The sequence below is a fragment of the Eleutherodactylus coqui genome, chromosome 3, assembly GCF_035609145.1.
Source record: "Eleutherodactylus coqui strain aEleCoq1 chromosome 3, aEleCoq1.hap1, whole genome shotgun sequence".
Classification (NCBI taxonomy): Eukaryota; Metazoa; Chordata; class Amphibia; order Anura; family Eleutherodactylidae; genus Eleutherodactylus; species Eleutherodactylus coqui.
This window is the reverse complement of record NC_089839.1, coordinates 63,913,768-63,985,856: the sequence shown is the minus strand read 5'-3', so window position 1 is coordinate 63,985,856 and position 72,089 is coordinate 63,913,768. Positions and strand designations below refer to the sequence as shown.

The window sequence follows — 72,089 nt, the reverse complement described above, 5'->3', positions numbered from 1 at the left end:
CTGTTATAACTGACAACAGGTCCACCATTGGCCATGGGCTGTATCTGGTATAGCAGCTCCGCAACATAAACTTGATTGTGGCTTAGCTGGAAGTTCAGAAACAACTCATGGCCAGGAGTGGCGCTGCTCACAATCTTCTCAACACTCATGTTGTGCTTGAGTAATGAGTGAGGATTATGCAAACTTTACATTAGGAATGGGTTAATTCCTAAAATTTCTATTTTACAGAACATCATATAAAGAAGATAGAGAGGAAGGAGTGGAGGGAGAGGCAGGAGTGGAGGGAGAGACAGGAGTGGAGGAAGAGGAGGGCGAGAGCAAAAGACAACATCAGGCACAGAAGGAGAGAAAAGAAGGCAAACATCAGAGTAAAGAGTAAAGATCGACTCCGAAGGATCTTGGTGTTATGGTGCATTTGTCGATTGGTAAGAAGAGTGATGTAACTGCTGACAATGTATTACGGGCACTCCAGGTCTTCATCATGTTCAGGACCCGCGCCCAGAGATGTAAGATGACATCTGAACTGTTATTTAGTCAGTGGTCATCAGCTCTGACCTCTTTCCAGAAACAGACACTCTTGTCCATGGGCTCTAGCTGCTATTTCGGCTTAGCGGTCATAACTTGTATGGGGCTGAGCTGCAAAATCTCAGAAAAAACCATTGTCAAGAGTGGCCCTGTTTGTAGAAGAAAGGAGCCATGTTTTTCTAATTTCAAACGGCCCCTTTATGAACATTCATATTTAACTTGGCATTCAGTAAATAATATACAATGTTTCCATTAGTAAGGGTTAATTACTGACATTTCTATTTTAAAGATTCAGAACAACAAATGGTGGAAAAGAGGAGTGCTGCTTGTACGGCTATTTAGGAGGCTCCGAGCCGTAATAAAAAAATAGAACAGGTTCTTCCGCCACAAAAGAACACCAGATACCACCTGCCTCAACCACGAAACACAAGAAACCACCTGCAGCCACCAAAAAACACCAGATACCACCTGCAGCCACCAAAAAACATCAGATACCACCTGCTGGCACCAACAAACACCAGAAACAACCTGCTGGCACCAACAAACACCAGAAACAACCTGCTGGCACCAACAAACACCAGAAACAACTTGCTGGCACCAACAAACACCAGAAACAACCTGCTGGCACCAACAAACACCAGAAACAACCTGCTGGTACCAACAAACACCAGAAACAACCTGCTGGTACCAACAAACACCAGAAACAACCTGCTGGCACCAACAGACACCAGAAACAACCTGCTGGCACCAACAAACACCAGAAACAACCTGCTGGCACCAAGACACACCAGAAACAACCTGCTGGCACCAAGAAATACCAGAAACAACCTGTCGGCACCAAGAAACACCAGAGACTATCTGCCGGCACCAAGACTTACCAGAAGCCAGCAAGAAGCACCAGATTTTATATATCTTTTATTATTACTTTCTTATATTTAAATATTTATAGTTTTGCATATATTTTGAAAAAAAATTATGTATTTTTATATTTATACTTATGTAATTTATATTAAAAATAAATATTTTTATACTTAAAAGTAAACAAACTCTACTTTCATTCCGGGTACAACTCATCAGCTCTTTGGACCCTGCCGATTAACTACTGATGACCTATCCTGAGGATAGGACTAGTATAGTCCCCGAGAGCCCCTTTATTAACAGAGGATTCTTCTTTAGAACCCATGGCGTACTGCTAGGGGTCGCAATTGCAATCGGGCCCTTTAGCAAACAGGGGAACACAGGCCCCTGCTACGTGCCATTTCACTGCCGTGGCCTGGCACTCAGGGAGGGGAGGTATCTTACCTGGGGAGCCAGTAGCCAATTAGAGGCTGCAGACTCGCCAAGCACATGCTCCTCCCATCCACTGAGAGACTGCAGTTGTGATAGGGCACAACTGCAGTCTGTCAGTGCACTGCTAGCCGCGTGATTGGTCTGGTAAGCAAGATGTACGTGTTGCAGATTCTGACGGGTCATTCCACGTGATGATCACGTGGTTCCAAGATGGCGCCGGGTAGCGGCGTCCTCCGTGACCGGGTGTAGTGAGTAGAGATTGATGTATTTGTATTTATAAAGACGTTTGTATGTTTGTTCATGTAATGCTTGAAAAAGATGGCTGTATACCGTCGAAACGAGTCGCAGCAATAAAAGTGTATTTAATAATATAAAACGAGGTGTCCTGGTCCCGGAGCGCGGGGGTACTTTTCTTTACTGCATACCCGTTTAGTCATGACTATAACAAGTCATCATGGCAGTCTTGGTTGAATGGACAAGTGGGAGTGAACAACTTCATACGAGCTTGGTTCTGGTGACATATTTATTTATATACTGAGATTTGTTCTGTATGTTACATGCTTGGTTCTGGTACTGTATTTATAATATGAGATGTATTTATGTTGGGAGCTTTGTTCTGGTGAACTGGAATATGTTTTTCTCCAGCAGGCTTCAGGGTATTCTGTAGCTTCCTAATTGTGTAATACAGTATGCGCACACTGCCCCAAGTTAGACGCAAGGTATCAGTCTCATGTCCAAAATGGTTCTGAGCATAAACGCCCAAAAGCCTCAATTTATTGAAACACATAATACCTGCCCTTTATGGGCGTGCAACAGATTACATCAGTAACATATACATATTCTTATTCGCTGGGTCATATAGAATTCCCCACCTCCCTGCCCACCTTCTCTCAAGTCCAGTGTAGTGTGGACTTTGTCCCCTCAGCATGCAGTCAACCTTAAGGAATTTCAGTATACGTGGCAATGATTGTTCGAGAAGTTTCTATATGGGGGGGGGAGTTTTGGTGTGGGGGAAGGTAGGACTGGGGAAACATCCAAGATGAACACAAGCAATACATATAGCACTGTGATTTAACTCTTTCCTTATGCAGCAGAACTCCACATTTGGCTGAAGTCACAAAACACACATCTTTCACCATGCCATTGTCCAGCAACTACCATAATGAAATTATGCAGCCATTAGCCTCTATAGAGTCAAATCACTACCGCTGCGTAATAATTCCAGTTCATTACAAATCAATCAATAGACATTTTACGCTGACTAATCATCATGTCTATCATACTGGTGCTGTATTTTTTGACTGAACTAAGTTCTGGTGCTGTATTGCTCAACACGCAAAAAACGACATCAGAACCAAGCTTGTCACATTAATATGGGTTTGGTTCTGGTCCCCGTGTTTATGTATGGAGCTTGGTTCTAGCATCGTGTTATTGTTACGAGCTTAGCTCTGGTGCTTTTATTTATGTTATGTGTTTTATTCTAGTATTAATGATTATAATTATATTATAGTTGTGTTATTTGAATATTAGTTTAGGAAATTTTCTTCACCAAGTTACACTGCAGACACCTCGTCAGTCAAGGAATCTGAATAGTCGCAGCCAAGAATATCCGCAGCATGCAGGTGAGGGGAAGCGCCGCTAAGTATCTCCAGCTGATTTCTAGCCTAAATCCACACCAATGGTACAGATTTTGACTGTTCTTTTAGATGCAGAATTTGCAGCGGACATTCTGCAGCATTTCGGCCACGTGCAAGCATAGTCAGTGGGTATGCTGCAACATGCAGAGTGGCTTCACTAATATTAATGTCCCCGATAACAGCCTCGGCAATAATAGTGACCCCCACAGTGACCCCAGTAGTATTATCTCTCCCCTCTACCAGCCCCAGCAATAATAGTGACCCCCACAGTGACCGCACTAGTATTATCGCTCCCCTCTACTAGCCCCAGCAATAAAAGTGACACCCACAGTGACCGCACTAGTATTACTGTTGTACCTTGACACCACCAGAAGCTAGGGGTTTGACAGGGTTTACATGGAGGAACTCTCCAGTCACACCCCTAGCTTCTGATTGGCTGACGACTGAGCACAGCTCAGAGGGCTGACAGCAGCATGGAAGCAGTTTTGCCGTAGGATGGAGGGTTAGGGGTAGTTTCACAGTTAGGCTTACGTTATGAGCCGTAAATGGTTCCATGTGAAATAATGTAAGCCTTACTGTGAAACAACCCCTAACCCTAACCCTCCATCCCACGGCAACAGTGAGTGCACGCTGCTCTGACCTTTTCCTCGGCATACAGAACCCCGGCAGCCTGCGCCGCCAACGTCAGGACTTTTTCCACCCCTGTGAGCTAATATCCACTGACTTCTAAAGGGAACATTAGCTCACATTAGCCCCCGCCAGCCTGCAGTGACCCCTCCCCCCACAGTATCCCCAGCAATAATAATAGTGCCCCCCCGACAGTATCCCCAGTAATAACAATCGTGACCCCCCCCCCAGAGTATCCCCAGCAATAATAATCGTGACCCCTCCGCACAGTATCCCCAGCAATAATAGTGTGTGTGTAATAACATTTACGCTGTGATGTGTTTTTTTGCGCACGTGCTTGTGCAAATACAGTACGCATTTGCGCAGGCACCGCCCCTTGACAAGGTTATAGGAATCACCCCTGCCCTGATTTAAATGGTTATTAAGGCAAATTAGGTGCTGGTATTTGCAGTATGCGCAGTGTTTTGCACACCCTATAGACTCTTTTGGTGCATGCCGCTTTTTTTTAAAATAACTCTGCAGACTGCGCTACACTCCTGTACAAAGGAAAAATGGAAACCTGATGGAATAGAAGCGAATGGAAGGCTTTCTGTCTGATTTCCGTTTTTTTTTCAAAACCTTATTGAAATCAATGGGGGGAAAAGCATCTGTGTTTATTTTTTTCGGTTTTATTTCAGTTTCTCTCCTTCAAAAGGCCGGATTCACAGCGGTGAGCGGATATCGGGCAGAGAAACTCAGTCGATATTGCGCATACCCACATAAGGTTTTTCACGTGGAGGCGGGTTTTTATTTCATAACGCCTCGCATCACTTCAGTGAAATCTCGATCCTCAAGCGCAGGATTCCCGCGTGTCAGAGGATTGCAGGCGTCTCCCTGTGATTTCAACAGGAAGCATTGCATCGCACTCGCATTGTATGTTATACATAGTATTGAATATCCACTCCTCTGGAGGCGCTACTCTCACCATATAATTTCTTTCACGTGCATAGACCTCCATACCCCAACCTACCAGTGGCCCCGCCTTCCATCCAGGAGCCCCTTTCATGTGCATAGGATGAGCAGACCAGTCTCTCAGCTAAAGTAGAGAGCCATGAATCTGAATGAACATCATGTGATACTACATTTTCCTTGCAGTGGCTGTTGCAGGGGAAATGTGTAACTAATAGGGATGAGCGAGCATACTCGGTAAAGCACTACTCGTCCGAGTAATGTGCTTTATCCGAGTATCGCTGTGCTCGTCCTGAAAGATTCGGGGAGCGCCGCTGCTGACAGGTGAGTCGCAGCGGCGGCAGGGGAGAGCGGGCGGGAGAGAGGGAGAGAAAGATCTCCCCTCCGTTCCTCCCTGCTCTCCCCTGCAGCTCCCCGCTCCGCAGCGCTCCCCGAATCTTTCAGGACGAGCAGAGAAATACTTGGATAAAGCACATTACTCGAACGAGTAGTGCTTTACCGAGTATGCTCGCTCATCCTTAGTAACTAACAAACATTGCATTGCTGCAGGTTGCAGGAGTTGTACTCATGGTGATAAGCTATCCTCTAGGCCAGTGATGGCTAACCTTTTAGAAACCAAGTGCCCAAACTGTAACCCACAACCCACTTATTTATCGCAAAGTGCCAACAGGTTGGGGGCGGGGCCTATCACAACGTATGATGTTATGCCCATCATTCTAAAAAGGAAAGGGCGGCTTCAAAATAGGCAGTGTGCAGATTTTGACTGCTTTTTGGATGTGGAAATGCTGCAGAATGTCCTCAGCAGGAATTTCTGTCGCAAATTCTGCAACATTTCCACATCCAAAAAGCAGCCAAAATCTGTACACTGTCTATTTTGAAATAGCTCTGCCCATTTTCACCATATGTAAAACATACCCCAGCGGTAATAGTGACATCCCCCAGAGCAGCCACCGTGGGAATAGTGACATCCCCCAGAGCGGCCCCCCGAAGGAATAGTGACATCCCTCAGAGGGGCCCCGCAGGAATAGTGATATCCCCCAGAGCAGCCCCCGCAGTAATAGTGACATCCCACAGCGGCCCCCGCGGTAATAGTGACCCCCACAGCGTCCTCCAGTATAATAGTGACCCCCCCATAGCGGCCCCCAGTATAATAAAATGCAAACAGTCAGCAGCACTCACAAAACCCAGCTAAAGGCACTGGGGGGAACTCACCACCTAGGCTTAATGTTGCATGCTCTCAGCAGGATGTGGACCTTTCATCCAGAAATCAAACACGTAACCTATCTTCAGAGTTGGAGCAGCATGTGGAGTACAGCGGCCCCCAGCAGTGACAGTGCCCCCCTGAGACCCATATACTTACTCCCTCCTCCTCGTGGAAGCTCTGCTCTTCCTCTGCCAGCAGTGCTAATAACAGGTGCCCACTGTGACGTCAGTGTGTTGCCGGACGCCTCCTCTCCCTGCTCTCACGGAACCTAAGAGGAGATGTCAGGGGAGGAGGATCCCAGTTGCACACTGACGTCACAGTGTGTGCTGGGATCAGTGCGGCTAGCAGCGCAGTGAGTGAATACCGACAGGGAAGCCGCAGCCCCTGCCGGTATTCACTACTAACGCGGTCAGCGGCCGGCGGTGGCACATGCCAGCAGGGCGGGCTCTGTGTGCCGCCTCTGGCATGCGTGCCATAGGTTCGCCACCTCTGCTCTAGGCTAAACTAACAAACAGCTGTATTTAACACAAGTCTTGGTTTTATAGGTATAGTAACCTTACCTTTACAAAATGCTAAACCTCACCTTCATCCCCAACATAGATTATCGGCTATTAGACTCTGTTTATATTATGTTCGAGCCTTATGTTTGGCATTTATGCAGAGAGAGCTCCAAGCGTTCCCAGCAATCTTATCTATAGGCTTCCATTTATCTGGCGGAGGTCAAAAGAATGGCTTCTTGGCCTCCATCAGGCTGGTATACATCAATATACAGTTTTTTTTACTGTATAGAAAGGCGTGGTTCATTATGCTTTTCTATGCAGAGGCGTCCTGTGGGAAAAAAGTATATTGCACGTTATGCTTTTTTATACCATGGGAATCTATGGCCTAAGTCAATACGTCAGAGCATTCTGTTACAGGTATACATCACAGAATCCTCTCGATGTAGATGTCTGACCAGGGCCAGACTGGCCATTCAACCCACCATGAAAATTCCCAGTAGGCAGTCGGATTCTTTGGCTGGTGGAGGGTAGAAATATTTTTAGCTACTGGTGAAATGGCCAAAAAAAGTTCTACTCATCTGTACCGTTCCTCCCGCTACTGGCCTCTGCAGTTTGCACTCGCACAGCTCACCTGCTGAGTTCCAGGTAGAGTGATCATGTGACACGCACATGTGATTGTTGCAGCCCAGCCATCACATAATTACAGTACCTGGACATAGTCGGCTGAACTTACAGATGTACTAATACTGTCTAACAGACAGTGCAAACTTAAACTAGAAAGTTTTAACCCCTTAAGGACGTGGCCTAGTTTGGTACTAAGGATATAACGGTTTTTGAGATTTTTATCTCCACTTTTCAAAAGCCATAACTTTTCTTTATTTTTTTCATCAACATGGCCCGATGAGGGCATGTTCTTTGCTGGGCGAACTGTAGTTTTTTTTTGGTGCATATAATGTATTGTATAATTTTTATTAACTTTGTGTGGGTGGGGCGGGGAGAAAAAGCATCAATTCTGTCATTTGCCTTTTTTTACATGCATTCACTATGCGGTATAAATGAAATACCGTGTTTACCCTGAAGATAAGCCCTAGCATGACTATTCAGGATTTTGTAGGATGCTCAAAATAAAAACCATATTTACAGTTATTTAAAAAAAGTCAATTTTAATAGTGTCCAGGTAGCAATACATGTAAAAAAGAAAAATCTTTTGGAGCAAGAATTAATATAAAACCCTGCCTTATTTTGGTGAAAACAGGGTAATAAGTATTTTTCTGCAGGTTGGTACGATTATAATAATGCCAAAATTATATATTTATTAAATATTTTTTTTTGTACAATAAAAACTTTATTTGTAAATTCTTCAAAGACCCATAACTTTTTTATTTTTCCATTGATGCAGCCATCTGAAGGTGTTTTTTTTGTTTCTATTGGTACTATTTTAGGGGACTTTTTTGATCACTTTTATTGCGGGTTTGTTTAGGAAGCGAAATAGCGTTTTCCAACTGGGATAAAAACTCTGTTAGGGCGCCCACCCACTGGCGATTTTTTTCCCTGCGAAATTCGCAGCATTTTTTTCTCTGCAGGGGTCTATGGGACTTGTAATGTTAAAATCGCGATCGCGCAAAATCGCGATTTCGCGGTAAATTGCGATTTTGCGCGATCGCGATTTTAACATTATCGCCAGTGGGTGGGCGCCCTTATGGTCTTTTAAAAACAGACAGGAAATAAAAAATAAAAAAAAGATGTCGGAGTCACCAGGGACATAAAGTCTCATGATGTTCCCATTAACTGACATTTAACTGTTCATTAACTGACATTTCTCCTGATGACATCATCGTGTGTAATCTCGGAATGTTGTGGTTATGACATCACAGAAGAATTACATCGCAGTAGAGCTGATGTCACAATACTGCACACAGGAGATATAAGGTTCTGAGCGACCACCTGAGCCTCTGAAAGAGAGTGAAGGAGAGAGCGTTCAGTGAGTACCAGAATTATATTATATGTTCATTCCATTAAGATGACATTTTATTAGGAGGGAATAAGGACGGCGGCTCTCATGTTCACCATTGGAGCAGCAGTGATAATTCGCAGGCAGCAGACATCCCCATTTTAACTTATGACGGATAAGAAGTAGGACATGCTAATAATGTCAGTCTATGTGCTGTGTCCATGTAAATCAGGTATCTGCGTGCTGTCCAATGTGAACTGCGCATGGGCGCACCCTGCACATATAGGAAGTGTGCACCCGGAATTAGGTTAAAGATTTTTTGTCACTTTTCTAAATCTAGCTGTGGGCTTGATACACGGAGGACAAATGTCTTAGACAGGCGGTAGGGAGCTGCGCGCAATAATAGATCCGTGCTTCCATCTACTTGTTGCCTTGTGATTGCCAAGCTGAATTTTTCTTTTTTTCTTGATAATTTTTCTAAAAATCACAAACGGCCAACAGTTCTTACGAATCATATGAATGATAAATGTTTACAGCTCAGAAACTGATATGAACTCATTACAGCATTTACTCTGAGCTGCAAAATGACGCTAATTACACTAATAATGACCGGCTCAAGTACTAGCAGCCTCAAAAAAATACGGACGCAACTTTTTTCCCCCCCACAGACAGTGGAAAAAATTGCTCTATTTTTATGGACTGTTCAACAATTTCTAGACAGTTGACAACTCTGGGTTGCCATGGCAACCATTTACTGAGGTTCTATGTGCTTACAATAAGCCCCGCTGTTTACATGGAGGTAGAATAGATGATTAATTTCCCCTATAATTGATGTAACAAGTGTGTTAAGTATTTGTAATGTTCTGTCTCTCCTACACAGAAATGTTGACGATAATTATTATACCGATTTTAGCGATGATACTTGGGATTGTGGCAATCGCAGCATGGACTTACTTCATTTGGTAAGTTAAAGACAATAATTAGTTTCCCCTTTACTGATCATTCTAATCTTCATCCAAGCTGTTTAGGATTCATCAACATCTCACTAATACTATTTTTAACATTTTAGTAAGAAAATGAAGAAAAGACATGCAGATTATGAATTGATAGAAGTGATCGTGGAAAGACCAAGTAAGAAGATTTCTGTTATAACTGACAACAGCTCCACCATTGGCCATGGGCTGTATCTGGTATAGCAGCTCCGCAACATAAACTTGATTGTGGCTTAGCTGGAAGTTCAGAAACAACTCATGGCCAGGAGTGGCGCTGCTCACAATCTTCTCAACACTCATGTTGTGCTTGAGTAATGAGTGAGGATTATGCAAACTTTACATTAGGAATGGGTTAATTCCTAAAATTTCTATTTTACAGAACATCATATAAAGAAGATAGAGAGGAAGGAGTGGAGGGAGAGGCAGGAGTGGAGGGAGAGACAGGAGTGGAGGAAGAGGAGGGCGAGAGCAAAAGACAACATCAGGCACAGAAGGAGAGAAAAGAAGGCAAACATCAGAGTAAAGAGTAAAGATCGACTCCGAAGGATCTTGGTGTTATGGTGCATTTGTCGATTGGTAAGAAGAGTGATGTAACTGCTGACAATGTATTACGGGCACTCCAGGTCTTCATCATGTTCAGGACCCGCGCCCAGAGATGTAAGATGACATCTGAACTGTTATTTAGTCAGTGGTCATCAGCTCTGACCTCTTTCCAGAAACAGACACTCTTGTCCATGGGCTCTAGCTGCTATTTCGGCTTAGCGGTCATAACTTGTATGGGGCTGAGCTGCAAAATCTCAGAAAAAACCATTGTCAAGAGTGGCCCTGTTTGTAGAAGAAAGGAGCCATGTTTTTCTAATTTCAAACGGCCCCTTTATGAACATTCATATTTAACTTGGCATTCAGTAAATAATATACAATGTTTCCATTAGTAAGGGTTAATTACTGACATTTCTATTTTAAAGATTCAGAACAACAAATGGTGGAAAAGAGGAGTGCTGCTTGTACGGCTATTTAGGAGGCTCCGAGCCGTAATAAAAAAATAGAACAGGTTCTTCCGCCACAAAAGAACACCAGATACCACCTGCCTCAACCACGAAACACAAGAAACCACCTGCAGCCACCAAAAAACACCAGATACCACCTGCAGCCACCAAAAAACATCAGATACCACCTGCTGGCACCAACAAACACCAGAAACAACCTGCTGGCACCAACAAACACCAGAAACAACCTGCTGGCACCAACAAACACCAGAAACAACTTGCTGGCACCAACAAACACCAGAAACAACCTGCTGGCACCAACAAACACCAGAAACAACCTGCTGGTACCAACAAACACCAGAAACAACCTGCTGGTACCAACAAACACCAGAAACAACCTGCTGGCACCAACAGACACCAGAAACAACCTGCTGGCACCAACAAACACCAGAAACAACCTGCTGGCACCAAGACACACCAGAAACAACCTGCTGGCACCAAGAAATACCAGAAACAACCTGTCGGCACCAAGAAACACCAGAGACTATCTGCCGGCACCAAGACTTACCAGAAGCCAGCAAGAAGCACCAGATTTTATATATCTTTTATTATTACTTTCTTATATTTAAATATTTATAGTTTTGCATATATTTTGAAAAAAAATTATGTATTTTTATATTTATACTTATGTAATTTATATTAAAAATAAATATTTTTATACTTAAAAGTAAACAAACTCTACTTTCATTCCGGGTACAACTCATCAGCTCTTTGGACCCTGCCGATTAACTACTGATGACCTATCCTGAGGATAGGACTAGTATAGTCCCCGAGAGCCCCTTTATTAACAGAGGATTCTTCTTTAGAACCCATGGCGTACTGCTAGGGGTCGCAATTGCAATCGGGCCCTTTAGCAAACAGGGGAACACAGGCCCCTGCTACGTGCCATTTCACTGCCGTGGCCTGGCACTCAGGGAGGGGAGGTATCTTACCTGGGGAGCCAGTAGCCAATTAGAGGCTGCAGACTCGCCAAGCACATGCTCCTCCCATCCACTGAGAGACTGCAGTTGTGATAGGGCACAACTGCAGTCTGTCAGTGCACTGCTAGCCGCGTGATTGGTCTGGTAAGCAAGATGTACGTGTTGCAGATTCTGACGGGTCATTCCACGTGATGATCACGTGGTTCCAAGATGGCGCCGGGTAGCGGCGTCCTCCGTGACCGGGTGTAGTGAGTAGAGATTGATGTATTTGTATTTATAAAGACGTTTGTATGTTTGTTCATGTAATGCTTGAAAAAGATGGCTGTATACCGTCGAAACGAGTCGCAGCAATAAAAGTGTATTTAATAATATAAAACGAGGTGTCCTGGTCCCGGAGCGCGGGGGTACTTTTCTTTACTGCATACCCGTTTAGTCATGACTATAACAAGTCATCATGGCAGTCTTGGTTGAATGGACAAGTGGGAGTGAACAACTTCATACGAGCTTGGTTCTGGTGACATATTTATTTATATACTGAGATTTGTTCTGTATGTTACATGCTTGGTTCTGGTACTGTATTTATAATATGAGATGTATTTATGTTGGGAGCTTTGTTCTGGTGAACTGGAATATGTTTTTCTCCAGCAGGCTTCAGGGTATTCTGTAGCTTCCTAATTGTGTAATACAGTATGCGCACACTGCCCCAAGTTAGACGCAAGGTATCAGTCTCATGTCCAAAATGGTTCTGAGCATAAACGCCCAAAAGCCTCAATTTATTGAAACACATAATACCTGCCCTTTATGGGCGTGCAACAGATTACATCAGTAACATATACATATTCTTATTCGCTGGGTCATATAGAATTCCCCACCTCCCTGCCCACCTTCTCTCAAGTCCAGTGTAGTGTGGACTTTGTCCCCTCAGCATGCAGTCAACCTTAAGGAATTTCAGTATACGTGGCAATGATTGTTCGAGAAGTTTCTATATGGGGGGGGGAGTTTTGGTGTGGGGGAAGGTAGGACTGGGGAAACATCCAAGATGAACACAAGCAATACATATAGCACTGTGATTTAACTCTTTCCTTATGCAGCAGAACTCCACATTTGGCTGAAGTCACAAAACACACATCTTTCACCATGCCATTGTCCAGCAACTACCATAATGAAATTATGCAGCCATTAGCCTCTATAGAGTCAAATCACTACCGCTGCGTAATAATTCCAGTTCATTACAAATCAATCAATAGACATTTTACGCTGACTAATCATCATGTCTATCATACTGGTGCTGTATTTTTTGACTGAACTAAGTTCTGGTGCTGTATTGCTCAACACGCAAAAAACGACATCAGAACCAAGCTTGTCACATTAATATGGGCTTGGTTCTGGTCCCCGTGTTTATGTATGGAGCTTGGTTCTAGCATCGTGTTATTGTTACGAGCTTAGCTCTGGTGCTTTTATTTATGTTATGTGTTTTATTCTAGTATTAATGATTATAATTATATTATAGTTGTGTTATTTGAATATTAGTTTAGGAAATTTTCTTCACCAAGTTACACTGCAGACACCTCGTCAGTCAAGGAATCTGAATAGTCGCAGCCAAGAATATCCGCAGCATGCAGGTGAGGGGAAGCGCCGCTAAGTATCTCCAGCTGATTTCTAGCCTAAATCCACACCAATGGTACAGATTTTGACTGTTCTTTTAGATGCAGAATTTGCAGCGGACATTCTGCAGCATTTCGGCCACGTGCAAGCATAGTCAGTGGGTATGCTGCAACATGCAGAGTGGCTTCACTAATATTAATGTCCCCGATAACAGCCTCGGCAATAATAGTGACCCCCACAGTGACCCCAGTAGTATTATCTCTCCCCTCTACCAGCCCCACCAATAATAGTGACCCCCACAGTGACCGCACTAGTATTATCGCTCCCCTCTACTAGCCCCAGAAACAATAGTGACACCCACAGTGACCGCACTAGTATTACTGTTATACCTTGACGCCACCGGAAGCTAGGGGTTTGACAGGGTTTAGATGGAGGAACTCCCCAGTCACACCCCTAGCTTCTGATTGACTGACGACTGCGCACAGCTAGGAGGGCTGACAGCAGCATGGAAGCAGTTTTGCCGTAGGATGGAGGGTTAGGGGTAGTTTCACAGTTAGGCTTACATTATGAGCTGTAAATGGTTTCATGTGAAATAATGTAAGCCTTACTGTTAAACAACCCCTAACCCTAACCCTCCATCCCACGGCAACAGTGAGTGCACGCAGCTCTGACCTTTTCCTCGGCATACAGAACCCCGGCAGCCTGCGCCGCCGACCTCAGGACTTTTTACACCCCTGTGAGCTAATATGCACTGACTTCTAAAGGTAACATTAGCTCACATTAGCCCCGCCAGCCTGCAGTGACCCCTCCCCCCCCCACAGTATCCCCAGCAATAATAATAGTGACCCCTCCCCGCAGTATCCCCAGCAATAATAATAGTGACCCCACCCACAGTATCCCCAGCAATAATAATAGTGACCCCCCCACAGTATCCCCAGCAATAATAATAGTGACCCCCCCACAGTATCCCCAGCAATTATAATAGTGCCCCCCCCCACAGTATCCCCAACAATAATAATAGTGACCCCACCCACAGTATCCCCAGCAATAATAATAGTGACCCCACCCACAGTATCCCCAGCAATAATAATAGTGACCCCTCCCCACAGTATCCCCAGCAATAATAATAGTGACCCCACCTACAGTATCCCCAGCAATTATAATAGTGCCCCCCCACAGTATCACCAGCAATAATAATAGTGACCCCCCCACAGTATCCCCAGCAATAATAGTAGTGACCCCTCCTCAACAGTATCCCCAGCAATAATAATAGTGTCCCTGCCGACAGCATCCCCAGCCATAATAATAGTGCCCCCCCCCGACAGTATCCCCAGCCATAATAATAGGGGCCCCTCCCCACAGTATCCCCAGCCATAATAATAGTGACCCCCCCACAGTATCCCCAGCCATAATAATAGTGACCCCTCCCCACAGTATCCCCAGCAATAATAATAATAGTGACCCCCCTACAGTATCCCCAGCAATAATAGTGTGTGTGTAATAACTATTACGCTGTGATGGGTTTTTTTGCACACGTGCTTGTGCAAATACCGTACGCATTTGCGCAGGCACCGCCCCTTGACAAGGATGGGGGAATCACCCCTGCCATGATTTAAATGGCTATTAAGGCAAATTAGGTGCTGGTATTTGCAGTATGCGCAGTGTTTTGCACACCCCCATAAACTCTTTTGGTGTGCAAATGTGCATAAAAATTGAGCATGTCGCTTTTTTTTGTGCACGCAAAAAAAAAAGAACTTTCTTTTTTTCTACAAATAACTCTGCAGACTGCGCTACACTCCTGCACAAAGAAAAAATGGAAACTTGATGTAATAGAAGCGAATGGAAGGCTTTCTGTCTGATTTCCGTTTTTTTAAAAACCTTATTGAAATCAATGGGGGAAAAGCATCTGTGTTTATTTTTTTCTGTTTTATTTCAGTTTCTCTCCTTCAAAAGGCCGGATTCACAGCGGTGAGCGGATATCGGGCAGAGAAACTCAGTCAATATTGCGCATACCCACATAAGGTTTTTTTACGTGGAGGCGGGTTTTTATTTCATAACGCCTCGCATCACTTCAGTGAAATCGCGATCCTAAAGCGCAGGATTCCCGCGCGTCAGAGGATTGCAGGCCTCTGCCTGTGATTTCAACAGGAAGCATTGCATCGCACTCTCATTAATAACGATTGGGCGAAGCGTTCCATGGGAATGAAAAGACAAAATGGAGTTCATATCCGTGCGTCTCGCAATGCACAAAACTTACAGGAGCGTATGCACATTTGCACATGCATGAGTGCCGCATTATTGTGGAACCAACGTTGCTTTCTCGCGCTCGCTTCGGAATATTTTACCATACTTTAAATCCGCGCAAGTGGTGCTTAAAAAAAAAAGAAACACCGCTGGTCCCAGCCATAATTAATCTAATGATTTTTAGGTGTATTCTTTTTTCTGTGCAATTACGCAGTGTTTCACACATCTCCCTGCGCAAATTTTGCGCATGGAAATACGCTTGTGAGAGGCCGGCCTATAGCAACGTTTCCAGCAGGTCATGTTTTCGGGATTTCCTCAGTATAGCAGATAATGTAATTATTGTCAGATCCTGAAAACATGACCCTTCTGGGGTCCCTATGGTCTAGAGTTGGAGTACACTGCTCTAGATACAGGGCCTGTCTCTGTACACACCGTAATGTCACCACAGTGTGTACATGTCATGGACAGTATTCCTGACTGAAATACGGGCAGCAGAGATGAGAGGAGGACATAACAGCAGTGATATGAGACGAAGAGCTGAAAATACAGCTTAAAATACACAAAAACATGGTTTTACCGGAGATTGGAAGCATTTGCCCTCATTCAACATGGCCGCCTGACACCATCGTACACAAACAGCAACAAGAATCAAAACTACATTTCCCATGATGCAACGCAAGCTCAGCTGTCATAGACGGTGGCCGGCAAGGGTCAGTGTGGGTGTACTGGTGCAGGAGCTAGATCAGGCTACGCTGCAGGTTGTAAGGTCTGCGGAGATTCCCGGGAATAGACATGGACAGCACCGGGAAAGAGCGAGAAGCCGTGCAGCTGATGGCGGACGCTGAGAAGAGGGTGAAGTCCTCACAGTCCTTCTTGAGGGGTCTTTTCGGGTGAGAGCAGGGGAAAAGGAGGAGGAGGAGGAGGGGGGCTGCCAGTGGCTTCATGGAGGAGGGGGAGGTGTTTTCCCAGCCAGGATCAGGGATTCCATGTCTGGCCTGTACTAATAATGTGCGCTGCGACTGTGGCTGCAGATAAAACCTCCATTGTCTGGGAAGTTAATATCGCTGGTGGAAACCTAAGGCCTAATGATGTCATCGTGATGTCACCAGCGAGCTGACTTCTGATACGCGTCTGTGAATCTTGCTGAGTGTAACGATATCTCACTCCTTGATCGTCTATTGCCGTAAAAAGGGGGTCATCATCTAAGACGCCTGTCGGATAGATAGGGAGTTATTTTCCGTTATAGACCCTTATTACGTATATACTCCTTACGTTCCGTACGCCATAACAGTCTACATGTGCACGCCCGACTCTCCACATGGCAAATCTGATTTAAATAGTTCGCTAACATTTCCGGGGCTCCAGATGGCGTTACAAGGGACAGCCACGGAATAGTCGCTCAATAGCAGATGTAACGGTCATTTTTTAGTCCTTTCTCGTTTGAAGGAGCGCCATGGCATAGTTAACGAATCGCGCCCTACATAAATGGCGCTGACTAGCTCTGAGACCTAGTAATCGGAGTGGGTCGCGGCTGTAAGTGACATTCGCTGTCCCACTGCAACCGCTGCGATGGTATTTGGCTCCGATTCCAGTGCTTTAACCCTTTAGATGATGCTGTCTATGCAGAAAATGACATCTAGAGGGTTTGGAGAGCGAGGGGGCTCCCTCCTTCACCCCATCGGCACTTTTGTGATCTGATAATCGGGGGCCAATGGTTATCATGGCAATTCAGGTCAAATCTTGACCTCCAAGTCCGCCATGTACGGTGTATATCACTGACAGTAACAGGCTGTATTTTCAGAGGTGAGAATCAAGTACTGCATAGGTAGTGCAGTGCATTATCGTATCTTCAAGTACCCTTGTGGGGCAAACAAATGTGGTAAAGAACAAAATTAAAGATTGTTTTTATGTAAAACCCACAAATTTGATATCAACACACTCCTAATGGCTGGCAGTATAAAATTAGTATATGGTGAACTGCGTTTTTTTTTTCAAAATCAGAATGCCTAAATTGCCATTTTTGATCATTCTGCAATGCAAAAAAACTAATATAAAGTGATAAAATAAACTCATCCCGCAAAAATCAAGCCCTCGTGTAGATGGAAAAATTTAAAAAAATATGACCTCTGAATATGGAAATAACAAAAAAAACATTGTATATCAAAAATCCTCTTATGCTGGGTTCACACTTAATTGAAATCCCACTGAAATTTTGCGCAGTGACCACACCTTTTGCCGTAGATTTCGGAGTGGCTTTGCCGCCTGCATTTCGCTGTGGCCATCTTTCCCCATAGAGAGGAGAGAACCAGCCGCAGGAAAGAGGAAAGAATTGACGTACCGTGGATTTGTTTTCTTTGTCGCATGTCAATTTTAGCGTGGATTGTCCGCAGCGTGTGGACGAGGTTTTGGCAAATCATGCCCACTTTGCTGGCCAAACCCGGGATTAAAGCCGCGGGTGAAATGTCCGTGCAGAAAGTCCGCACGGACATTCCGCGGCAATTACGCCCCGTGTGAACCCAGCCTTATTGTCCCAAAGTAGTCAAATCTACAAGAACAATATAAATAGGGGATCACTGGAAGGGAATGACATACAGAATACTGATTCCAAATCGGCGCCGATGGGGGTGCAGTTTGACTCTACCTTGGATGCGCAATTTGCCACGGAACGTTCAGCTGCGGAAACTCCGCAGTATTTCTGCCCCGTGTGAACGTACCCTTATACTCCCTCTTGGGGCGCCCTCCATCTCCCACTCTTTCTCCTTTGTACGCCCCTGGCCATCAATAAACAATATGCTGAAAACAAGTTAAAACACATTAAAAACATTCTGGACGCCCCTTAGGCTCATTAGTCACTAGCTGAAGTCCTGAGATGGGTTTGTGTTTTCGGTGGGGTGTCCGGCATTAGTACAGCCCGCAAGATGGAGTATTGCAGCCTGGAATTAACCGTTTATTGAAAGCGCCAATTATCAACTGACTCTTTGGCTTTAACAGAAAACCAGCTTTTTCCCGACGTGGTATAATTTGAGTATCTCTGGTGTTTCCAATCCGCCCTGCCAGCATAAAGACTAATATAGCTCTGTAAACAGCGGCCATGTCAGATCCGTCCGGGGACACGCAACCCGTCATTATTCAAGTTGATACTTGTTAATCCAGACTTGAAAATGTACGAGCCGCTGATTTGATGAAGAAGATTGAGGTCAGGAGGCTGCTGTAGCTTTCATTGTGCACCACCTGTCCCTCATCCCACTCCTGAAATGATTTATGTGTACAGCCGGCTGCTTATACAAATAAGGGAGAATGTGCAAAAAAAGGTGTGTTTTTTATTTTTTTAAAAATTATTTCTGTAGGGGACTTGAACGATAACAGCTATGTTTGCTATGATAATGCATTGCAATACTTAAATACTGCAATACCTTATCACTTAACATAGCGATCATAAGCAATGGCAAGCTGAGACACCAGTATCAGGTGTCCCGTTGCCATGACAATCCATCAGCCCTCCATCTTTACATTGCAGGGGTCCGATGACGTCACAGAGGGAGCTGGCTCCCTCTGTAAACCCTTTACGTGCCATGAGCTACATAGCCGGCCTCTTGCTGTTACCCGCCTATCGGTAATAGCCATTTCCCGCTGCGGCATGGCATGGGCTTAGCTTCCTTATATCCTGTGGCGTTAAGGGGTTAATGAGGTTTTGTTACCAGGCTCATGCAATGTTGTAAGAGCAACAAAATTGTGGCATGCTCTATCTTTCTGCGATCTGCGTTTTTTTTTTTTTAATCTTCTATGTTTCCCAATGGAGCCTCCTTTTTATCGCATCGCGACGCAACAAACTTGCGATTCGATTTAAACATCAGAGAGTCCTATTGACTTTCACGGTAAAAAAAAAATGTAATTTTTTCATACGGACAGTGACGTGCGATTATTCTATAACAAAAGAAGCATCGCTGCCGCGGGAACAGAGGTGCGCTTTTGCCACAATTTTCTCCCAGAAAATCACAATCCCCATGTGGAACCAGCTTTATGGTAAAGGCCCATTTAGACACAACGATAATCGCTCAAAAGATGTCGCTCAAGTGACTTTTGAGTGATCATCGTTGTGTCATTCACAGCACAAAATGATCGCTCAAGATGGGCGATCACCTTGCGCTGCCAGCGGAGGATGCAGAACACAAGCGAGGTGTCCCTGGTTGTCTTCTGCATCCTGCTGCTCCCCGCTCCGGGCGCCCGGCTGTTATACAGCCGAGTGCTCAGAGCGGAGGATGCAGAAGACAAGCAGGGTGTCCCCGCTTGTGTTCTACATCCAGCTGTTCTCTGCTCAGTGCGCCCGGCTGTTATACAGCTGAGTGGGGTATGGAGAACAGAACTGGACCACTCTGTTCTTCACACCCATCCTGTGTTCAGGGATTGGGATTTCCACTGAAACAATAGTATCAGCTGTATCCCGCTGTGAATCCCTGATAAGGCTCACAAGGGATGATATCCTAAACTGATTACTGAATAAAGAGAAAATATATGTGAAAACAGATATGGCTACAGATGCGACATAAGCTATAACCTTGTCATGGGGGGGGGGGGGGGGGGGGGGTATAATACAACGTATGGTTGAATCAAGACATAAGAAAGAGGAGCTCCAGTCCCAAGTGTCTATATGTTTTTATTAACCAAGAGGATGTAAAAGGTGACAATATAAAAGACAGCAAATCTTGACATAACCATCTTATTTGATTAGATTGCTCCACAACCTTCTCTACAAGATAACGGGGATACAGGAAGATATTGGTCATTTGGATCCAAAGATCAGACTGATGAACATGAAATGCTATAATGGGCTTTACAATTTTTTTTTTTCTTCCATAGCGGAAATACAAAGATTGAAGAAGCTTGTGAAATGTATGCCAGAGCCGCAAACATGTTCAAGATGGCCAAAAACTGGAATGGTAAGTGTCAGAACCTGCTTTAAAAGGGCAGCATGAACCGGGGACTAGGAAGCCCGTTGTACCCATGGGTGTTTTATTCGGAAACACTGCGGCGTTTCAGAATAAAGGCACTTTGAATTTTTACTCGGAGCTGAGCTCCGAGTCATGAGATGGGCCGCATCGACCTCTCCCTGCATACTGACAGCTCTTCTTTCTGCTTGTGTATAGGGAGAGAGCTGTCAGTCTACAGCCGGTGGGTGGGGAGTGGTCCGTGCGGCCCGTCTCCGTGACTCGGAGCTCTAAGCAAAACGTCAAATTGTATTTATGCTGTAATGCCGCAGCATTTCAGAATAAAACACCCACAGGGGCAATAGGCTTCCCTGTTCTGAGTTCATGCTACCCATGATTTAGGCAGCATGAGCCTGATAACAGATTCCCTTTAAAAAGATTGTCTATCCTTGGGCACCTACTTGCCAATCATGTAAGAAAGTCCAGAGATTCCATTGGAAATTTCTGAAACCAATGCAGGAAATCTGTCTGAGTACTCTGGCGACCATCTATAGTTAATGTACCTCATGACATCCCTTACCATAAGACATGGTTGGTTTTTAGGATTGGCTTATCTGCACACTTCTGACATAGGTTGTTATATAGGGTAAAAATTATATGGTAATTAATCAGCAAGCATGGTAGTATGTAGGTAGACACTAATAGTGTCCACCTACATACTGATGACGGTAATCGATGTTGCATCAGGAGACCTGAATCCTATAGGTTTTTTTTTTACGTAAACTTGTGGATCGCATCGTGGACAAAAAAAAGTAATATAAAAAGTCATACATGTGGAATTGTCCTCTTGTGCATGATGTAAAGGCGTTGTAATCTTGAGTAGTTGGTGGAACGTGATAGAACGTGATGGGTCCTCTTGTGCAAGATGTAAAGCGTCATCTTGAATAATTAGTGGAACATGGTAGAACGTGATGGGGCCTCTTGCGCATGATCTAAAGGCGTCCTCTTGAGTAGTTGGTGGAACATGGTAGAACGTGAAGGGGCCTATTGTGCATGATGTAAAGGCATTGTCTTGAGTAGTTGGTGGAACATGGTAGAACGTGAAAGGGCCTATTGTGCATGATTTAAAGGCGTTGTCTTGAGTAGTTGGTGGAACATGGTAGAACATGATGGGTCCTCTTGTGCATGATGTAAAGGCGTTGTTTTGAGTATTTGGTGGAATGCGGTAGAACGTGATGGGTCCTCTTGTGCATGATGTAAAGTCGGTGTACTCTTGAGTAGTTGGTGGAACATGGTAGAACGTGATGGATCCTCTTGTGCATGATGTAAAGGCGGTGTAGTCTTGAGTAGTTGGTGGAACATGGTAGAATGTGATTTGTCCTCTTGCGCATGATGTAAAGGCATTATAGTCTTGGGTAGTTGGTGGAACGTGATAGAACGTGATGGGGCCTCTTGTGCATGATGTAAAGCCATTGTAGTCTTGAGTAGTAGGTGGAACCTAATGGGTCCTCTTTAGTGGACTGCTCGTTGTTCAGTTTCTAGAGGACAGCGACACAACCTTTGGAAACCTCTTCATTGGTGGTTCATATAGGTGAAGTAAGTGGAGTAATCTGCAGACTTTAATTTTAAGATGAAACATTGGGTAACTTGCAATTCAGAAACGTCAAAAGATCTAACAGATATGCAGGATCTCTCCTGATCTTTGCATTGCAGACTGTACCTTTGGGCTATTCATAGCTCAGTGATCAGTGAAATTGCTTCATCGACCTGTTTTAATTCATGCCTTCATTTATGCTCCCCCAAGGAAAAAGAAAAATTGATCAGATTAGTTTTGTCCACATTTGCTTTGTCTTCTATGACCTCATTTGTAATGGGATCATTAGCTAATGTATTAACTGGGACCTTCACCATCTTAAATGTGACAGGTAACTGCGGAGACGACACCACAAAGATCTGCAACAAGATGTAGCATTCATCACCTCGCGAACGGTCACTCATTTGTATGCCTTGTATGTTTTTGGAACTTCAACCACTGTTTTTTATTTTTTAATTCTATTTTATTTAACTTTTTGTGTCAAATAATACACAAGAAAGACATTTAAAGGGCCGCACACCAAAAACTGTACAGAGAAAATAGATTTTGTGCTAACTGCTCCTCTGAATGGAGGAAGAGAAAGACTGAGGTTCCCCCAGATTGACCACAGGAGAAGGGGGAGGGGCACCTGTCCAACAGAATAATCGGGGGGGGGGGGGGAAGAATTGCTTGTCCATCAGAATGACCAGATGAGGTGTGATTTCCCATTTACTAGAAAAAGTAGAGAAAGGGGATGGATGGGGGGGGGGGGGGTCACCTGTATGCTGCAAGAACAACCCGGAGGGGTGGAGTGGGGGTTGCCTGTCTGCCTGAACAGTAAAAGGAGGCGGTGGGGTGAAATGCTTGCTGACCAGAGGAGGGGCAGGTAGGTCGCTAGTCTGCCAAAACAGCCAAGGGAGGGGAAGGAAGGCATTTTTGTGTGCTAGAACGGCCAGGAGGAGGTCGCCTGTCTCAGTTCAAAGACCCTTCAGTCTGATCAGTTAAGCATGTTGGATGATTGTTTCCGTGGTTCGCGGGTATAATTTTGGTGATGATATTTTTAGTGTTAAAAGGCCACTCAGGTGATTTATTTTTATTTTTTCATTCATTCATTCATTAAGTAGCTATCCCCCAGTATATATGTAAGCTAGTGTTAGCTTAGTTATTTCTTCCTGTCTGAAACTCCCAGCCGCTTTTTCCTCGGATGGTCTTGCCAGCTCAGATCTACTTGGGGGTTATGGATTCATTTTCTAGTCAATTTCTCGGTCTGAGAGATGCTGTTAAATGAATCTACCAGAGAAACTGCTTAGACAGGGACACAAACACTCCTATCACAGTTACTGAGGATGATCACACAGCTCCTGACACACAATTAAAACCCATTTACATGCAAAGATGATCGCTCAAAATTCGTTCAAAAGATAAGCTGATTTACAGTTTGAGCGATCATTTTGCATAAGCTGCTAATGGGCATTAATGCTGCCCATTATTAGCTTATTAGTTTCATTTGCATGTAAATGAGCCTCCATGTTCTGTATGCACAGAATAGCAGGTGATCTGTTCTCTGCATACAGCTCTTTTGTTCTGCCCTGGGACTGCAGCTGAATACAATGTTATCAGCACTCCAGTTGAGAATCGCAGCGTGTGGTCCCTGCTCTCAGCTGCCTGGCGAACAATGGATTTTATGCTCACCTAAAAATTATCGTTCAGCCGAAGAGTGAAAGATGGGAGCATTTAGACACAACCATTATCGCTCAAGCGATGGCCTTTGAGCGAAATTGTGGGCGATAATTGTTGCGTGTAAATGGGGTGTTATAATGGTGGAGATCACAGCTCATTCTCCTGACTGTATAATTTATAGTCTGTAGCTTATTTTGGTGAGTATAGATAATGATTAATAAACTGTCCCGCTAGCAGGCAGAAATGGTATAACCTCAGCTAATGCTGTATTGATGCATCATAGAATTGATTAAAAGTGAAAGTAAAAAATCTCACTCTCGAGATGGTGCCTTATATGCATCAGACAGGAGGCTACACTTCATGAATGGAATACACAGAGGTGACCTCCAGAATGTTGCAGGCAATCCGCTGAGGGGCCAGGCATAGAAAAATAGGATTTAAAGGGCTACTCCAGGCGAAAACACATCTAGAATAGGGAAAGAGGGAATTGATTTAGTTTACCTTGGGTATTAAGTAAATATAATTGGTCGCCTCTAGTAACAATATAGTATGTCTATATACAATCTAGCACAGATGTTTGTATATTTCTGTCATGACTGCATGATACTGGAGCTGCAGCTTCATATTCTTCACATTACATAATCAAATTCGGCTAAAGGGCTGCATCTCGCCACATTGCAGAATATGCTGAACATGTATACCCAATATAGTACCGCTAACAATAATCAGACCGCTCGGGCTATAAACGAAGCCCCAGACACAGTTATCTCTTATTTTCTTGCATATCCCCAGGATACATCATCAATAACCAATCGGTGGGGGCTGCTGCCTGGAACACCTGATCAGCTGTTTGAAAGGTTGTTGTGGCTTCTTCAATGCATGCCAGGCACAGTGCCCGTCATTGCATAGCAGCTGTGCCTGTTAGACAGGATCAATCCCTTTCACATGAATGGGATTTGAGCTGCACATGGGTCATGTGATGAATGAATGTCACATCCGTGGTCTGAGAAAAGGCCACCACTGATCGGCAGGGATTCTGGGTGGTGGATCCCCACTCATCTAATATTGATGACCTATCTTAACGATAAGTCATCAATACCTTAGTCTCAGAAAACCCTGTTTAAACATTGGTAATAATGGTACTCCTAAGTAACAAGTCAGGTATATTTAAAGGTATCTTCAAAGGTTGCGGCTTTGCTGTTGATTTTCTGTAAATCCACCGCAGATGTCTGGTAATAGAATAGTGAAAACGCAGATCATCCTGTAAGTACGATAGGTATGTAAGAAGGGTAAGGCTGGGATAATACATTGGTTTAGGTTTGAGGTCTCCGGACCCTATATATACATTATAACACTGGCTATACAGAGCAGGAGGGGGCTTTAGCCGTCACTGTGGGGAGGAGGCACTAGTCGGACTTCAGTAAATGGTCACGATCACTAAAACTTTTGTTGGAAGGTGCAACGAAAATGAAACCGACAGCGGTGGAAGACACAGACCCCATGTTGGGTAGTACACTTTGTGAAGTAACAGTACAATACCTAAAGCCAGTCTTTCACAGCTCAGAAGAGAACATCAATCCCCGCTCTTAACTCCACGGTCTATGTACATTGTAGCCTGTAAAGGATTGTGATTGTGTGACGTCATCGGCACTCATTGTGTGACGTCATCGGCACTCCACGATGCTGGTGCTTGCTGGTAGCATGAAACCTTATAACAAATACTCTTAAGAATGGAATTCCTAAAGTATGAGAAAGATGAGAGGTCTGCTCCCAAGGTGCACTCATGTATGATTTCAACCATATGATGAGGCTAGCAGTTCAGGAAACCACGGATGGGTTTTTCGCTGGTGTTTTCTTGCTTTTGGGAGACTTGAATTTCGAAGCAATTGACAATGATTCCAACCTAGGAAGCAAAGGCAGATCTGGCATGTCTGATATAGGCAGCCAAGAAAGGACGGCAACTGGGTGAGGTTGTAGGATGGACCAGCTCTTCACGAGATCCTGAGATGTGTTGGGGATGGAGATTCCCGGGCCATTTTTATGGATTGCCAGCCGAAAGAAAGTTGAATATTCCCCCTGGACGAAGTTTAGAGCGAAACGTACGTGTCGGGGACAGAGATTTCCAGATCCTTGGTTACGTGGGAACACTCAATGGCATTGAGATTGGTTGCGCCTATTGTAGGTTAATGTAAGCATGATTGATGCTGCATTTTTCTTTATGTTCTGTTTTTTTAAATGCTTTTATTAAATTCTTAATTCTCAAGCATTTTTTAATGATAAATTTCTGCAGTCCTGTCTTGGGCATTTATTTTTGGGATTGTTATATCGGTTGATGTATGAGACTGACATTTCTGATGGGACTATAGTTGTCTTCCTATAGGATTCCCATGAATATTGCAGCTTTTTATCTCAGTTCAAGTAGGGGTTTGATGAGGGCCTTTTTGCTAAAGTAGTAGTGGAGACGTCTTTGTAAAGACCTGTCAGTGAGCCTTCATAAGTGATGTCACTTCTCTCTCTGGCGGCATTCAGAATGGCTGCAGTGTCCATATAGGAAAGTAAGCCACGAAGGACATCCCTAGGCAGATCACCTTGTCTGGGTCGGAGTGCACAATGAATGTACTCGATTACAATCTTGGCAGCTCTGTCCACACCCAACAGCATTGTGAAGACCTCCAGGGCCGTTTTGGGAAGTGTATCACTTGCCCAGGTCTCTGGAAGGCCTTTAATACTGACATTTCTGTGATTCTCTTGGCCCTGTAACGGTATGATTGCATGTTCAGTTAAGGCTGTGCAATATATTCTCCAATCCCTCCACATAGTGTCCAAAGCCTTAGGCCTTCACACGGGCGGATTTGCATTGCGAAATCCGGAGCTGGATTCCGCCTCCGGATTCTGCAACAAATCCAGCCCATAGCATGCTATGAGAAAACGCGATTCCCTGCCCGTAAGTGGAAATCTGTTGTAATTTTCCGCTCGCAGGTAGAAATCGTAGCATGCTACCCACGGCTGGCTTCTATTGAAGTCAATGGAGGCCGTTCGTCCCGCAGCAATGCCGCAGTGAGCACTGCAGAAGTATAGCGGGATCCGTTTCATCGTCGAGCGTCGGCATCTGCTGCACATGCACGACGGAGTGCCATCTGGCACATCCGCAGCGAAGAAAGATGCCAATTATGGTCGCTTGCCCACCCTGGCGTATCCCGACTGGAGCTGTCTGGATAACCCCATGTGTGGCATAGTTACTCTGCTGGTTAGCTAGCTTGTGCATACTGGTAAGACGGAGCTGCAGGCCCAAGCTTCCATCTCTCTCTGCAGTCAGGCTCCGCCCCCCCACAAACCAATTATTTACTTTTATTTATTTATTTTTTTAACTATAATGATTTCTTGTAAAAGGGCCTTTAGTCCTTGTAGGAGAAACTATGAAATGTTCAGAATGACAATGTTGGGCTGGATACCCACTGGCGTTTTATTCTCTTTTGCGCTGCGAGAGCAAATGAAAACACTTGCCTCGCAGCGCAAGAAAGGCGCCGGTATGAGGCCGGGATATCGCCAGTCTTTTCAATGGGGCCAGCCGCAGCAGCGCCAGCCCCATTGAAAAGATAGGGAGAATACTGCGGACTTCTATCACAGCTGTGGCAGAAGTTTCCTTCATGCCCACGTGGACCGCGGGGATGAAGGAATACTCTGCCACAGCTGTCACAGCTGTGGCAGAAGTGCAGCATGCTATCCCATTGCTTTCAATGGAATCAGCGCTGCTGCCCGTCCCATTGAAAACAGTGGTTTGTGGCAAACCCTGCAGTATGATTTTCGGGGAAGGGCTTGACATATAAGTCCTTCCCTGAAAAATCATCATTAAGTTGTAAAAAAATTTTTTTAAAATTAACTCGCCTCTCCGCCGCTCAGACGCTGCTGTCCTGCACTTTCAGCAGGCTATGAATTAATAGCTAAGCACTAGCTGTAATTGGCTGAGCGCTCAGCCAATAACTAAGCACTAGCTGTTATTGGCTTAGCGCTCAGCCAATCAGCACAGCTCTTAAATCCGCAAGCCCTTCCCCGAAAATCATACTGCAGGGTTTGCCACAAACCACTGCTTTCAATTGGATCAGCAGCAGCGCTGATCCCATTGAAAGCAATGGGATAGCATGCTGCACTTCTGCCACAGCTGTCACAGAGACATCCCGGCTTTTTTCCGCGCTGTGGGGCGAGTATTTTAACTTGCTCTCGCAGCACAATAGAGAAAAAAACACCATTGGGTGTCAGCCCTTACTGTACTATGTAGTCAAGTTTCCATTTTCAATGTGTCAATGCAAAGTGGTAGAGGCCGTTTTGGTGGTGGTTGTTGTTTTTGTGACCTCTGTTCTGTTTTATAGCTGCAGGAAATGCATTCTGTCAGGCGGCCAAACTACACATGCAACTTCAGAGTAAACATGACTCAGCCACGAGTTTTGTCGATGCTGGGAACGCCTATAAGAAAGCAGATCCACAAGGTAACCGGCATGAAGTGTCTCACCTACTACAGTGTTCACCATTGTTAATCTCCCATCATGTGCATTCAAGATGTCAGGCAAGGCTTTAACATGACCTGAAGGCCACATCGGCCTTAGAGATCTTGTACCACTGATAAGATAGTTGGGTTCTCCAGATGACATATAGTAGATAACGCTAAAGTTCCTCAGACTTGAAGGGCTCTAGTTCTTTACAGACCCCAAGTTCTGATTTTGGGGATCACTCATTAGAGTTTGCTCATTTAGGTATCATCCACATACAAGAAATAAGACTGACATTCATGAAACTGGGATAGATATTATATAAGAAAAATACAATTGCACCATTCCATCTGCGGTGCTGGTCTAAGGTCTCATGCCCATAGCACGTGCAGACTCCACATGCAGATTTCCGCGGCAGAAGACCTGCGAGTCAGTGCAGAAAAGATTTTTAAATGCTTGCTGGCAATCGCAGATGTGTTTTTTTTTTTTTTTTTTTCCCCCCCCCCTCCTGCGTGGATGTACCCAGATGCACTGCGGATCGTCCATGCACAAAAACAAATCACTAGCCCAAGTGACTGCCTTCCCGCTCATCTGCACCTCCCTGCTTGGTCTCCAAGCATCAGAGCGGTAGCTGCCTACAAATCCACATTGCATCTACAATTGAATTGCGGATCGCTTGTTTCCTTAGAAATCAGTGGAGCCTTTTGCGCGGAATCCGTGGTAAAATAGAGCCTGCTGTGATTTCTTTTCCGCAAAAAAAAATCTGCATGTGTGCCTGGAGGTGCGGGCGCTTCGTGCTTGAACTGCAGATCTTTCACGCGAGTGCCGATCGTAGATCCAGCAAATCAAATCCGCCCGTGTGCATGAGGCCCAACCCTATAAAACAGTAACTTAAAGGGAACCTGTCATCACCAATAAGCACCATAAGCTAAGTGTATAGGTTTGTAGGAAAACGTCCGACGAGTTCAGGGATATACTTCTTATACTTACCTGGCTCCCTGTTCCCCCGCTGTCAGCCCTGAAGACCAGTGCTCAGTCCTTGCATGGGACTCGTCTCTGCAGTCAGTGCACACGCATACACACGGTTCTCTTTGGGTGTACACATGCCTGACTGCAGAGATGGTTTCCAGGGCTAACCGTAAAGGAACAAGGAGCCTAAAGCATAAAGTACACCCCTGGACTCCTTGGACCCTCTTCTATAAGCTTATACATTTAATTTATGGTGATGACAGGTTCCCTTTAAAAGGGCCTTTCGAGACTGAACTATTGGTGCCCTATCATCGGGATAGGTCATCAATAGTAGCTTGGTGGGACTTCGATGCCCGAAATCCATGACGATTTAGCTGTTCTTCTGACCACTAGTGAAAGCCATTTGAATGGGACTGAGCTTTCCATATTAACGAACGCTACTGCATGATTTGTGGAACTATTGTAGTTTTAGCGCATAGCAGCTCCACATTAGCACGTTGGCTCCGAAAATTGGGTGCCTGGCCCTGAACCCCTGCCGATCTGTTATTGATGACCTATCATGAAGATAGAAAAGCTGTTTAATGCATTTCAGCCTTATTTTGTATGTGAAATGGAATCTTTTGGGAAACATGAGCTCCTCTAATGCTCGGGAAGTTCAAAACCAAGTCATAACTTTAAGCTTTTTGGACACCAATGCAAAATCAATAACTGGGCCCTTCACCTACCATGTACCATTTATATAGTTAATATGTATTTATCTGCTCTAGAGAGAAGCCTTACAACTATAGAATCTTATATTAGTCTTTCCTCTTTAACATAATCCCATTAGTTATTCACAGATTTCCAGAAGACACTCATAAAGGTCACTTTAAGGGAACCTGTGTACTTGCTCAGTTATCAATTTGGGCTCATGTCAAACCATGATCATGACACTGGCGGATTTCCCATTAGAGATTTGGGCAAACTCTTATACTTGAGTTCTGCAGCTGACAAACCCAGTCTTTGTGACATAGGTATTTAGGGATGACAAGAAGGTATTTAAGGATGACAAGAAGGTATAGGTTATGGGGATTCTCAGTAAGGCCAGCAAAACTGTGGAAGTAGACTTGGCGGTACTTTTATAGTAACTATGGATTTTCTTCCAACATTAATATCCTTCTACATACATATTAAAGTGTTTGTCCAGTAAACTATTGATGGCCTATGCTTAGGATAGGTTATCAATGGTAGATCAGCTGGGATCTACTGCCAGGGATCCCCACCAATTAACTGTTTGCTAGGTAAGTGTGCTTGTGCACTGAGATGATTCTGTAGGAAAGAGGGGCCAGGCTAGGTATTATATGTAAAGTTCCGATTCATTTCAACCTAACCTGCAATACCAAACCTCACCACTGTAGTGGGAACGGAGCTGTCTGCTTCCTGTAGAAATCCGATTAGTGCTTGAGCACACCAACCCAGCAAACATCTAGGGGTCTCAGGCAGTGGACCTGCTTCCAATCTACTATTGATGGTCTATCCTAAGCACAGGCCATTAACTGTTTACAACTGGACAGACCCTTTAATATTAATGCGATTTAAAAACAAATGGGAACTTCATAAATACTAGTCTTTCATTTTATCTCGCTAATAACTGCATTATTTTGGTCACTTTGCCTTTCATTGTGTTTCCCAATTGCTAACCTCAGAGGCCATCAACTGCTTAAATGCAGCCATCGATATTTACACAGATATGGTAAGGTATAATGTTCTGTAGATCTCTCACTGCTCATATATATATGGTGGAACTATTTATTTAAAGCCAGGTTAAGACGTCCGTAATAAAGTCGCATTTTAACATGTACCGTTGCAAGACTCAAAACCACTGCAGATACATTAAGCAGAACTTTGATCATAATGAGCTATTCTAGTAATCTATGGCAACAGTGACAAAGTTAGAGGTAGGTGGAAGGTCCTTTAAAAATGATTTCAAGGTACTGGATGTAGGCTTAGGGCAAGGACCTCCAAAGTAGTATTTTCTGAAATACTATCTGTGCCACACCAGAAAGGCAACAGGAAATTTTGGAAGTAAACAACTGGCTCGAGAGTTGGTGTAGGAGAACTGGTCTGACTTTGCTGTTGGCTACAGGTCCTACCATAGGGATGCGCTGCAACTCATTGGCTGTGTTGGGGCAGAAGATGAGTAGAAGGTTAAGCAAGTGTTTGAACTAGGGACTGGGGGAAGGGAACAAGAGAGATAGAGGGGGAGATGGTGCAGACAGTGACCTGGGACTAAGTAATAAAAATGGGGGTGGAGCAATGGTAAGGGTTAGAACTGTCAGAACAGTTAATAGTGATACACTTAAAATAAAAAATAACCAAAACCTTCTAAACTGTATGGTGACTAATGCTAGAAGTCTGACCAATAAAGTAGACAAACTAGAAGTAATCATGTGTGTGGGAAACTATGATATAGTGGGAATAACTGAGACCTGGTTGTATTAAAGCTGTGACTGTGCGGTGAATTTACAGGGTTTCAGTCTGCTCAGAAGGGTTTATAAAAATGCAAAGGGGAGGGGTTTGTCTTTATGTAAAATCTTATTTAAAGCTCATACCCAGAAAAAACAAATGGGAGGGAGATGAACATGTGAAGTCTCTATGGGTAGAAATACATGGAGGAAAAAAACAATAATAAAATCCTCACAGAAGTTTTTATTCCACCAACTATAACAGAAGGGACTGAATATCTATTGCTAAGGCAAGTAGGTGAAGCATCAAATCACAATCAGGTAATTATTTGGGGGATTTTAACCTGTGGATCTCATAGAGGTAACAAGTTTCTGTTAATAACTAAAGATAATTATCTTACCCAACTTGTACAGGAACTAACTAGAGGGACGGCCATTTTGGACTTAATATTAATCAACAGACCTGACAGAATAACAGGGGTGCAGGTTGGGCGGCACCTGGAAAATGGTGACTATAATATAAATCATTTCCACTTGTCTTTCAAAAGGGAGTTTTATAGGGGAGCTACTAAAATACTAAACTTTAGGAAGATTAAGCTCAATTGGCTCAAAGATGCCCTTAACCTTATTGATTGAGATTATGTCCTTCAACATAAGAGTACATACAATAAATGTTAAAAAATGTTTAAATACTCGCTATGAACGGCTCATGCCTTACAGGAATTAGTAGTAAAACATTGTGGCTCAATAAAAATGTAATGGGGGCAATAAACAACAAAAAGAAAGTGTTTTAGTAGTTTAACCTCTTCCCGCCCCATGACGTATCGCGGGAGGGAAAGGGTTCATAGATGTTATCGCGAGAGCCCGGCTGGTTGCTATGGCAACAGGACGCCGGATACCGATCTGCAGTGCTGTGGTGAAAGTCCCTCAGAGTGACATAGATGTTGTAAAAAAAAAAGAGAAAAATAAAGATCAAAAAATAAAAATGTAAAAAAAATGTTAAACCCTTTTTTTCTTTAGTATAAACAAAATCACACATATTTGGTATTGCCGCGTCCGTAACGACGCGTACAATACATTGAACATGCTTTTTATCCTGCACGGCAAAAAGCGTTTTTAAAAATGCTAAAAAACTGAGTCAAAATGCTAATTTTTAGCATTTTGCATCCCAAAAAACGCAATAAAAGTGATAAAAAAAGTATGTACCCCAAAAAGGTACCAATAAAAACTACAGCTCGTCTCGCAAAAAATAAGCCCTCACAGAGCGTTGTCAATGGAAAAATAAAGAAGTTATAGGACTTTGAATGCAGTGAGTTTAGAAAAAAATAATAATTTCCAAAAAAAAGGACTTTTATTGTGGAAAAGTGGAAAAACCTAAAAATAAAATACCAATTTTGGTATCGTTGTAACCGTACCGACCCGCAGAAAAAATGTAGTGTCATTTATGCTGCATAATTAATGTTTAAAAAAAAAAAAAAAATCTATGGCAGAATTGATGTGTTTTCTCTCCCTATGATCACAAACCTTTTTCGACGGAAAAATAAAGTTATGGCTGTTGAAAAATGGAGATGAAAAAATACCAAAAATCGTTTGGTTCTCAAAGCCAAAATACGCCATGTCATTAACCCCTTAATGACGCGGCCCTTTTTTTAATTCCATTTTCGTTTTTTCCTCCCCCCTTTAAAAAAAAATCGTAACTCCTTCATTTATCCATCGACGTCGCTGTATGAGGGCTTGTTTTTTGCGGGACAAGTTGTATTTTTCAATGGTGCTATTTAAAGTACCATATAATGTACTGAAAAACTTTTAAAAAATTCTTTTTGATCGCTTTTTATTGCGTTTTTTCTGGGAGACAGGGTAACTAAAAAAATGCATTTCTGGCGTTCTTTATTTTTTTTTTCGGACGACGTTCACCGTGCAGGAAAAATAATGTGCTACTTTGATAGTTTGGACTTTTACGGACGCGGCGATACCAAATACATATTTTAAATTTATTATTTAGATTTTTTAATAATAGATATGGAAAAAGGGGGGTGATTTAAACTTTTGCAACTTTTTTTTTTTCAATTAAAAAAAACTTTATTGATTCTTTTTTTTTTACATTGCTTTGAAGTCCCCCTGGGGGACTTTAATATGCGATGCTTTGATCGCTCCTGCAGTATGACGTAATGCTATAGCATTACGTCATACTGCTTTTTGACAGGCAGCCTATGAAGCCACCCACGGGGATGGCTTGATAGGCAGTCTGTTAAGGCCTTTCATTAGGCCCCCAGCTGCCATGACACCTGCACGGCTCCCCCGATCTCACCGCAGAGGGGCTGCGCGGGATCCCCGAACATCGTTCGGGGGATTTAAATGCCGCTGTCAGAATTGACAGCGGCATTTAAATGGTTAATAGCCGCGATCGGCCGCACGGCCGCTCGAGGCTATTGCCCGCGGGTGTCAGCTGTTATAAACAGCTGACGCTCCCACTATATGAAGAGAGGTTGCCACGCAACCTCTCTTCATACATACCCCGCCGCTCCATGACGTACCTATACGTCATTGGTCGTTAAGGGGTTAAACAAATTATGTAAAAAGCAGATAAAAGCAGCACAGGTGGAGGCAGAAAGACTTATCGCTAAAGAGAGTAAAACTAACCCTAAACAGTTTTCACTTGTATAAATAATAAAAAGATTAATGCTGAAAGATTAATCATGGAAAAATTGTATAGGGTGACGAGGAGAAAGCAAATCTATTAAATGGTTGTTTTTCCCCGAGTGTATTCACAGAGGAAAATGAAATATCAGATGAGATGCAGAGTGATAAAGTAAACTCCCCACTAAAGGTCACCACACCAGTTTAACCCAGGAGTCACTATAAAAAGATGAAAATGGACAATAGTTAAAGTAGTTAACGCAAAAGAGGACAAAAGGTGGTTTCAAATTAATCTGGATACATTGGGGGCTTGGGCAGGAAAGGGACATATGAGGTTTAACACTAATAAATGTAAGGTTATACACATGGACAGGGATAATACATGTCACCACTACACACTAAATGGGAAACCACTGGGGAACACTGACATAGAAAAGGACTTGGGGATTTTAGTTAAAGGGATTCTGTCATTAGAAAAAAATCCTATACTTGCCTATTCCACCCCCCCCCCCCCCCCCCCCCCCATCAATCTTCTTACAGCATCTTCTCCTCCCTGATCTTCTCCTGGCTCTTCCAATCTTCCGTATCACGTCACCTCCAGATGGACGGATCCTCTTCTTCCTGTTTTGGGGCATCCATTAGCCGCAGTTCACTTCCTGCAGAGCAATGTATGCTACTACTGACACAGCGTTCACTGCCTAGCATGGAATGTCAAATTCTTACAGCCTGCTTTAGCGCACATTCGTGATATCTCACCCCTATTGTTTCATATAGTATATGAAACACTAGCAGCAAGACACTGCATTCGCAGTCATGCTAAAGCAGGCTGCCGAGGATTCGGCATTCCATGCTAGGCAGTGAACGCTACGTCACTAGTGACTGGGTACACTGACCTGCAGGAAGCAGAATGCCAGTAATGTACGCTATGTCATAGGAAGAAGAAGATCTGGCCGGCTGGGGGTGACGTGACCCGTGGGACTGAAGGAGCCAGGAGAAGATCTGGGGAGGAATAGGTAAGTTTTGAGAGATTAAAAAAAAAATGATATATATAATTTTTTTTTTTATGATGGAACTTTTAACTGTAAGCTTAACTGGAGCAACCAGTGTCAGGCAACTGATACTAAGGCAAATAGGATCATGGGGTGCATCAAAAGAGGTCTAGGGGCACATGATTGTGGGGTAATGGGCTGAACTAGATGGCCATATGTTTTTTTCAGCCTATCATACTATGTTACTATGTCAGTCCAGTAGCACAATGAGGATCAGGGGTGGTGTTCACAATGTGGATGTTAAAATGCAGCTTTGCTCCGAACCTCTGAACCCTGGCCGGTGTCTAACCTGAGGTATTGCGATGTGCAGTGCTTGTGAAGGGATTTTCCATAGCTGACATGTGATCTGCATGGTCTGTGGCGTACGTGGTGTATCGGTTTATTTGTGTCTACATATTTGTGGTTTCATGGAAGCTCCTCACCTCCACAGGCCATTCATTACTATTCAGAGCGAAGCTGGAGAGGAAGTCGCACATTTCATGCATTATAAATGCTCCATAGTCGTTTACTGCAGCACAACAAATGGCAACTTTTTCCTTTAACCCTTTAAGGATCTGGTATAGTTTGAGACTCAAGATGCCATGTGTTTTTTTTTTTTTTTTAAGGGATCTTCCTTTCCATTTTCCAAAAGCAGTCAGGGTGACAGCGCATCAGTTCCACGGTGTTCAAGAGGGTGGTATCAATGAGATAATGTTTCTCTGTGAGTTTTTTTATATATATATTTATTTCGTGCTAACTCACAGAGAAACATTATATCATTGATACCACCCCTTTGAACACCGTGGAAAAATAAAATAAAATCACGGCCGCAGAATTGATGCGCTGTCACTATATATTAATGTAGGTTATTCCACTTAACCCTTTCTTAGAATTATTTTTCTTTTTTCTTCTAAATCTTTTATTTTCCCATGGATGGGATCTGTGTGTGGGCTTGTTTTTGCAATTTTTTGGCTGCTTTAATGAGAAAAAAAAAAGTTTTTTATTTATTGTACTGGTCATTACAAATGTGGCAATACCGAATGTATATTTTACTAATTCTTTTTGCAAAACAAAAAAGTGTGCAAAAAAGGATTTTTCCTTTTTTCTCGTTTACCTTTTTCCTATGACCATGTGAGGGACTGCGATCCTACGCTCACTCAGATATAATACAGTTCAGTACTTCTGTACTGCAGTGCATTATCTCTGTTCCTTGACATTACAAGCCATGGCAGCCCATGAGCAGACAGCGACTGCGATTTCCTCTCAAGGAACTTTAACCGCAGCACGTTCTATTTTAGTGCGGAGTTCACACGGATGTCTTTCATTGAAGTCAATGGAAGCCGTACAACCCGCTACCCACCCGCAGTTGACACATTATCATGCCAAATATTAGAAGTCAGTTTTTTTGTTTTTTGGCAGGAACGGAATACACAAAACTTTTTTTATTCTGTTCTCATGAGGTTTTTGGGAATGTTTTTATATTGTAAAAAGTCACTCTTTGTACCGTGCGTAGTGTTCCATCGTGTCGCTAGGGGAGGGGATGACTTGTTTTGGTCTGTAGATATATTTGTACTATTGAGTGTGGACCTGTACTATGTCTTTGCTGCATATCAAGCCTATAGCAGTGAATATTTGCTCTTTTCTCATGCAGGGACGGTTTACGATTGCTGCTAAACATCACATTACCATTGCTGAAATTTATGAAACTGAACTTGTAGATATTGAAAAGGTAAGAGAATAGACTTCCATCTCTCTAAATATGCACAGTTGGGGAAGTCCTCCCTATGGGGGGCATTTACTACCGCACATTGTAATAAGAGCAGCTGATCTGCTAGTAGTGATTTAACAGGTAAACCCATATTTTCTGGGGTAACACTGCCCCCTTGTGGCATTTTATAAAAATTAGGAAGCGTCTCTTGATGTCATAATCTCTCCTGGCAAAACTGATTTACTGCAGGGTCTAAACATGGCACAGATGGCACAATACCCGCAGGTCCTGCTCTAGGCATAACTCCTTTAGAGAAACACTCTGAGCAAAGTGTATACACTTATACACTTTGCCCAGAGTGTTTCTCTAAAGGAGTTGTTCAGAATTATACAGCTATAGCTTCTCTCTTTGAAAAACATGTCTCCAAGTTGGGTTTGGTATTGCTGACGTGGGTGGTGGTATCACAATGCAAGATACGATCCAGCAGCAGGAGTTACAAAAAATATGCCGCGCCGTTGCGCCTCTCCCGGCAGCTTCTATGCCGCGCCGTTGCGCCTCTCCCGGCAGCTTCTATGCCGCGCCGTTGCGCCTCTCCCGGCAGCTTCTATGCCGCGCCGTTGCGCCTCTCCCGGCAGCTTCTATGCCGCGCCGTTGCGCCTCTCCCGGCAGCACCTTTGCACACTTGCACAGTCCTTGCGGATTACTTTACATTCAGTCTGCAGCCCTCTTGCAACAGCTGTGTGTTTCCTTTCCTGTGGTGTAACTTCAATTCCTTTTATATGGCACTGGTAGTGCCATGAATATTCGGGCCATTTGGGAGGTGGTGGGGCTTCCTAAGCGCTGGCATGTTTCTGGTGCTCCATGTGCCACAATCTTCTGCCATACAGCTGATTCTGACGCACGGCCAATCTTTCCTCACTCCCCTCCTCTGCCCTGTCTAACGGGAGACGAACCTAAGGCGGAAGCTGCTGCATCGGTAAGAGGGAAGCGAGAGAGTGCTTTCCCCTCACATTGCAGTTAAGCATCCATTTACTTCAGTTGCCATACTAGACACAACCAGCTCTTGGATTACAACGTAATTCTGGTTTCAAGTTATTTTAGGTAAAATTTTTAAATCGGATGTTCCCATTAGGAAGTGATAAGCGGCACTGATCAGCGGGTCAGTGAAAGAGCTGTTGCCATATATAGTATTTTGTAACCCTGCAAAACATTTGAGATGTTTAGACCACTACCGTAGCTACAACTTGATATTAAAATACATGGTAAGTGGTCGAAATGTAGATACAAGTTGGGTAACTGCCATGTGTTTCTTGTAATATGGATCTTCTCTTTTTGTATAGGCTGTCGCACATTATGAGCAGTCAGCGGATTACTATAAAGGGGAAGAGTCCAACAGGTACGTGTGGCGGTGGGATTTACTGGTTTTGCCTTTTATTGCTATTACCAGGTCTCTACAAGGCTGTTGGGTGTTGTGACTCCGGAGCTAGAGTTATGGCAGCTGAATAGTTGGGTGGATGGCTAAAGCTTACCATAAATGTTAGATGTCGACCAAATGCTTGTTTAGCTCATCGTTATGTTCAACTCCCCTTACCAAGCAGGTTTTGGATTGGATAAGTTAATTGCCGTAGAGAGATTGAAGATACGCAGTTGCCAGCAATTCTGATGTCCTGGGAAAGTAAAGAACTAATGGTGCCCCCTTCCCTAACAGGAGACTTCTGTCACCTACAGGCTTACCATATCTGAGTTGGGGAAATGAGAGTTACATAATATATATTGCCAGCTTATATATGAGGAACTCCCATCTTGTCTGCATAGCTTTGCGCATCGTAGGGGCACCTGCATATGTTGCAGATTTTCTTAGAAAACTGGAAGAAAAATACCACAAATCAAGCTGTGTTTTCCCCTCCCTTCCCAAAATATAAACCGCTCTAAGGGTGTATTCACATGTGGCAGATTTGCTTTGGATTTTCTGCAGAAAAATCTGCGTCAAAATCTGCACAATTTTGATGTAGATAGTACAGAAGACTTCACCCCTTTAACTGAATCTGCACCAAAATCCCCAGCGGAAAACATGTTGCGGATTATGGTGTGGATCCACATCAAAATCCTCCACGTTTGAATGCATCTTCAGGGTGCGTTCACATATGGCCAATCTGCTGGAATTCTCCACAACAGAAACAATCTGCAGCAAGTCTGCATCAAAATTTGTATCCTCTGATACAATGCTGCTGATTCTCATGTGGATTTGTCCTGGATTTTTCCACTGTGGATTAGCCACGTGTGATCGCACCTAAAGGTGCACTTAGGCGGCTTCCACACTTGCGTTAAGGCTCAGTTCAGGGTTTCCGTTTCTCCGCTCTATTTTTAGAAGGGAGAAACGGAAATAAAATGGTTCAAAAACTCATCCGTTCTTCTCCCATTGATTTTAATAGGGTTTAAAAAAAAAACAAAAAAAAACTGAAAGGCTTCCGTTTGTTCCAATTTCGTTAGGTTTCGTGTTTTTTTTTTTTAACTGAAAAATAATGCTGCACTATTTTCCAGTTCACAAAAATGGAAACCTAATGGAACTAAAGCAAACCGCAGTTTGCTTCCTGTTTTTTGAAATTCCATTGAAATCAATATGAAAGAGAAGGATCCATCTTTTTTTCCGTTTTTACTTCAGTTTCTCTCTTCCAGCAACGGAGCAGAGAGACGTTAACCCTGAAGTGAGCCCTAATGCAAGACTTTTTTTCTCTGTTTTGTTGAGGGTTTTTTTCCCCACAATATTAAAATCCTGTTTGGTCCCAAATCAGTTTTTATAAAAAAAACAAATAATTCTCCTCCCCCCTCCCTCGGTGCCTTTCCCTCCCCCCCTCCCTCGGTGCCTTTCCCTCCCCCCCTCCCTCGGTGCCTTTCCCTCCCCCCCTCCCTCGGTGCCTTTCCCTCCCCCCCTCCCTCGGTGCCTTTCCCTCCCCCCCTCCCTCGGTGCCTTTCCCTCCCCCCCTCCCTCGGTGCCTTTCCCTCCCCCCCTCCCTCGGTGCCTTTCCCTCCCCCCCTCCCTCGGTGCCTTTCCCTCCCCCCCTCCCTCGGTGCCTTTCCCTCCCCCCCTCCCTCGGTGCCTTTCTCCTCTTTTTTTTTTTTTTTTCCATCAGCTCTGCCTTGGAAACAGCACAAAAGTACTTAGCTACTCTCCTGGGTGACCTAAGAGTGTTACACATGGCTGAAATGGCTCTTGGATAGTGTTATTCACCAGTTTTAGGGGTATTGATGAAGTTCCAGTTCGCTTCAAACTAATTCGGACAGAACTGAACTTTTTGACGAAATATCTATACCAAAGTTTTTCAAACGTTCGTTTATCACTATTGCCCATATAAAAATTGTAAAACGAAGATGAAAGGTAAACATTACTTCACATTACTGCATGTTGTTCATTTCTCATTTCAGCTCTGCAAACAAGTGTCTGCTAAAAGTGGCTTCATACGCAGCTCAACTGGAACAGTATCAGAAAGCGATAGAAATATATGAACAGGTTCGTACTGTCATTACATACTGGATACAATTGTTACTAGACACCCCCTGTATGAAAATCATAAGCCGAGAGATACTTATCCCTCCAGCCAACAGGATCCAGCGCTGCCGCTTGTTGTGGTCCCGGCGTTTGTTGTGACATGATGGCACAGGAAATTACGTGACCGCTGCACCATCACGATCTTGAACCCCTAACATCATGGTGCTCAGGATGTGAGTGTTGATGCCAGAAGAACAGGCGGAGATGCTGCAGCCTATCATTGGCTGCAATGGTCACATGATTTCCTGTGAATTCATCTGTCGCAGGAATCATCAATGAGCTGCAGCGCCCGATCCCGGAGGCCATAGCGAGGTTAACCCCTTAGTGACGGAGCTTTTTTTGCTTTTTTCCATTTTTGTTTTTTCCTACTCCCTTTTAAAAAATCGTAGCTCCTTAATTTATCCATCGACGTCACTGTATGAGGGCTTGTTTTTTGCGGGATGAGTTGTATTTTTCAATGGTGCTATTTATTGTACCATATAATTTACTGAAAAGCTTTTAAAAAAATTCTAAGCGGAGAGAAATAGAAAAAAACGACATTCCACCATCTCTCGGTGCGTCCTGTTTCTACGGTGCACAAACTGCAACAAAAACGACCTAATATTTTTATTCTATGGGTCAGTACGATTACTATGATACCAAACTTATATAGTATTTTTTTTGCTGTAGTACTTGTATTTTTTTTTTTAAAGATATTTAATTTTTTTCAATTATTTTCTGCAGTCATTTTGTGCGCGCGATAACTTTTTTAAATTTTTTCGTCCACGTAGTTGAGCAAGGGCTCATTTTTTGTGGGATGTCCTGTAGTTTCCGATAGTATCAATTTGGAATACATACGACTTTTTGATCGCTTTTTATTGCGTTTTTTTCTGAGAGACAGGGTAACTAAAAAAGTGTATTTCTGGCGTTCTTTATTTTTTTTTTCGGACGACGTTCACCGTGCAGGAAAAATAATGCGCTACTTTGATAGATCGGACTTTTACGGACACGGCAATATCAAATACATATTTTTATTTTATTTTTTAGATTTTTTTTAATAATAGATATGGCAAAAGGGGGGCGATTTTAAACTTTTATACCTTTTTTATTTTTTTTATACAATTAAAAAAACTTTTTATTTATTTTTACTTTACTTTGAAGTCCCCCTACGGGGACTTTAACATGCGATGCTTTGATCGCTCCTGCAATAGCATTACGTCATACTGCTTTTTGACAGGCAGTCTATCAAGCCACCCTGTATGGATGGCTTGATAGGCAGTCTGTTAAGGCAGCCCTGGGGCCATTCATTAGGCCATGACACCTGCACGGCTTCCCCCGATCTCACCGCGGGGGGGGGGGGGCCGTGCAGGACCCTTGAACAGTGTTCTGGGGTTTTAAATGCCGCTGTCAGAATTGACAGCAGCATTTAAAGGGTTAATAGCCGCGAACTGCCGAGCGTGGCTATTGCCCGCAGGTGTCAGCTGTAATAAACAGCTGACGCCCGCGCTGTATGGAGGCAGATAGCGCCGCTAACTCCCTCCATACACGTCCTGCAACAGCAGTAGTTTTACGATCACCCCGTCACTAAGGGGTTAAGTATCTGTTTGTTATTCTCACACAGGGGTCCTATTGAAAAGTAGTTGTCCAGTAATTGGACAACACCTTTAATTATGAAATGCTTATTGCATAAGTGTCCTGGTTATGTTATGTTAATAGTTTATACAAACGAATTGACAAGTGAGAAGCGGTGTCGCAATCAGTTGTGTCCCACTGATCTCAAGAAATGGGGATCTTTTTTTCTAGATGTCTTGTTCATTTCAGCAGATTGTGTACATGAGCAGCTCTGTCCCTGGCAAGAACAAGAACTCTGCCTTCCAACAAGTGGTTTCTCCAAATTAAACACAAAATGCCACTTTGAATAATTCTGAGATTGCAATAGATATTAAACCTCTTCATGACAAGTGTCTTCAGCACTCAGTGGAACACCTTTTACTGTTGTGACATCCTGCAAATGTGATGCATAGCCAGACACTGTACTGTTGTACCTTGACGCCACCAAAAGCTAGGGGCTGACCGGGCTTTGGAGTGAACGCCCCCTGCCTGACCCTAGCTTCCGATTGGCTTGTACTGCGGCAGGGTGTTTTGCCTACAGCAGGGAACACTGACAGTGTGGCCAGCTTGTTTCCCCTTCTGGCTCTGCTCCCGTAGAGCCTGCAGGCGCTGCAGCCGGGACCGCTGTCGCTCACCTCCCTGCTGCTTTTCTCCCCGGCGGACTGCCACCTCCATTCCTGTTCACTAATTGTCTGATGAGGGGCCGGAGTTTTCCTGCCATGGAGCTTCCCTGCGGTCCTCAGCAGCTGCTCCTTCTGCTGCCTACATGCCTGACAGGAGGGGAAACTGGGAGGGGAGGGGGGAGATGAAGACTACTACGCCTACATTGTGAGCAGCGGGGCCAGAAGCCGACTCTGAACACCTCCATGTGTGAAAGAACGCCGGAGGGGAGATTAAGGAACACTGTCTCAGCATCCCCCGCTATGGAGCAACAGCGCTCGTCCACGAGCCAATCGACAGCTAGGGGCCTGACAGGGGCGTTCCCTCCTGCTACGGCCTGTCAAACCCCTAGCTTCCGGTGGCGTCAAGGTACAACAGTACCGCCAGACACTAGGTTCTCATAATGTTCCTGAGGAGTCTTATCCCGTTCATTCTTCATCGGCAATGGCCTCCGATTCACTAATATGCATGGGTTTGCATATTAGTGAATCGGATTTGCAAATCCCACCAAATATTTTCTATGCGGTTCATGTCAGATGACTGTGATGGCCACTCCAGAATCTTCTAGGATTTCTTCTGAGACCAAGCCTTGGTGGACTTAGAGGTATACTTGGGATCATTGTCCTGTTGGAAGATCCAAATGACACCCAAGCTTCAGCTTCCTCACAGAAGTTTTCTCCTAGGATTTCTTGATACTTTATTGAATCCACCTTGCCCTCCACAAGGTGTACAGTTGCAGAAGAAGCAAAGCAGCTGCAGGGTTTTCTTTTCAGTGTTGTTCTTCCTCCTCCAGACATATCGCTGACCCATAAGCCCGAAAAGTTAAAATTTTGTTTCATTGCCCAACAGAATAGAATCCCAAAACATTTGCGGTTTATTTATGTGGCTTTGTAGCTTTGAGCATATTCAAATTTTCTTGTGCTTTTTGGTAAGTAGAGGTGTAAGTCTTGGAGTACGGGCATGAAGAACTTCAGTGTTTAGTATGTGCCTTACTGTTCAAACTTAAACCTCAGTACCTGTTGCCATCAAATCTTCCATCGGGTCTTTTGCAGTCACTTGAAGGGTTCTGAGTTCTTACAGCCTCAAGAATCTGGTGGTAGCCGCTCGTACCTTCCTCTTTCTGTCACATCCAGGTAGTATAGCCAGTGTTCCTTTTAACTTTGAACTACTTCCAATTGTATCTCTAGGAACATCAGTGCTTTTGCTATCTTTTTGCATCCTTTTTCTCTGTGTGAGGCGATGAGCTCTTCACAACTTTTTGGACCACTCTCTTGATTTAGAAATATTGGTAACATGCAATCAAATGTCCCAGTCAAGAAAGCCATAGCCAATCCAAGTATTTGATGTGTTTTATGTCAAACACACCTGATACAATTAATGAAGCGTTGATTAGTTGCATCAGGTGTACTTGATACAACACCTGATTTGCAAATGTGTTTTTTTTAAAGAGGAATTCTGTTCAGGGGATTAAATAGATAGTCAAAGTGTCATTTTGTGTCGAATTTGGAGAAAATGCTTGTTATGTTAGTTGTGTTCAGCTATTTTAAATTGTTCTTGCTTTTTCTTGAAAACCGTTGAAAGCCTGCTAATTTAATTTGCAATGGTGATTTAATTTTAATTGCAACTATATGCATACATTATGTTATTTCACTGAAGTATGAGGACTGCAGAGCCTACTCACATTATCCTGTATTCATGTTTTGTCTTTAGTTCTCCTATGTAAATTCTAATGTTTCTTAGATCGGCACAAGCACCATGGATAATCCTCTCCTGAAGTATAGCGCAAAAGAATATTTCTTCAAAGCTGCCCTCTGCCATTTCATTGTAGATGAGCTGAATGCTAAGGTGAGCACATTCTATTCATTCAGTTGCGAGACGAGTGCAAAGAATTAACAGCACTATCGCGTTTTGTTGATTGACCTCAAATTTAGCAAATTCAGCTTTCCTTTCCTTTTATTCTCTAATATATCACAAAAGGCTTCCGATTTGCCAACTTTTTCAAATTGACTGCAGAGCCAAATCACCGATCTAATAAGCAAAATTTTTTTTTTTAGTTATAAGGTTGACCCGAGTTCTGCAGTAGGGATCAGTGTTGGTTCAGTAGTAGGTGCCTACAAATAACATTGTTTTCATGATGGTGCCTTGAGGTTATTCCTGCCTAGGTCATGTCAATGCACTATACACTAGTGACCATACAAGAACTGTCAGCGACTGCAGTGCTACTATATACCTACCGGTCCTCGGACATTTATCCTTCTCCCGTTACTGACATACTAGCAACATACTACCCAGTGCTGTACATTAACCCCTTAAGGACCAGGGTGTTTTGGTCCTAAAAGGATCAGACACTTTTTAGTGTATCTTTTTATTTTTATTTTTTTTATTTTCACGCATGCGGTGGCTTTATGGTCCTATTTTATTAGTTTTTTTATTCAGCTAAAAAATTATTTTTGCGACATATTGGCTTTTTTTCTCTCTTAAGTATCTTTCACTCCCCACCCCCCACTCCTTTTTTTGTTTTATTAGGAGTAATGTGAACAAAAAGCTAAAAAATACTAACCATTTTTTTTTTACTTCTGTAGTGTGTTTTTAAAATTAGCCTGGTTATGCTAAAATATAGTTCCTCAATGGTTCATCGTTTTTGTTTCAGACATTTTGATATATAATTTGTATAGTCTTTAGATTAGAGGACTGATATAGCAACGGTTTAGGTTGGCATCAGTGGTGGGTCAATTTCTATTATATATATTAAAAAAAATGTATATGTATATAATTTTCATATTTTTGTAACTTGTTTTTAACATCTGTGTACTCCGTGATGTTATATATGACCTCTAGGGGTCATTCATTGTTGTTGTTTTTATTTCACAGTTTTCCACTGTAGCGGGGGCATCCGCAGGGACCCCAGTTACACGGGAAAGCATTCCCCTAGTGTGATAGTTGTCACTGGTAGAGATGTTCTGGGGAAGGTGATGGCAAACCACCCTGCCGAAACAGTCTGCCAAGAAAACGTCATGATGTGACTTCACCTGAGGAGTCAGCCATGACTCGGTGCTTGCACCAACAACATTTATGATACAGTAGTAACTCTATGTAGTAATAAATATCAGCCACAACATTCAGCTCCCTATAATATAGTGACAGTATACAGCTTGATATGACGGTACAGTCTTCTACAAAACAGAACTCTTTTCCTCAGTTGGCGGTGGACACACATCAGATTGTTTGCACTGGGTTGTGACTGGTCTTATGTGGTGTTTTTCAGCTTGCAGTGGAGAAATATGAAGAAATGTTCCCTGCCTTTTCAGATTCAAGGGAATGCAAGCTAATAAAGGTCAGTGTGTGCAGAAGTCATCGGGATAGTCTAGACTATTTCTGGGCATGTGGCAATACGATTAGAGTGAGTTGGTACTTGCGATTTGGAGTTAAGTGAGCACTGTTGTTGCAACAAACTTTGCCTAGTTCTATAGTACAGGTAAATATTAGAGACTTTGTAATATATCTTGTCAGAGAAGTAAGATTATTTTTCCATTTCTAAGGCCCCTTTCATCCTCCCAGCACCCTTCCAAACTTTTCACTCAGTCTGAAATTGCTGCTAAATCCATCTTGCCAAATAAGATCGACTAAAGCCGCATTTTCATGCAATGATGATCGCTCAAAATTCATTCAAACGATGACATATGAGCAATTATCGTTGTGTGTAAATGCTACCATTGTTCACTCTTCGGCTGAACGATGATTTTAAGGTGAGCTTAAAATCCATCCTTCAGTCTGAGAGTAGATAACACAGACCGCACACTGTTCTGCACAGGAGCAGCTGATTACATTGTATTCAGCTGACAGCCCTTGGGAGAACAAAGGAGATGATTGCAGAGCTCAGACCAATTGCTGAGTTCTACAAGCAGCTCCCAGAGGCTCCTTTTAGCTTCATTTGCATGTAACGTGCTAATGGACATTAGTGTCCATTAGCACGTTCTGCAAAATAATCACTAGAACTGTAAATCTTTCAATAGTTTGAAAGATTCGTTATGCATGTAAATGAGCCTTTACTGCTTACTGACAAGTCAAATAGCAAGCTGCCCATAGAAGTTCATGGAGGGGGGGGGGGGATTGAGAGAGAAGCAGAGACACACAGACCTCCTGTTGCAGATAATAGTGTTGTAGTGTCTCACAGCTGCTGGAATCACATCTTCACTGCTCAGTACTGCTGTATAATGTCCTCGATCTTTCTGCTGCCTCATATATGAGCGATAGAGGTAGGAGAGCAGGATCTTCTTGTCTGTGTGTGTGTGTAGTGTATGGAAACATCATATCATTGCAGCTAGTCTGTGTGCTTATATGAATTTGCCATGTTGTTTCTCGCAGAACCTGCTTGACGCTCATGAAGAACAGAACAGTGAAGCGTATACTGAAGCCGTGAGTAAAATTGTTTTTTGATTCTTGTTTAAGAATCAAGTTCTCACAGGGGTTCAAATCAGTCACTTTAAATCTTTGGCTATTTTATCAATAATGTATTCTTATTTTGTACTAAGGGTTTGTTCACATTCATTTATGGCAAACTACACTGTGCTAGATTCATCTTACAACTAATCCCAATGGCACCTGATGAACTTCAATGACTTATAATGGGGTGCATCATTGTCTCCATTTTCTTGATGGCAAGAATAGTTTTGCATGCTTGTCTTTTATTGCCTTCAAATCTAACAATTGCTAACGGAGGCTCAGAACAGGACTTCTGAAGCAATTGTGAATGAACTTACTTAGACGTGGGTCCTCCTACACCTTTCGGCGCATCAGGTGACAAAACAATGCCATCTTGGGGATCAAAGACAGTAGTTTCTGCATCATACCAAGGGTCTTTTGCCTTCCCTGTTGATGCTTCCCATTTTTTGGATTCCATGAGACAGCGATTCTTGAAAACATCAAGTTGTATGTGGTCGCTTTCCAGTTTTGGCATATAGTGTCGTTGTGATCATGATAGTGTTCAGAAGACTTATCTTTGTTTGTAATGGGAACGAGGCAGTAGACCATATAGGTCGTAGATGGTAAGATGCCCACGCCTTCCTGATATGACACTGGAAATAATGTTCGCAATTCCCGTCATTGGTGATTTGTACTGCCTAAGTAGAGAAACCTATCAACCACTGTTCTTGGCTGACTGGGACTGAGGCATTTGTGGATGTGGCGTATCCAACTGGGTCTTCTACCAGATAATCTGTGAACCAACCATCGGCGCTTCTTGTTCCAGAGCTGATATTGTTTGTTGGAGTTTGGGGAGCAATGGTGTGAGAACTATATCATCTGCAAAGTCCAGGGCAATAAACTGCTATAGTAGGTTACGTCCCACAACGCCAACTATATTCTGCCCAATTGCACGTTTCATGATACGGTCAAGCACTAGGTTAAAAAGAAATGGCAACAAGATCAAGTCTTGTCGGACAGCTGTATTACTGTTGAAGAAATCTGTAGCCCCTGAATTGTTTTGAATGCAGCAACTAGAGTTGGTGTACAGCGCACAAGCAATGTTAATGAACTGGTCGGGTATGCCATTGGATTTGATGATCTTCCACAGGGCACCTTGCTGGAGGCTGTCGACTAATTTCTTAAAATCAAAAAACTTATAGCTTCTGCTGGAACTCAGGACTCTTTTCAATGTTGTATTGGTTTGCAGTGACAGGGTCTTTAATTGGGAACTATTCGTTATAGTTGAACTTTTTCTGCAGTGTTACTATCACAAGGGAGCATTAAAGAGGTTATCCGGGCAACTAAATGTATTTTAAAGGCTCAGAACGGTGTAAATAAATCCTACTTGCCTTCCCAATCCTCCATTACACCCATTCCAGTATACCCCCCTTGCCTTCGCTTCATTGAAACTCTCGACACTGACATATGACCACTGCAACCAGTCAGTGGCCACAGCAGTGTACATCTGAAAGGATCTGACTGCTGCCTCCATTTTCAGCAGCTGCCACGTTACTCGGCGTTCACTGATGATGTCATCAGTTGAGGAATCTGTCTGTTTTTGTGTATAGTCTACTGACTTTGGAGTTTTTCACCGCCTCCCATAAAGTGTTAGCATCTTCAACCATCTATGCCGCGCTGATCTGGAGTATCAGCAACTTTTTTTAAATGCCAGAATACTGGTGCAAAGCTATATTTTGGATACCGTAATGAGTGGTTTTTTGCATTTCAGGTGAAGGAATTTGACTCAATATCTCGTTTGGATCAATGGCTGACAACCATGTTACTCCGCATCAAGAAATCAATCCAAGGAGATGGCGACGGAGACTTGAAATGAGGAAGGGAATAACAACGAATACATATCTGATCCCTCTTTGTTTCAATTTACTTTTACATTTCAGTGCCAGTCTAGTCTGTAGTACAACACGATGTTAATGGCTGCATGTCATCGAGCACTGAAGGGATTTCATAGTAAATAAATTATGTAAAACTTAGGAGAATGGAGAGAATTGTTTATGTGTAAAGCCAATAAGTGAACGAGTGTAATTAATGTTATTTTAGCCCTTGTCTCTGCACAGTGGAAGGAGCCATTATGTGGGATCTCCTAATATAATATGTTCAAAATCACTTTTAACTAATGATTACTGGCCCTGGGTTATCAGCCTAGACTTAGAGGAAAAGCTTGATCTGCTTGTAAGTCAGTCTCTTACCTTGGTGTTTGTGTGGATAGCATTTAAAGGGGTTGTTCCATGAAATTAACTTTATCTCTTATCCATAAGATAAGGGATAAGTATCTGATTGGTATGCGTTCTGGACCACTGATCAGAAAAACAGAGGTCCGGAGTGTTTCAGAGTGAATGGAGCAGTGGGAATATGTGCGCTCTACCACTTCATTCCTCTTTATGGGACTGCTGTATATAGCCAAGCTCTTGTAGTCCACTATCTCCAACACTCCCATTGAAATGAATGGAGTGGTAGTGCGTACTCATGAATACCGCTTCATTTGTCTGGGGGTCCCTGTTTTCCTGATCAGTGGTGTCCCAGTATTTTGACCTCCACGGATCCAATACTTAACGCCTAACAACAGGATAGCGAATAAGTTGATTTTGTGGAACAACTCCCGTAAAAAGTGTTTTTGGCTAAATTTTAAAAACCTGAATTGACCGGCCGAGTTCTGGGCCCAATCTAATGACCGCTGATCACATATTGATTGGCACTAGTTACATTTTCCTTTACATGGGCCGAGAAATAGCTTATGGGACTGAACAGTCATAATTACAACTATTGGTCTCCATCGGCCGGCTGGTACGTCTTTCAGGTCATACGGGGGAGGGAGGTGGAGTGTGCAACTCGATCTGTGAGCATTCTTATGCTCTTTGAAACTGAGTGATCAGCCGAAGAGCAAGTGATCCCTCTACACAGCCCAATTATCAGTTGAATGAGCGTTCGGAGGAACATTCGAGCCCAATAATTGGCCATGTAAAAGGACCATTAGAGAATGGTGTTGACTGACTGCTGCCTAACTGATTTTTCTCTCTACTGTCAATCGTGTTTTGAGTCCTTTCAGACTGGTTGTCAGAAATACACTTTTTTTCATTGGCGTTGTCAGGATGAGCTCCCAGAAGAATCACGCTGCTTGCTTAGGTTTTCAACTTGAAGCTAGTTTGGATGTGAATTTAAAGTAGAAACTGAGCAGTGAGACACACTTTTCCTCTATTTTCACTGTAATACCAATGATTGTTGAAATAAATGGAGAATATATTTCAGGCATTGCAAAAGGGAATCTACCTACAATGCAGTACAACATAGCTCATGGGTCAGCTGTGGCTACTAATTCCTAATGCTGCCGTTTAAGATGAAGCCACATGGTACGGCTAACTGCACGATGGCCAACCATGCCCAACCACAGAGATCAATGGGCGAATCAGTTTGCGATAGAATTGTGCGCCCATTTGGCACCGCGAGTGGACAGGGTTGTGGCCGTGTAGCACTGTTCCATGTATCCTCAGGAGACATGGTAATTTTCTCTTCAGGCCTTAGTCATATACAGTATAAGGGCTTATCTGTTTAGAATTCCAAATCTGTAAAATAAGATGTGTGTAACCTGGTTATGATATATATATACATTGTATGCGGACTGATCTAGGGGGGGATATTTTATTTTTCTTGTATTGTGTTCCAACCAGGTATGCATTGGCTGCTGCTCTTGAATGATTTAGCATTTTTCATACATTCCATGGAAACATTGCACCTTATTTATCAAAACTTTTCAAAAAGTTTTGCAACCAATCGCTGCGCAGCTTTCATTATTTTTATTTTTTTTTTAAAGGCTTTTTTTTTGCATTGGGCAATAAGAATAAACAGAACAATTGAACAAAACAGTCATGTTGCTCATTTGTCGTAAGGGTATCTCAGATCCACAATTATATCGAGGAACATCATCATGTGGTTGGATAGAACACACATGAAGCACATTATAAGGGCTAGATCTCCACACGTGCCCACAGAATCCAAGCCCAAAAACATCAGCTGTATCGCCTATAACGAAGGAGGAGACCGTCTTGCACAGATACATATATACATCCGGCGCCTTCCCCTACAACCATGCTATAGAGGGAGCCCGAGACACAACCATTGTGTCAGGAGCTCTGCACTTCCATTTTTTGAAACTGTTGTGAAATGAAAGCTGCACAGTGATTGGTTGCTATGGGCAACAATACCGTCTGTCTTTTAGGCAGCTTTGATAAATGAGGCTCCATAGTTTCTAGATTTAGTCTTTCTTGGGCCGAGGTGGTGTTGAAAGGAAATCTTAAATATATTACAAAGAATCATAGAAATATATAAAGAATTCTAGATAAATTAATCTATAGACCTACCGATAAGGTAGGATTGTGTCTTGGACTAATATGTTGTAAGTACCTGGTATAATGATCTGAATTAAAACATCCCTCCCAGACAAAATGTTATCCTAGGACCAGAGGGGGAAGTTATATTTCTTGCTGTTGCTCCTCTAATCATCCAGTTCTGGGTCCTGTTTTCAGCTTTCCATGATGGCAGACTCCATCTACAGATTACCTAATCCCCACATGGCATTGGTAGTGTTAGACTACCGATGCATTACACCTGCTCTTTGGTAGGCCAGTACTGATTACATGAGCCAATCAGAGAGCAGTGCACAGTGTCAATTAAGTAGCCAGAAAATTGTGGTGGCCATCTTGGGCGGCTGAATTTGGGTTCTGAAACTAGCAGATCGTAGGAACAGCAGCAGCAGGTAATCTTTCCCCATAGTCCTGGGAAAGAGTTTTGTCTTGGGATCAGAGGGTTGGCTTAAGCTAGGGTTCTATAGCATGTTATGGTAAAATTGCAGAATTATCACATTTCCCTATGTAAAATTGCAAAAAAATCCCATGGTTCCCATAGGGTAGCATTTTAAATATGCACCAAAATTGCAATTTTTGCCGTGACTCAGTAGCAATGCAGTGGAGCCTGAGCTCTAGCCTCTCTGGTGTAGAAAGGTACATACAGGCCTCATCAATCAAGACAGTTTAATAGAGGGTCCAAGATTATAGGAGAGACTTCTGTATCTGTTGTGGGTAAAGCAAAGTATTTGGATGACCCATTTATTGACCAACGTGTCCTTATGAAATGTGGCAGCACAGCCTTGGTTGGCTAAACTTGTAGAATTCCAGCCAATCAGATCACCAGATTTTTTTTTTTAATATATATGATATATATTGTCTGCTTTCACTGTGCATAGACAGCAGGCAAACTTGACCATGTTCATATGAAATTCTTTCAGGGTATAGTTATTGCGCTATTATTTTATATCACATGATTTACAATACAGCAGAACATATAATGAGATTTTATTTTTATCTTCTAGTATTTGTATGTGTGTTTTTACTATTTTTTTGTGATTCACTCAGCACAGTCCATTTTATACTTGGGACGTCACTTCTAAAGCCTCTTGACTGTTTCGTACCTTTATTGACTTCTGTGAGACTTTTTTTCTTTCTTTTACGTGGTATTTTTTCATTTGAGATGATCAGAAAACAGTATTTTTGCACAGTTGTGAGAATATGCATACTACTCCGTGTCACAGTAACCTGATGCAATAGTTTTTGTAGTCTCGTGTCTCGTCCTGCGTGTCTTGATAAACTATTAGATTTTATGGATATCTTATGAGATAGTGGACGGCATGCGTCAGCTCTTGTGCAAAATGTCATGCTGCGGTTTCCAACCTATATAATGGACAATCTGTCTTCCTTCTCGGTGTATAAATATGTAACCAATATCTAATAACTCTAAGCAGGAAATACTGTGTCTTTTTGTGTGCACATTGTACAGTTAATAAAGTGACAGTATGCAACAGCAAGAAATTGTGTTTTTCTTTTTTTGCGCCTCAGATGCCCAACAATGCATTGTAGAAAAATATTCCATACAGAAATCTGTTACATACCATGTCCCCCCCCCCCCCCCCCCGGTCTTATATTAATTTTAGCCGCAAAAGAGGCGCTAGGTCTTATTTTCAGGAGATGTCTTATACTTGCCTAGCAGACTCGTTTCAGGTCCCTCCCACTGCTCTCTGGAGCTCTGACACGCTAAGCCGTGGTACTGATTGCCCAATTCATAAATTCTGCTTCCACAACACAATGGCTGGGATTTGGTTCTCCGACCGCTGCTCAGCCAATTTCAGCCATTACATTGGTTCTCGGCTGCTCAGCCAATCAGAGCTATCGCTTCCTGGTGGTGGGATTTATGAATCGCGTAACTAATAAGTGATCTTCTGTGGGCAAGCAAGGACTGCAGGATGTGTGGCGGAGCTCCGGACAGCAGCAGGAGGACCTGGACCAAGGCTGCTAGGTAAGTATTCCTTTTTTTTAATGTAATGCAGCTAGGGCTTATTTTCGTGGTAGGGCTTATATTTCGAGCCTCCCCAAAAATCCTGAAAAATCACGGTAGGTCTTATTTTCAGGGAAACTGGGTAGGATGTACAAGTCCATGAAGGCCAACTTTTTTTTATTGATCCATTATGCATCATTTAAATGATTAAAGCAACTCTCTAGTAAACTAGGATTCCCATACTACTTTTCAGACTACCTGGGGCACACTGTGTATTAGTAGTACATCACTTGTCTACGATACTACATGCTGCTCTGTTTGAAATGGAGTAATATGCCCCATAAGTGATGTATTCAACTTTACAGAACCCATAAAGCACTGCAGCACTTACTTTAGCACCATGGCCCCGCCAAACAACAAGGGGGACAGAAGTTGGCAAAACTCCTTTTTTTTTTTTTGTTTTAATCCAAACCAGCTCGGAGGAGGTGTTCTTTTTCTTTATCATCCCACAAGTTCTCTATGGGATTGATGTCAGTGAATTGGGCTGCCCACTCCATTATCTCAATCCTGTTGGTCTGTAATTAAGATGTTGCTCACTTACTGGTGTGTTTTGGGTCATTGTCGTGTTGAAACACCCATTTCAAGGGGATATCTTCTTTGTCGTAGGGCAACAGGATCGCCTCAAGTATTCTGATATATTCAAACTGATCCATGATCCCTCGTAGGCAATAAACAGGACAACACCGTGATATGAGAAATATCCCCATGTCGTGATTTTTGCACCACCCTGCTTTATGGTCTTCACAGTGTACCGTGGCTTCAGTTCATTGCTCGGGGGTGATCTTATATACTGTCTGCGGCCACTAGACCCAAAAAGAACAATTTTGCTTTCATAGTCCACAAAATGTTGCGTCAGTCAATCTGTTCCTTTGCAAATTTTAACCTATTCAGAACATGTCTCTTTTGTCAGTAAGGGGACTTTATAGTGAATTCTTGCCAGTAACTTGGCTCCACGTAATCCTCTTTTGATTGTAGCAGTACTGACTAAGTTCAGATTTTGGATCTTTCTGGAGGTGATCACTGCCTGAGTTTTTGCCATTTTGGCTATTCTTCGATCCACTTAAACAGTAAATCTCTGATTCCTTCTTTGGCCTTTGGGTTTGGGTTGCCACTTCAAGGGATTTGGTATTATTTTAGCTTAGCAGCCTATAAACTACAGTTGAGGCGAGTAGAATTCCTTTAAAGGGGTTATCCAGGCAGTTCCGGATACACCAGGGTTGGAGCAGAAGCACTGCCCTGACCACTGTGTAGTACCCACCACTCCTAATTGCAAGCGCAGCTCTCATTGAACTCGTGGGAATCCAGCCTGCAATTACAAGCTCAGATCCGATTGATTTCAGTTACGAGCACCATCCACTACACACGGGTCGGAGCAGCGCTTCTACATTGACCCTGGTGTATCCTGGCGGGCGCTGCCTAGATAACCCCTTTAAGGTTTAATAGACAGCCAGTGGGCCACATAAAATAAGGAGACGGGCTTTGTGTTTGACATTTGTCATATTAAGGGTGCGGGCAGACGAGCGCATAAACGGCGCGTTTTTGCGACCAAACGTATATACGTGACCATCTGAGGCAATAGTTTCGAATGTATTCGTTCACATGGGCGATTTTACGGCGCGTAAAAACGGCAATTCGAAAAAAACCGGAACATATGCGACCGAAATACGCGCCAACGCATATTCGATCGCCGAAAAGACCGTTTGCAAAGTAGGAACAAACGAAAATACGCTTTCTAGCTCTGGTCGTGATCGGTGAAAAACGATCGCTCGGGCGATTATACATTGCGCTCGTGCGAACGTAAATACGCCTACGCTCGTCTGCCCGCACCCTAAGGGTACTACTCTGGTATTTAGGATGACTACAGTTGGCACCATATACCTTCATGTTTGCAGTTTTCCAGAAGTTTGGGTTTGATTTTCACATTGGCGATCTCTTGGTGCTCGTGACTTCACAGGCCACAGAACAGACCATGGCACTTGCCTTAGTTCCTTGGCCCCTTCAAATGGTAGATGATCGTTATGGTGTCTTCACTGTAAACCAGATACCATGGTGTAGATTTTGTAGCAGCGGTACTTAGTATTGTAGCTCAACTCATTCACTTGAATGGGACTGAGTTTCGCATGGGCCATGTGAGCAATGCATTGGACTTATCAGGCTGAAGAACAGCTTGCAGGTCAAATTGCTTGATACCTTATTTCTGTTGTCCCTTCAAACAGATTGTTGGGGGTTATGGCAGTTGACCCTACATTGATCTGATTTTGACGATCTACGTACACAATAGGTGATCAGTATTCTAGCCTTTGAGAACCCTTTAGGACTGAATTATCAAAAAAGTGACATTTTCTTTTATTATACATTTAATATGGTACCTTAATGGAATATAAATACCACAATTATCAATTTTGCACTTATAGGTGAATTAGCTACTTTCATACATTATTACTCCTTAAATTACTACTTACTGCCACAAGATGGCGCCTTGACCCTGTGGGAAAAAAAAAAAAAATCTGAAAATTGTTTATTTGGTCATGAGGCTCTATCAATTTCTGTAGTAAAAGTTTGTATTTAATACTCATTAATAACTTTCCTTTAGTCTTTAAGACCAGAGTTTTCTCTCTTTTTTTTAAATTTTTTGATTTTACTTGTCTTTGCCTTCCAAAAGCCATTAAAAAATGGTGCTGTGTTAGCCAGTAGAGGAAAGGAGCCTTGAAAGCTTTTACGTTCCCAGAGGACAATATACGCTCTTTCTCAAGAAAAATCTGTCCTCCAGATTAGTTGTTGTTTTGCTGCAAAACTCGGCATGCAGTTACATCTCAGCCAGATATTAAATGATTAGAGTTGTGGTGATTTAGATGACCGGTCTTGCCATCTGAGGTTCCCACCCTTGGCCTATAAAAAAAGCTCTCAGAGGCTCCTTGTGTGCAGTGACCTCTTCTTCCGCTTGTTGACCACTAGACGTCTCTATGACGCAATTGAAGAGATTTTGCCCAGTTACTAGAGTTTGAAAAGGGGCGCATTATTGGAATATGCATAGCGGGATGGTCAGATCGACAAATTGCTTGACACCTGACCAGACTGTTAGGAAATGTTGGGAATAGTGGATGCATGAGGGCACACACACAAAGCGGCCGGACTTGGGACTCCCTCGACAGACCATCTGTTTAGAGGATCGGATCATCTGATCATCCGGCAAACACTAGCATCTGCAACTGTTTCATTATCCACCATCCAAAGACAGGTGGCGCCATCCTTACAATCCCATGTGTCTGTCTGAATCATTTGCAGGCGCTCGGCTGAAGGACATTTGGCCTTGTGGAAATGGCCCCGGTGTAAATGTCGGATGTGCTTTTCCTAGGGATACCGTTGATCAGTGATCATTACGTGGCTCTGATCAAGCCATCGAAAAGGGCTTGGGTGCCTGCAATGTGAGAACATGTTGAGGGGATAACAATCCTTATGTGTGAATTAGGATGTAAGTTTATTCATGTTAATACCTGGTGAACATACTGCATTGTTACATTCCATTGAATAGCATGTAGTCCTATCTATGACTTTGCCCATTAAGAAGTTTTATGACCCTTTTGTAGGAGTACAATAATATTTTCCCATCTTCAAAGAGATCTGGTCACATCACAGGTTTATGAAGGCACAGGGTATTCTCTTTTGTTTGTAGGAGGACAATACCAGAACAGAATTGACACATGAAAGTGCAGTGACCATTTCTTACTTTCCTTTCACTCCCTCTGCAATTGTTGGACTTTGAAATGCAATCCAACTTAATTTGCAGTTTCGGATTAAGGTTTTTTTTTCTTAAAGACATACAAAGAAACCTGATTTTCCCTTCCCTTTTACTTCTCTGCTAATTGCCTAGATTGACTTTTTGTAGGAATTGGTTTTCTACGATGTCATTGAGAATATTGGTTGTTCCCAGGGTGTACATAATTCTGTTTCGTCTAACTGGAGACATCCCAATTTAATTGTATTCTCAGTTGACAGAACCAAGAGACCCCTTTTTTTCCTGGAAATTAAAGCTCTGGTCTTATTACAATTCCATGTATAATATATAAGTGTAAGGCCAGTACCACGCGCCAAGATTAAAGCATCAAATGTGGCCTGGCTGCAGGTCTAATTGCCCAAAGTAATACTGTATGGCCCTTTTGATGGGGCTTGTTCAGGTGATCAGGTGCTGCAGGATTTTTTGCCGTAATGCAGAAGCAGAAATGTTCCCAAATTTTATTTCTGTGAAATAACCTAAGAGTATATTCACATGGACGGTTTTTCTATTTGATTTTGGAACCAAAAAAATTGGACTGAATTCAGACAGAAATAAAGCACGGCATTTTAGATGCTTCTAGTCACACTAGTGATTTTTTTATTTTTTTTTTAATCTGACAAACAGTCCAAGCAAAAAATAAAAAAAATCAATTGATGTCTTATTTCATAGTGATTTTCGGACGAAAATCGCTCATTTTAGTCTATGGCTGCATTTTAAAAAACGGATTGTACCCATTTGATCCGATTTTATGATCTGTTTTTAATGTTTTTAAATATAGTGACCATTAAAAAAAATAGCCAGAAAGTATCAAGGCTGGACATTTAATGCGTTTTTGTGGGGTTTATTTATGTGCTTTAAAAATCGGATCCAAAATAGATGAAAATTATGCGAAAAAATTGCATAAATGTATAGAAATCAGTCTGATTTTATAGGGCTGAAAATAAAATCCACAGTATCTCCAATGTGTATATTTCTGCCCAAACTGAGGGAACTTTTCTGTCTATACCAGCAGCTTAATCAGAGTGACTTTCTGTAGCGTGCCAACTTCTCTTTTTTAGCTTCCACTAGCCTATACCCCCTCACAATACTGATTTGTACCTTATCCAAACTTTGAGGTTCACCTCCAGGTTCATTTCAGGCATGATTTGCTCCTGATGGTCTCACATAAGCTGAGGCTTCTTTCTGGGCTGACAACAATTCTGCAGCTTTGGGTGCTGTATGCTGACTGCCAGGAGCAGAGGCAGATAGACTTATTTCTATCCTACTCCACTCACTACCCTCACTGCTCTCAACTCTATACTCTGGGTCAGTGTTGAGTTGCTGTTGAGTCAAACAGGAAGTGCAGGGTCTTATATTACCTCCCCTTCTAGGATCTCCTAGCATCCTCTGGCTCACCTCTCTGCCAATCAGGGCTGACATAACACAAAGGGGCTGGCTGACAGTAGTGTATTTTCCAGTTTCTGAGGCAAGGCAGAAATACAAGAGATACATCCATATGATCAAATGCAGTACACAGTCTCCCTTAGATGTTAAGATTACACAGTAGTTCTAGTACTGGGTCACTACATCACAATATAAAGTTAATACAATTATCATGATATGTTAGCAAAATCCTCTGTAATGTATTGCATAATCATGCTCTTATTTCAAAGCTGGTCCTCTTATGCTACACACCTCAGTATACTGTATGTCTAGCCAAAAAGAAAGGTAGGGAATGACAAACCTGTTTAAGCTGTACTGCTATATGCCTGTAGGAAAAAATTGTGCCATGCTTCACCAGATGCCGTATTCCAGTGTTATGCACTAAAAGCATTGCTTTGAAACATGCCTCCAGTTACACTTACTAATGGAAGCAACTCTATAATATACTTCATTACTGGACCATATAACATAGTATGTAATGGCAGAAAAAAAGACACGTCTGTCCAGCTCAGCCTAATACCCCCTAATATTGATCAAAGGAAGGCAAAAAACTCCAAAACATTGTCTCCTTTTAGAAATATTCTGCACACCCCTTTAAACAGCTGCAAACTTATAAGAGATAACTTCTGTCTGCTAGGCTTTGATACTCGCCCCACGCTTCAGTCTCTATTAGAAACTGAGCAGCAGAGGTCTCCGAGTGGGTACAGGTGCCTTACACACTTACCTTGCCCCTTGAGGATGTGAAGGTGCCCGATACCATTTATTACGGAATGGAAGAACAGATTTATAACAGGTTCCTTACTTGACTTACTAAATTATATGTCTAAGATGCCAGCAGCATAATACGCCACAGAAAGTTATCGCAAAAACTAGAACTCAACTAAAACAAGCACAATCCTACAATGTATATTAATGTAATCAATAATATCACAATTCATTGCAGAAATACATCGCTAGTACCAACTTCAGTAAATGTACAGTACAATACCAGGACTATGCGTAGTACATATATGCATCTCCAAAACCAACCTCAGTACATATATAGCACCAGGACTATGTATAGTACATATATACATCTCTAAAACTGACCTTAGTACATATATACAGCATCAGAACTAACCTCAGTACATATATAATAGCACCAGAACCAAATGTATGATATAAATCCAGCACCAGAACTAAGATCAATACAGGGATAAGTTGCAAAGTCAAATCATCCCCCTGCTATATTTGTATCATGTGAAATAACAGCTTACAGCATGATCTGAATAATAGATATTAGGAGGTATTCCACAAACAAAAATACTACCACTCATCATCATTCTGAAGACTACGGTGATTAAAGACAGTCAGAATAGAATAAACAATGGCATTCAATGACTGTTATCTCTGGAGAAATCTTCCTCTTTTATCCATCTGGCCCACATCACCATAACATCTTCTCCATGATTTAACTTGTGTCTTCAAACATTGCTACACAGATGTCTTTGGCTGTCCATTTTTTCTGATTCTCAAGCCCTCTATTAAGACAAAATGTAAATAGTGCCGCACATACTCCTTCCTGGAAATAACAGTGCTACATACTGTGCCGCCTAAATATTTAAGCCACACTGTTTCTTTTAGTACTTAACAAGCCACATTGGTTTCCTTAGTAATACGTCACACTGGTTCCTTGATACTCCCTGTTTTCTCAGAAGTAAGCCACACCGTCCCCTTAGTCAATCACTGGCCCCTTAGGGATGGCACATGGAAAATAAATTGCAGCATGCTCCATTTTAGCATGGACTCCGTGCGGATAGCATCCATTGAAGTCAATAGAAACTGTACGATCCATGGCCTGTCCGTAGTTGCGAACGGGCTGCAAATTCCGCAGGAGAGCAGGAGTTTACAGAAAACTGCACTACACATATGCGCCAGCTAGCACTTTCGCACACATCCGCAATACAGAAAAAAAAACAAAAACACCCGGAGAGGTATACATGACCGCGGGCACAGGCGGATTCCGCTGCGGGCTCCTGCATGCAGAATCCGACCCAACCATGGACATATGGCCTAAGACTGTTAGAAAATAGGAGGTTATTTAAAGTCCATGTTGACACAGTCTTTGCTACCACCAACTGCACCCTTTTAGGAGGAGGAACACTTATGAATAAAACCACCTGCAAGCACAAACTGCCATAGCAGATAGGTAGCCAGAGAGAAGCCTTTAGTGTATGGTCACATGGTCATATTTGCGGCAATTTTTACAGCATTGGAAAGAAGTAGAAGATCAATATATAGTACCAGAGAAATTAATACTACAGTTCCAAGATTAGATAAGGAGTCATTGCAGAGGAGATCAAATTCTGTGTTGGGCTATAAGTGGCCCATATACTGATATTGTGTATGGACCTTCCTTCTATGCCCAGCACTGGGCTACCTGGCCATAAATGGCTATGAAGCCCAGAAATGTAGAATAGTATTTCTATTTGCACAGTTGGAAGCTAAAAAAAATTAACATTCTGGTACAATTTTCCCTCATTACATAGACTCTTCAGTGTTTATCAACTAGGTATCAATACCCAAATGCTGCATGGACTGTTTTTGACGTTTGTAATGTTAGACTGGGTCGTAATGACGAGCCATAAGTTTGTCAACACCTAATTTTCTGACATAGTCTTAAAGAGGTGCTTTATAGGCATAGCCCAACATATCCAATAGATGACCTATGCCTTGCTGTGAAGTCATGCAGCCCATGAAAATGGTTTACACCGCGCTGAATCATTAGTTGCGTATTACGCTAATTATATTAGATGCTGCTTTGATCTTGTTTTGTTTTAATAGAAAGGTGTTGACTTTTTTCCTGCCTTCATGAATAAGAAATGATGTTTTGATGAGTTTTGAGTTCATTAACACCGTGGAGGAGTTAAGAACATACATTACCTTGTAGGACAACTATTGAGACCTACAGCATGATCCGGCTGACACTTCTTGTATCTCAGCTTTATTCACAGAATTATTTCTAATTCCAGTGAACACTTACTATGACTCAAACCTCCAAAGGTGTGAAAAGCGTCCTTTTTTGGCGTCGACAAGTCACACAAGGAGTTCTTTTTATCATATGATGACTTCAGGAAATAGTAGGTTGTTGGGTAGAAAGGAGTTGGCTGAAATGATTTCTAAGTAATTCCACTTCATCTAAAATATTCTTTGCAGTTTATGATGAAACAGAAGTAATGTCTGGTTGGTAGCCAAGATGTGGGATCTACAAGAAGCTGGAAAATAAGAATTAGGAAACCTTCTAAATATTTACTTGTAGTTTTACTTCAGAAAAAGTTGATTAGTAACAACTGTCATCTTCTACTAATTGTGTCTACATTGATAATCCAACGTCAAATGACCTCACTTAAACCTCTTGCGTTATAGTCGCTGGAAGAGTGCATATGTAGACACAGAAATACCTTGTAAACAATGTTAAAGTGCTCATTCACATTACATTTACATCGGCTTAACCCAAAAATTTCAACGGGATTGGTTGACTCTCTAGTTTGTACGGTGGCCACCTGAGCATTCCCGACTGGAGATATTAAGGGAAAAGAAGCATGTTGAATTTCAATATGCTTCATTTTTAATCCTTTGCAATCCAATTTTGGATACAGGGTTTCCTAGGGGGCTTTCTCTTTCTGCCATTATACAATGGCGCCATCTGCTGGCTAGAGCCAGTACTGCGGTATTGGACATGCTAGAGAGGCCCCGACAACAGAGTGGCCAGTAATCTACAGTAAGAATACCCTTCTGGACGTCTTCCGACATCGGAGCTGTACAGCCTTCAATCAGAATGTCTTTAGACGTCAGACAGTTGATTGGAAAGTGTTAATTTCCGTAGGAGATAAACTGCTGATAGGTGATTCTCACAGTGGCTTATTCCCGTTTCCGCAGTGAAAACATTTGAACTCCGCTAAGCATGTATATGGGTTATCAACAAGAATAGCTGTCAAATTCTACTACCTAAGCTGTATTGGCACCTTTAGACTGTGGCTATAATAGGCAGGATTCCACCACTTCACATTATACTGTATCTATTCAACATGCTCAACTTTCCATATATGTCAATATTTTGTATTGCCCAGGTATAACTTTATGATTTCAGGATGGAACATAATTATGACAAATTCTCCTGTTTATAGAAATTGCTGCTACATACTTGTTATGCCACCCCACTTTACTTCATAAATCTAATCTGTTGAGTACCTGTGGATATACTGTATGTGCTCAAAAGCTCAGTCCCACTACTGAGATCCACTTATACAGGAGTGCCTGATTGATTCTGGTTATTATGTAGACCAAACCGTAAAGTTGCCTATACAGTTTAGAATAAAGTTAACAAAAATCACCAAATTATAAACATTTGCCGACTTCAGGTGTAATTTAAGTATGAATGCTCATTGTAACTGATCCTTTACACACAGTCCTACTCTAGAAAGAAGTCTGCCATGTCTGAATTTTTCATTGGGAGATGGGAAGAAAGATCTTTGGTCCACAAAACTTGCTGGTTCCAAATAAGGTCTTCTTCCTTTGAGCCATATTTTACACTCTTGTGTAATAACAATGAGTCGAGTTGTGCCAGAGCTTTAGTTCCTTCTTACATCCATTAGCCTCAGCATTTCATGACTTCTGTTGACCAGTATACTAGGCCGGCAGCACCCAAACCTGCACTTTCTTTATAAGGACTTTTCAGACCATTGAACAGTTGTGTTTAACTTCTGGTTGCAAATAAGGAAGATGGAACAATACCTCTGCAGTGCCGCCTATTGGATGACAGCGTTACAAAGACCTGTATAAAGGGTCGGACATTGATTTACAGGAATGCTGCCATCCGGTGGCGCTGCAGAGGTATTATTCCGTCTTCCTTATTTGCATATATTTCCCAGAGAAGCATGTATAGCCTTCTAAAGGCCCATTTAGAGACAAGATTATTGTTCAAAAGATGTCTTTTGAGTGATGATCGTTGTGTCATTTACAGCGCAAGATGATCGTTCAAACATTGAGAAATCACCTTGCGCTCCGAGCGGAGGATGCAGAAGACAAGTAAGGACACTTGTCTTCTGCATCCAGCTGTTCCCCGCTCGGAGTGCCCGGCTGAGTGGAGGATGCAGAAGACAAGCGGGCTGTCCCTGCTTGTCTTCTGCATCTAGCTGTTCCTCGCTCGGAGCACCTGGCTGTTATACAGCCGAGCACTGCAAGTTGAGGATGCAGAAGACAAGTGGGGTATCCCTGCTTGTCTTGTGCATCCAGCTGTTCTCCGCTGTTATACAGCTGAGCGCTGCGAGCGGAGGATGCAGAAGACAAGTCGTGAATCAGTCGTGGATCAATCCCAATAGACGTACATTAGATTCTTCATTTTCATACAGTTTTTACCTTGGACATCCACAGGTATTGTGTCAAGAGTCACAATGGACCAGTGTTTAGGAAACACAAAGATCAAACAGAAGACCTATAGTACAATCTAACATTGATTTTCAAGGAGATGCTCTTGCTGTGCCAGCCTTTGGATAAAGTTGTTATTATATTGAGCCTGGCCTTTAATTATAAGCAGATGCACAAATTATTTTAATCATGGTTCTATATCTGAACAGTAGTTCACAAACGCTAACACAAACTAGAGGACATCAAAAAGAATTTAAATGCAGTGCAGGACAGCTGCCAACCTTTAAGGAAGCAATTGATCACATCCTGTCATCTTAAAAGCCGAAGGAATGCAAAACAAACACTTGAGATTAGTGTACTAAATATGGTTTATCAGCTAACACTCTGATAATTTATCTATCCATTTTTAATGCTGCAAGTTCCTTATCTCAGCCTCTATAATTACTACATTTCAGGTATTCTTTCCCCCCCCCCCCTCTTCCTGCCTTTGAATTGTAGTTGGAGCCAAAACTACAGATACTGTTTGCAGTAGAATTTGAACCCCTATTAATGCCAGCGAGAAACTCCCAATACTTTAAAGATATTTGGTGTTAGAATTTAACCCCCCGCCCCAACAGTCACATAAAATTTGGAAAAACCCTCTTGAAGATGTAACTTTTTTTCATTGTAGATTTTGTATTTGATATCTTATATAAATATTTTGTGGCGCAGAAGGAAGTCACCTTAGGTGCATGTTTAACCCCTTAATGATATAATTAATTATAGCCTTCAGAGCAAGTAACTCGTATCCCGTTTTGTGTTCCTGCAGTCACACATTTTGTTTTGTCAATGCAGCTGTATGACTCCTTGTATTTTACAGGGTGGGTTCTAGTTTTTATAAGAACTAATTTCGGGTACATTTAATGTGTTTATTAACTTTTAATTAAAATTTTGCTGGGGACAATGGAAAAAAAAATAATTTCACAAATGTTTTTTGGACTATATTTTTATGGCATTCACCATGTGGTAGAGTATCATGTTAAGGCCGCCTGCACATTGGCAGATTTGCATTATGGAATCCGGGCATGGCATCCGCCCGCCCCCGGATTCCGCAGCAAATGCCTGCTATGCAAATGTGCTTTTCCCTGCCCATGAGGGGAAATCAATTGCAATTTTCCACTCGCAGGGGGAAAATTGCAGCATGTTCTATTTTAGTGTGGGGAGCTTCATTTGAATTCAATGGAAGCTCTCCATCCCGCTGCCATTCCATAATAAGCATTGCAGACGGGTCGCAAGATCTGTATCATCGCCTAGCGATGGCGCCAGAGAATCTGTACTACGTGTGTGCGCCGGCGCAATGGCCGGCACACAAAGACAACTGACAGGTACGCAGGGGTTCACCGGCTGGTCACAGGGTTGGATCCCGCTGCGGGGTCCTGCTGCCAGAATCCGTCTCCTATGTGTGCAGGCGGCCCAAGTCTATTCTACGGGTCATTACGATTATGACCGCACTAAATGTAAAGAGATTTAATTATGTTTTACTACTTTTGCACAATATAAACATTTTTTTTGTGGCACTACATTCCAGGGTCAGATCATTTTTATGTTTCCATCGACAGAGCTACAAGTGGCTTGCTTTTTTTAAAGAACAACTTTGTAGTTTTTATTGGCAGTGTTTTGAGATGTTATGACTTTTTGATTATTTTTTATTCGTGACATGGGAACCAACATGAATAGAAAACGGCTATTTTAGTTGTTTTTTTTTTAAATGGAATTTACTGTACTGGATAAATGTAATATTTTATAGTATGGATTCTTATGGATGTGACGATACCAATTATGTGCAGTTTTTTTGTCCTTTTTTGTTTTTTCAATATGTAAAGCATTGTGTAAGGGCAAAAAACATGTAAACATTTTCTGTAAAAAGTTTAGATGCTGAGATCAGCAATAGCTGCAGCATCTTGAAGGTTAAGCAGTGGAGAACAGTTATTAGATGAGCAAGTCCACATTTTTTCACTCTTTTTTTTCTGGGGAAAAAAAGACCTCCATATCTGTCTGGGAGAGTAAGTTTTCTCTCTGATTGATGGAGAAAGGTAATAACATGAAGAATCTTTTATGCTGCTTGCTGCTCCCTCCCCTGCTGCAGCAGCCTGAAAAGAGACTATTGTAAAATTCTTATCCCCGACCCCACTTTAACCCCTTGAGTGGCACGCCCGGAAATTTTCCGGGACGAGCTCCACTGCTCATAGCGATACTGCCCGGAAGATTTCCGGGCTATGTATCACTATGGGAGCTGCAGAGCACAATGCCACAAGCTGCGACAGTGTGCTCTGCCTGTACAGTCCCACAAAGAACAAAGCAAGGGCTATGAAAAACCAGCAGAAGATATTGCCGATATGTCGGCAAACTCCTGCACTGGTTTGTTTACAGGTTGCCATAGAGACCATCGGCTTGTCAGAAGCAAGCCGATGGTCTCTGTGGCAGGGAGAGCTTGGTGCTTGGCTGTCAGAGGACAGCTAGGTACCTGCTCTTACAGCAGAGATCAGAGAAAACCTCCGATCTCTGCTGTGTTAACCCTTTACATGCTGCAGTCTATGTGACTGCAGCTTGTAAAGGGCTGTCACTACAGCATGTCTAAAGGGCTGTCACCATCGGACCCCCGGAATGTGATCAGGGGGTCCTGATGGGTCCCTGTGGAAGTCCCCTAAAGGGACAAAAAAAAAAAAATAAAAAAAAAAAGTAAAAAAATTATTAAAAAAATAATAAAAACACTTGTCTCCCTTTACTTTGTAAAAAATCAAAAATACAATCACACATGTGGTATACATGTGTCGTAATGACCCAGAGAAGGAAGTTAATACATTATTTAACCCCTTAATGACATGGCCCCTTTTTTTCTTTTTTCCCCATTTCTTTTTTTCCTCCCCCCTGTTTAAAAAATCACAACTTGTCCCGCAAAAAAACAAGCCCTCACATGGCCATGTCAATGGAAAAATGAAAAAGTTATGGCTCTTGAGACGCAACTGCAAAATTAGTTGAAATTCAATGATTAGACCATTTTAAAAAACCTGCCCTGGTGGGCACGACAGGGTGGTAGGAAACCCGCCACTCAAGGGGTTAAACGGCTGTAACTTCAGTTCTGTCAGTACTAGAGTTGAGCGAACATACTCTGCCAAGCTTGATGCTCATTCGAGTATTAGCGTATTAGAGAAAGAGAGAGAGAGACCCATCCATTGTAGTCAATGGGGCTCATTACTCGAGTAGAGCTCTCGAATTTTACGAAAAGCTCGACTCGAATAACACGGACCCGAGCATTTGGGTGCTCGCTCATCTCTAGTCAGTACTATCGACATGCTTTTTGGTGTCACTTTAAAGCCAAGAATCACTGATACAACCGAAACTACTGCTATATGAAGTAGAAAGAAGTAGAAAGATCTGTTTGTCCAAAACTGAAGTATTCTTTTTCTAGGGGGTTAAAGTACAATTTTAGAATATATTGCAACAATTACTTTTGAACGATAGCCGATATCAGGCTGATACCGTTCATTAAAGGGGCTTTTCTACTTTGGTCCACTGCTTTCTGTTAGAAGGGTTCCCTACTAATGCACTAAAGATCCTACTAGCAAGTAGCATAGCGACACGTCAGAAGGTTTGATGACCTGGGTGCTGAGACCCCCACCTTTTGCTGAAATGAAGGAGCAGTAGCGCCCAGCTGAAGACTCTGCTCCTTCGTCTGTGTTCAACACTGCTCAACGCTCCTCTGAGATGTAAGCAGAGTAGTGTAAAGACTCCTATATGGTTGTTACAGCACTAAGTCTGCCTCTCTGAGGAGCAGCCGGATCACAGTTGAACTTCATGTGAAGTCTTCTGAAATTGGAGGTACACTTTAAGGCTTTATTCACACAGGCATATGCAGTTTAGGTCTGTGAAAAAAAACACCATTTTCACTTCATGTGTGCATTTTTGTTGCTCATTTTTGGTATGTCCTGCCTCGGTAGTCACTGCATTTTTCACACGCACAAAAAAACCACGCAAGAAGGTCCAATTCATGTCACTTTTTCCCCCACTGTATACTTGCGACATGCATAAAAAATGCAGTGAACATACATGTAACATCCATTTTCACTGCATTTTTTACACTCTCATAGACTTTAATAGGCAGTACAGGACATGCAGTGATTTAAAATTTTTAACATTTTTTTGCACCTACATAAAATACACATGTCTGAATACGCCCATTAAATTCAGAAGGTCTGTATTCAGTCAGTAAAAAAATCTAGACTGAATGCAGACAGACAATATGCCGTGTGATTGGGTTCTACGGTTATACCATAAATTGGGTAAGCAAGAGGTAGAGTTTAAGAACGACATGATCTTTAGGGCTTATTCACAGTTTACAATGGGTGGGGCAGGGCGGAGCTAAATTCCGCCCCGTCCCGCACCCCCCCTCCAATTGCAAATAGTGGTGATGAGCGGAGAGGGGGCGGGAGTTCAGTGCACTGCTCCCGGCCCGCCTCCTCCCCCTGCAGAAAGGGACACCATATATCGGCCGGGCGTGAAAACCCGCCGATATACAAACGTGTGAATAAGCCCTGAGGCTGTTTTCAGACAAGTGTATTTTTACTCCACATTTGTTTTGTGGATGCAAATGTAATCCTATGTATGTATTTACGTATGTATGTATGTATGTCCGGATTTCTCACGTGTGTGTTTTAAAGATGCAGCATTTGCTTTTTAAATCTGTTTTTGCCTCTGTATTTGCATACATCGCTATTATTTTCTAATATGCAAATAAAGATCAGTTTTTGCCCATTTAGAAAATAAAACCAATGACTGAAAATACGGAAGAAAATACAAATCAAAGAATGATGAAATACTGATGATATACGGTTGTAAAGTCTATATTGTGGACATATTATAATACACTCATGAAATTGGCTTTAGGTTAATAATGGCCCATGTGCTAACCTTCTCCTTACTACTTGCTCCTCAGTACTGCCTTATGTAACTCTAGTGTAGCGTATGCAGTATTGCCCAATGTCTCGATGAGAAATATGAAGCAACCTGAGACATAACTTGCATTCCAATACAAAACCTGAAATGGTGACCCCTATATGCCATTTATAATACTGGGGTATTTCTTTGTGGCTAAAGCAGCCTTTTAAGAATGCTCAGATGTGGAGATTCACATGAGACTGTAATCTTTGCAGCTCCTATAGCTACAAACCTGGTGATGGCACATCAACATTGCCGAAGATCAGTTGGAATCCGTTTTGTACCAATTGCACATTGGACTCTATGATAAAATATGTAGGGTGAATAAAAAATACCGATGCTCATAAGATAAGTGTACAATTAAACGATAGTACTTACTAATGAAAGAGGGGGATCCACCAATAGAAATCCCCTCCTTAAATGAATACTTCATTGAATAAGCTGCCATTGGTTTGCTTAAGGAGGGGATTTCGATTGGTGGATTCCTCTCTTTCATTAGTAAGTACTACCGTTTAATCATACACCTATCTTATGAGCGCAGATAATTTTTATTTACCCTACGTTTTCTGGAACTTGCCATTTTGGACCTTACCCGACGCTCTCCTGTACCGGATGCCATGAGTGCATAAGAAGTGTATCGCCTCATTGCGAACCAGGACTCAAGGTGTGGCAGCTACCCTTGCCTGGGTTAGTTGTGCATGCCAGGTGAGTCCTCCTATTTTTTTGCTGGACCTAAGGCACTATCCTATTGATCTTTCATTTTCTATGATAAATTATGGTCATAGTGCAAGTTTTAAAAATATGATTACGACAAAACTGATAAAAACTGATGGACATTGATATTTGTTTGACTTCCAAAGAAATGAGTGGGATCGGTCATGATGACCAATTGTTTTTAACAAAAGAAAAAGTGTACAAAAGTATGCAAAAACAGAAAAGCAAGTGGAAACTTTAGCTAGAACTTTTTACAGCACACATTGAATTCTTAAAAATGCATAAAAAACAGTTGCCTTACGCAAAATATATTTCCCTAGAAAATAATTCCAACGTAACACAATTTATTAATTCTGTATTTACTATATGACTTATGCAAAAGCCTTATATCTGCCCAAGTAGCATAAGACAATGATCTGTCCAATACTGTACAAGATAATTCATTGAATAAGACAAAAATGTATATGCTGTTTAATCTTCATGATCCTTCCCAACCACACGGCTCAGACTTATACAGTAAGTCGCATTGTGCTGAAATGTACATGTATAATCCTCCTTGTTGCTCGGCAAAGCCCAACATAACATCCATTCATTGAACTAAATGTGCTGAAAGGAAGAGGGGAAGAATGACAAAAGGCTGACAGCGATGGCACACGTCTCCTCTCTAAACTGAAAAGCTGACAAGTAGATTGCACAAGACAGGCACTTATAGGTTACTCTGTCAGCTACTTGAATGTCTTGTCTTTTATCTGCCACCTTCCTAGGGTAGAACCAGAAAATGCTTTACCCATTTCGTGATCAGTGTCACATGGCAATGCATTGTCTATTATGAAGCCAAGAACGCAGGTATTTATTTGGATTACTCCTTAAAAGGGTATAATATAGATATAGTATACAGACTGCTTAGACCATATATGTCAAAGTCAAGGCCTGCAGGCCAAACCTGTCCACCGCCATGTCATTCTATAGCCTGTGGTGTGGTCTGGGTGCAGAAGGACCGGCTGTCCCCAGAAGATGAAGCCAGCACTTGGCAAAGAGAGCAGTGCTAGCACAGGGAGCACGCACCTCCACACCGCTCTGTTCAGCAGCTCACCGGCGGCAGCACAGCTATGACAGCCCTACTGGGCACCCTATCCACCCTCCATGGTGGCTAGTGTCTACACATTTGGATACATAGATTATCCGGTAGGGATAGTGTTTACTTTAATTATGCAGATACCTTTAGGGATCTTTACTATAGTGCATACACGGTCTGCAAATGTTAATATGTACATACATATAAGGTGGTCTTAAGTTATATAATAAAAGTTACGGTTTATATCATTCTGATGTGTTTTTTGGAGTGTCCTATTACACTTTCGTCTCCTCATTGCGGTCAGAAGCAGAAGTATAATAGGAGGCATCGTTCACATTGATTTCAATAGGAGTGAAGCCATCTATAACGCTTTCGGTTCTGACCACCGATGATGATGTCTGGCCCTACTGCACTGACAGCTGGCCGGGGGATCAGCTGGTGAGGAATTCCAGTAGCAGATCCCCGTCTATCCTGAGGATATGTCTTTGATAGTAAAAGCCCAAATTATCCCTTTAATCATAAGCAGAACAAACAAGAAGGGGAGAAGCTAAGCAATCCAAGGGGAAGAAAGTCTTGAGCACCCAACATTCCTAAGCAGTGTCTGGATCAGTGAGCAACCCCCTCGCTCTATTAGACTTCTAGTGACTGGGTAAGGGCTCCACATGCTGTTTTTATTCAGCATGGCAGCTGGTGTAGGTCCTGGAAGGCAGTTGTTATGGTGAAATTTTGGGACTATAAAATTTATGGCAACTCCTCTGGAAGTGTTCAATTGTTGAACGTTGTTCCCATGGGCAGTGGTTCAGAAAATGGTATAAGAGTCAATGGGATCTTGAAAATGACAAGGAAGCACATATAGTAGAAGCTGCATAGTTATTTTTTTTTTTTTACAAATGACCATTTTGTTTTAAGTAGGGGCAGTTCCAAACATTAAAACTGGAAACTTGCCTACTGTGTACAATGCTGGTGCTGAAATCACAGAATCATAGAATGGTAGAGTTGGAAGGGACCTCCAGGGTCATCTGGTCCAACCCCCTACTCAGTGCAGGATTTACTAAATCATCCCAGACAGATGTCTGTCCAGCCTCTGTTTGACCACTGATGGAGAACTCACCACCTCCTGTGGCAA

General features: G+C 42.6%; 1 protein-coding gene across 1 annotated transcript; it reads left to right on the top strand.

The window, feature by feature from the left end:
• Window positions 1-16,214: 16,214 nt before the first annotated feature.
• LOC136620724 (beta-soluble NSF attachment protein) lies at window positions 16,215-53,062 on the top strand. Its single transcript, XM_066595666.1, has 11 exons — window positions 16,215-16,379; window positions 20,347-20,426; window positions 28,035-28,151; window positions 30,806-30,852; window positions 36,881-36,958; window positions 38,278-38,333; window positions 40,361-40,445; window positions 44,475-44,579; window positions 46,000-46,068; window positions 47,100-47,150; window positions 48,928-53,062. Exons 1-11 carry the CDS (start codon window positions 16,282-16,284, stop codon window positions 49,030-49,032), a joined length of 891 nt encoding a protein of 296 aa, XP_066451763.1. The 5' UTR covers window positions 16,215-16,281; the 3' UTR covers window positions 49,033-53,062.
• Window positions 53,063-72,089: the final 19,027 nt, after the last annotated feature.

Coding starts and splice junctions, on each gene's coding strand:
- LOC136620724 (XM_066595666.1), top strand. CDS start 16,282: ATGGACAGCACCGGGAAAGAGCGAGAAGCCGTGCAGCTGATGGCGGAC. Junction 28,152..30,805: donor TAAGAAAGCAGATCCACAAG/GTAACCGGCATG, acceptor TGCTAACCTCAG/AGGCCATCAACTGCTTAAAT. Junction 46,069..47,099: donor GGGAATGCAAGCTAATAAAG/GTCAGTGTGTGC, acceptor TGTTTCTCGCAG/AACCTGCTTGACGCTCATGA.